Here is a 62,265-nt window from a genome sequence, read left to right as displayed (position 1 = left end):
ACCCTAGTTCTGATGTGCTAAGAAAAAACACCAAATGAACATTCCTATGTTGCAAAATTTCTTTTAGTAAATACTCATCTTTCCGGAAAATAAGAATATTTTCCTTGAAATATTTAAATACTTTAGATCAAACTGCGAACAGAAATGTCCGAAAAACTGAATGGAAAATATTCAAAAGCTTCCCTTAGAATAGGTATATAAAACAAGGCAATTTGACGACGTCTGGAAACTCATACGACATTTTTCTTCAGCAATATAGAGTCGCTTTGTCGCAACCCGTCGGTCGGGCTCTATTCCAAAAACTTGGGTCAAGTTGCCCCATGATTTTTCACTTTTTTCCCCAACTGAAAATTGACAAGTCGAAAAAAAATTTAAAAAATCGAAGGTAACTTTTCATACTCCATTTATAAGGTCCTAGCTCTGTTGAGTGATTGGGTGATATCACTTGGGATCAGATCGTCACTCAATTTTTTTAGTGAATTTCTTCGTTATTTGCAGCCAAAAATAACATGCACACTAAGGAAAATGTTATTTCATGAATTGCACTTTGTTCATTCAAGAAATTAAACTTAGAGCATCCCTAATTTTGTGCTGATTTTGATAATGTTAGCCCTGAATTACGCGCAGAAACACGTGGGAAAATGGGGGCACTAGGGGGCACCCGTGAGGCAACGGAGGCTTGGGTTACTTTTTGTTTCAATTCCAATATTAACCCAATTATTATCAGTATTATTTTTCCTCTGTGTATGACGGATCAAAGCGTCTTGCCTGGAAGTGTATTTTTTTTTTTTTTTTTTTTTTTTTTTTTTTTTTTTTTTTTTTTTTTTAAAAAAAAAACATTTTCTCATCTCTTTGTTTCTTGGTCGAAGGAACATAACTACATTCCAAGGTTGCAAAATTGACTGAAACAATTCAATTTTTTACGAGACTATACCTGAGGAATTCTTGTTTAAATATTTTTGATTATTGCATGAGATCCGCGGAAAAATTGGTGCAATGTTTGGTTAGAGATGCTCAAGATGCTCTTGGTAAAATTGAAATTTGCGAGGAGAAATTTGGCCATCTTAAACGCTTTCTCGTGAGGGGAAACCACGATTCCTAGTTTTATTTTGTCATCTTCTTTTATTTTGCGTCACCTCTGATATTAAAAATATTTGTGGGCACATTTAAACCGCATGCTCTTTGAATTGTCAACTATTTTCTCTACCAAGTGAATCTGAAAATTCTGAGGAAAAATGTGTCTATTTTTGTTCCACAAATGAATATTTTATCGATTAAGGTTTGGCAACATTCGAATGCCCATACGTTGTTCATGCTCAGAATGGCAGCACATCACCCCATACCGCGTCACTGCCTAAAGCGAAGATACGAGTACACCCATGTCAATGAATAACCACTATCGGTTCACTATCGTGTGCTTTGCGATAAATCGATCGATCTACCATTTAAACCTATGGAAAAGGGTCGATAATAGGGTGTTCACAACAAACACCTTAATAATCGATTCTTTACCGCAGCCTCAAATGGGGAAATGTTGATGATCGATCATTCACGCCTCGCTACTGGTCCAGATCGGGTATTACTACCTAAATTTCAGCTTGAGCCCTCAATGCCAAGGTTATGCACCTTGTTTGGAGCTCACGTAGAGGTGTAGATGATACTATTTGTTCGTCGTGTCTTCGTCCACTCGGGGGTCTATAAATAAAACATTGAAGACTCCTCCTTGATGTCGGAGCAATTAAGTGTCTCCCACTGAGCATTTGAAGTTTAACGGAGTAAATAACTGAATTCTTTCCTTTTAAGTCGTTTCCGAACGCTGATGTCGCCTCATTCGCGGGAAAATCTCGCGGCTTGATTCGAGGAAGGGTGGGAAAAATTATGTGTCTCGGAGTGTGATGCGATTTTGGTGGCTCTTTAATTGGACACCGGGTTTATTTTTACCGTGCAAAAAGCGGACAATGGCCGGAAACAGTTTCCTCAGCAGCCGAGTTTTGAAGGAGTACAGTGGTCGCATTTCTGCAACGGAAGGACGTTGAGATCGTTTTCGCCCCATCCATGAGTAGTGTCTTGATTTTGTTGTACTTTTTATTTTTGATACAAACCTCAATGTGTGAATTGTATTGCATTTGCAAAAAGGAACCAAGAGTGTTCCCTTATCGCTAAGATTTTGCAACTTTTTTTTTACCTTGTAAGTATAAACTGTTCATCTAAACAAGTTTTATCTTTACTCCCAATAAAGCATTAATTCAAGACGAAAATTACCTTTGTAAAAAGGGTCGGACTGGTTCGCATCTGAGGGCGTAGCGTAGACCCTTGGCTCGTTAAAGGGGTGTAATATGATATTTCCTGGTAGGGCATCTACTCTACGTGGAGAGGGGTTCAGAAAAGTTTGGCAAAGCAGCACAAGTTTACGCTATTTTCAGATTCCAAGTTTATTACAGAGTAAAAATTGCAAAATTGAACTTATTGAAGTAACCGACAGACTTCTGAAATTAAAGAAAACGTAAAAAATTAAAGCCACTAGACGCATCCAAGCACCATTATTTTCAAAAGAACCGAGCCAGTGCTGCGATTTACACGACCTAAGTCGTGGGTCCACAAGTCCATCCCAAAAAAGAATCAGACAAGAACCTTAAAAAGAAGAGAAAACGAGTAGGTATCAACACAGCCGAAGACAGGAAGGACGTATTCGAGCCTCTTTTTCAACTTTCCTCCCGAATCTGAGCGACACCTCACTGACTACATATAGCAGAGCATTGAGAGCTTACGCTTCGCGTCATCGCGCCTTCAATTTTTTAGATGCAGCACGGACGTCCATCAAGTACGAATAGTTGTAACTCTGCGCCGTCGTTAATGCGCATCTTTTCCCTCACTTTATTTCCATATTGTGTTTGTTTGCGTTTGTCTTATTCGTAATGGTGCTTCAAACTAGTAGCATAGAGCAGAGCATTGCGAGTTCAAGACTCATATATGTCATCGCCTTTGATAAAACGCAAATTCCTTAGTGATTTTATGAATATTTCCCTCCCAATTTTCTAGATGATATAGTTCGCAATTTCACCTAAAGATTCTGAAAATTTAAAGGAAAAATATTCATAACTTTCCTAAAAATAAACATTTTATCGAGGGAAATCTGGCAACTCTCGAATGTTCATACGGCGTTCTTCCTTAGCAAGGCAGAATTCTGGTTCCGATTCAGAAACGGAAGCTTATTTTATAAGAGGTGAAACAGATTGAAAAATAAAAGCTCAAGTAGCACCCACTGAAATATGTATATTTTACGAACGAAAAAAGAAAACTTAGACACATTCTTCGGTAGGAAATATCGTAAGCATTAGATTGAATATGGACACGTCTTCCAATTCGGCACCCATGTCAAAGATCATTCAGGATCTAAAATCAAATTCCGCACAAATCAAGACACCTCCTCCACCCGTATTCACAGCTGCCGCTCTTCCTAGCAAACGCGTTGTATATTTTGCATGTTTTATTGTGTGTCTCGCAAAGTTTGGCAGCGGCGATCCCGAGAAACTCGTCCTGTGGATTCTGTGACGCAGTCAGCGGCCGAAGAATGAAATGAAACTGGCGAGCTGAAATCAGATTGGCTGGAATTTTGCGACATTGACGGCCTTATAATCCCCACCAAGTGGTCCCATGAGTCAATGTACTCTGTAAAGATGCAAAGACCTGTTTAGTTGCCGTTTCCTCTGTAGAAGACAAATGTATTTTTGGGCGGGAAGGATCTATTTCAAGACATCGTTGAAATTCATGCTTAGGTTTTTATTTCAAGGAATAACTCAGGTGGACGCAATAACACGGAAACGGAAACTGAATTCAAATGAAGCCGTTAGAGTATTTTGTCTCAGTACAGGAAAGCTCTGACGTGACAGGAAAGAGAGGAGTACGTGCAAAAATGAAATTTTGAGAAAACGGGCTCAGAAACGTCTAACCAGAAATTTTTACTGAAAGGAGCCTCCGTTCTTTGTCAAATTGCCATTAGTCATCTGAAAGACTCTTAGAAATCGTTTGGATGATTGAAAATTGACAGATTTTATTTCAATTTCATAAAAAGGATATTATTTATTTTTATCCTAGGTTATTGTTAGACAAGACAGCCGTAAGTGATATCTTTTGCATGCTTCGTGGTTGCGTTTTGGACACACAACAAACACATTTTCGGGTTGGAAATTGGTAGGAGAGGATGACACTTTACTTGAAAGCACGGCTTTCATTCGCTCTCTGGAGGAATAATGTCACTTACTGCTGTATTGCCTGAAACTACGTCACTTTTTGCGCACTTACGACTTTTTCGTAAGTCTCCTTTTTATATCATTTAGATGAATTTTGCTGTTATAGCAATTTCAGTGATTTCACCTAACAGGCATTGGACGAATTTTGAAGAAAACTCATTTCGAAAATTTTCACACTTACTGCTCTCTTCGCTATCACGGCAGAGGAATTTATTGATTCTTCTGTAACTTTCATTTTCTACACTAATTTGTAGCTATCATAAAGATTTATTGAGATCATCGTATGATAAGTTGGCACCGAGGAAAGAAATTAAGTCCTCATGGAACTCAGAAATTTTCAGGCCAGACAATAAAGGGTCAATTTTTTAAGTTGATAAGGTACAAAATTTTGGTAGCAGCGCTTTGTGAGTATTTTCTTTTGCGGCAGCTTGTGGTATGAAAAGTAATTAAGTCAAAATTCACGTGAAAAACAGGTTTTATTGGGCAGAAAAAATATATATAACTATCATGTTGTAGAGGAACTACAGCGGTTACATTTTTGGTGTTCAAAGAAAAGAAAAGAATTAAAGAAACATTTTGTTGTGTTTTGGTGTAAGAGAAAGGGAGATCAGCGTTATAGTAGATATCATGTGGTACATCTTTTGACCTTAGAGAACTGAATTTCCCTCGGGAAAGTGTTGATGGGTAAAAATTCAAATTTTTCGGAAAATCCTGAAATTTCGAAAAAATACAAATCAAGGTCCATCTCTTACAATATACATGACCAAATATTGTGAGGGCTGCTGAAGCTACATACTGCAAAGTTTATAACTTGATTCGCCGTTATTTTATATTTGTGGACTACACTACCAACCTCATTTTAAACTGTATCAAAAACGCACGCACAGTCAATGACTTCAAAACGAAGCGCTGGCATCAAAAAATGAATTTCCACCGCCGGAACTATGAAGTGTAGGTATGTCAAAACCGTAATGGATACACACTTATTTTTGGGTGTAAAAGTTCACTTAATTTGACAATGTTGAAGATTTTATTAGAGTGTTATCGCTTTAATTTCATCATGGCTTACTCAGCCCGACGACTTGCAAGCGGTTCTCACGTGAATATATATTATCGTGCCCTACTTATTTTAAATAGATTCTCCTGCTCAGAGTTCTGAATTTGCGAAAGCTACAATTATTTTCCTCGTACAACTGAACTTCAATTACTTAGCCACGGCGGAAACTTTGTACCCACTGTTGGTTGATATAATTGGCTAAATGATTTGGCTTGGTTGATAAATTAAACGACAGAATATTTTTGTCTCGCAAATCTTTAAAATGACGAATTTAAGATAAGGATCTGTTTATGGAACGTAAAACTCTTTTAGATAGACGTATTTAAATGAGTCCAGTTGAGGTCGCTTTACCACATAATCTTACCTCCATCAGAGCTTTGGGTAACGCCCACGCAAAAATCAGCTCGTTTGTAATAATTACTTTGTCACGCTTAATTCGACTTTTTTAAAACACTCGACTTAGCGGATGTGAACTGTGCGCACGACCCGCAACTGTCAAAACAAGTGACAATAGGCACAATCTTTTCTCTCCGCCGCGTCGGGAAGGAAACTTTGGGTTCCAACTCTCATCACTCCGGTTTTCGCGAGTGTTGTCGGGGCATGTTCGGAGATTGCTCATCAGCGAAATTTACACTGCGAGTCTGGGAAATTGTGAATTGAGTGCTAAAATGCGCATCCTGTGCTCGGAATTTTAAGTCGTTGAGGTCGGGTGAGGTTGGTAACAATGCTCTGTACCTGTGCGACTACCGCGCCACGCAACATGGATAATAATTACAGATGAGGCAGGACATAAGTCACACCAATTCACTGAATGATGCGACACATTAGCGGCGAGCAATTATTACAGGCACAGTCCATGCCAAATGAACGCAACCGTCTGATTGCACGGTCTTATTTTGGAAAAAATGAGTTGGGAGTAGTTTTGTATTCAACTGGTTATAATGTTTGCTCCGATAAAAATTACAGGTCCAGAAAAAAAAATTCCGAAAGTGGAAAAAGTCGTTGAACCTTGTCCTCGACATTGAAGAAGACTCTCATGAAAGATTGAACTTCAAACCTCTATTTTTCAATCCATACTCGGTTAATTTTGTTGCGTTTTGGCCCATTTTTTGTATAAGTTGTATTTTTAGGACAGTATAATCGGAAAAACAGAACGTCTTTACATTTCATGTGAATGATCTATGTCTTAAATACGCAGTACACCTAAAATAAGTGGGAATGTTGCTTGGTATCCTTGTAAAAAAAAGATAAAAAAGAAAGAAGAATTAGAATTAGACGAAAGATGTATTTTGGCTTGTCAGTTCACCATTAAATTTAACTGCAGCCAACATGGGTTCTCGAATGGTCTAACAGTGGTATCACTATGAATGTCACCATTATTTGGAGCAGAATAATAACATTTTACTGAACGTGGAGAGGTGATTTTAACGCATTAGCTGCTCGCCTACAATTTCTGGTGTAGGCAACAACAGCTCTCGCTTGGTCGATAGTAATATCGTGAAATGGCATGCTTACTCAGAACAAAAAAAAAAAAAATATATTTTTTTACCGGACGATTGGAGGTTTTTACTTTAACTTCATGTCAGTTTTGCCTTCAATTATGAGTGCAGGAACACGAGCTTCCACCTGGTCGAATAGTAGTTCCAATGTAGATTTGACACTCATTTGAAATAAACACAATGCATATCATTTTTCAGAATAAGGAGACAAGAATAAGGAGTGATTATAATACATTGGAAGTACAATCTATGAACAGAGAATTTTTTTTTTATGAGAGAGCTTTTTCTCAATTTGGGTTAAAAATTTGGATTTGGACCGAGAATACCCTCTATAATATCCCCCAGAATAAACTGAAAGCGATTCAGTTTGTTTTGGTGTCAGGAAGGGGCGTGAAGTTAAATTTTGATCGTACAATTTTGAGTTCCAAACATAGCATATTGAAATTTTAAACAATTTTTCCAAAAAACTACGCCTTTCAACTGTTTTCAGTCCGCTATATTAAATTGTTGAATATTTTCATTGCAGCACGTCATCCTAAAGTTAGGTTTAAAATGTGCGTGTCAAATTTTCGGTATGAAAATATTGACCGTATGAAGAAGAAAAGGCCTAAAATGACCATCGATTTGGTTTCTCCCTGCTTCAGGGAGGAGATGAAGAGTGCGCGCAGGCATAGTAACAGTGGTGGAAGGGGTATTACAAGAAATGAGGGCTGAAGGAAAATTTGGGGAGTTGTGTCGAAGAGGAATGTGAAAGCTACTCATATGTATGAATGCATATCTTTGATTCATCACCCCGTGTTCATATTCATCATGATTTAAATATATATAGCTTCGGACGTTAGCAGATACAAGGAAGGCAGTTCGAACTGACAACGTCGCTTTTTCGCGTGGCCGGAATTCGCGACTAGTGCAAATATTATAGTGACAACCATGGTCATCCGTCACATTGTTTCAACTTAAAATCCGTTCAAACTCATAAAAGTCCTCACTTTAGTCCCTAATGACGTCTAATTTTGACAGTGTGCCTTCGTTACCATCCAAATGTTCATTCGTTTTCGGCATGGACTGGGACACATTCAAAAACTCTGCTTTACAAATGAAGGCAGAGTTGCATAGTATCAAAATTGTGCTCTTTCTTATTTTCCTTAAACGAGTATTTTCGGGTTTACCTGTGACGTTTGTGTCTTTTTTACATACATTTTGTTTAGGCTATTTGTGCGTTTTGTGCAAAGACATATACACGGATCACGTGTTTCTAAAAGCATGGGGGCATTGGCGGATCCAGCTATTTGGCAACATAAGATTTCCTCGATTAAAACCTATGGAAAAGTATCGATTCTAGGAGGGGTCAGGTGCTCCGACAAGAATCGATTATTTAAGATAGATTTAATCGGAGGAAATTCGGTGTTGTCAAATTGCTAGATCTGCAATTGCATGTGGAAGACGTAAAGCTGTCCTGGCGCTATGCGTATATATGAGAGCGGGAACGAAAACAACAATAACAATATCATCCAAAAAAATTACACGCTTATTATTAACGGTAACGAAAGCTATAAACAAAAAATTAAAACAAGGAGATGGGCGCATAACTGTTGCACTGGCTCGTAAGATCAGTCATTCCATTTTTATCATGCTCCGAATTTAATGCGACACGAAAATCCTGATATGGAAATTTGGTAGATTTGGAAACGCCTTCAATTTTAGCATGATACCTCACGCATTCCGGAGAGTTTGAATAGTTGTATCGTTGCGCCTTAGCAATGCGGTGGAAGATTAATATTAAATCAGTCTCCACGATATCTTTTTCCGTAGCTTTGTGGATAATTTTTATAAAAGAATTAAAAATAAATACGCGGTAAGAAATGGAACCAGATGAAAGGAACTCAATTCAACAATAAAATACAAGAAAGTACAGGCCAAAATGAGTATAGAAAACTCAAATATAAGGAAAAAACATCCGAGCAAATTTCACGCTTATTATCAATTGGGACACAAGCTAAAAACCAAAAATTAAAAGAATGAGATATGCGCATAATTGTTGCACTAGCTCGCAAGATCAGTCATTCCATTTACAACATGCTCCGAATTTTATGCGACGCGAGAATCCTGATATAGAAATTTGGTAGTTTTAAAAACGCCTTCAATTGTGGCGTGATACCTCACGCTTTCCGGAGAGTACGAATAGTTGTATCCTTGCGCCGTAGCAATGCGGTGGAAGATTACGATTGAAGTAGCCTCCACCCTGGCCTTGTCGGAACTCCTTTGCCGTTATTGCAGTTTTGACCGCACAGTTTAAGTGTGCTCAAGCTATAATTGTAATTAGGAAGTGGATAATTAAAAATCACCACTCCGTAAGAAACGTAACTAAATAATAGCAACTCAAATCGACGATCAACTGAAGGGTACCAAAAAAGTACTGAATTTTTTATGCTTATGAGGCACTGAATTTTTTGGAAAGGTACTACAAAAGTACTACAAAAGTACTTACTTTTAGCCAGCCAGTTTTAGTAGACGCCCTGCATACTATACCATACCATACCACAGACATGAGAATTATTCAAATATGTAAATCGATACAGATAAACATAGACATATCTGGACTTAAAAGTTTCCCTCATTTTTACCAATTTTCTTTTCGGCCTGAAATAATGTGAGGATATAATTCATAAAATTGGGCTATCGATCGACCATTGACATACTGATAATTAAATAAATCGAAAATGTGTTCCCCGATTGCAAGGTCAAAATACCTCCGATTATGCACTGATTTCTTTAAGGATAGGTAGTCAACATTTTTCTCCTCTAATCTGAGATATTTTTTAGAATGACTGAATATTATTCCTATAGACAATTTAAACACCAATCTACCTTGTGACATCCGGTCTCTCACTAAAAGTGATTCGAGTGAAGCCCTCGTTATTGAAGCGATATAAACCATTCTCTGCTCCCATTTTCTCTTACCGAAGACTTCGGGTACCAGAACCAAAAACATGTTAGCACCATAGTGCCGTGCTGAGAAAGAACACCGTATGCGCCTTTAGGCGTTGCCAAACCTCCCTCGACAAATCACGAATTTTCGAGGATAGTTGTGAAAATTTTCATCCAAATTTTAAGGAATTTCGCTAGTAATTTGATCTCAAAAGTCTAAAAATTCCAATGAAAAATATTCACAACTGTCCCCGAAAATAGATATTCTCTGAGAACTAATTTGGCATCATTCGAATGCTTACACGGAATTTTTCCTCATCCCAGTAGCATATCAAGCCAGGCCCTGTCGTGACCAAAGCTCTACTTTCCGTTTCCGTGCAATGCTAATCAGTGACGTGGCGAGCTTTGCGATACATCGATTGATCAACCGTTTGATGATATGTAAAAGCATCGATAAACGGTTCTCGCAACAAACACCTTAATAGTTGATTCTTTACCATAGCTTCAAATGGGAAAATATCTATATTCGATCATTCACACCTCACCACTGTACCTAGTGCTTTAGAGATAATTTTCTGATGTAATCGATTATACATCGATTGATCTACAATATGAACCTATGGAAAAGGATTGATAAACAGGGTGTTAGTGACGAACACCTGAATAATCGATTCTTTACCACAGCTTCAAATGGGGAAATATCGATGATCGGTCACTCGCGCCTCGCAACTGGTACTAATATCGTTCATGACGAATTAGATCAATGTAGCAGAAATCGTGATGTACGTATGACGCGGCGCTGCGACTGGTGAACGCAATTGGGTGTATAGTGCTTTGCCGTGCTAAGGAAAAACGCCGTATGAACATTCGAGAGTTGCCAAATTTCTTCGAATTGAACATGCATTTTTGAGGAAATTTTTGGAGAGTGTACTTTGACATTTTCAGATATTTAAGATTAAATCGCGAACAAAATTGTCTGGAAAAATCGAAAACAAATATTCACAATTTTCCCGGTAAGTTTGACTTTATTGAAGGAAATGTTGCAACATTTGAATGCTCTTACGGCGTTTTTCCTTAGCACGGCGGTGCTGCAACCAACCTTGCCCATCTTAACGACCTGTGAACCCAAACAGATGGCGCGACGTTGATAGCTCCTAATGACACGATTCACAATTTTCCTGTTTCCGAGTGAGAATTTCGTGAATACTAATTGCCAATTTTGAACTCATGCCGAGCGATTAACTTGATAAACGGTGAAGTTTTGATCCCCCCCCCCCTTTTTTATTTCGGCCAAACGATTGTATCCGGTTGTTTATATTAACAGTGACTGGCCGTGTGTTTAGTTCAGTCCGATTTAGCTGCGCTCAGTGTTTTGTGAAATTGGGACCAACTCTGTCAACATGTTTTTAGCTAAGACAACTATTTTTGCGTTAGTGGTGGCCACCGTTTTGGTCGAGGTAAGAGTGCATCGTCACTTTTCGGCTAAAGTATCACAAATGCCTTGCGACATTTAAAAATTTCCGCTGCTATTTTATTTTTTTACAGAGAAATTGTTCAACGAAGCTGTTCGAAAATTTCACTGAATTTTCTCTGTGCTCTCGATACAATTCAGTGAAATTTTAAAACAAATTCAACCAGCTATTTCTCTGTAAAAAATTAAAATGACGGCAGAAATTTTTAAATGTCGCATGGCCCTTGTGATATTTTGACCGGAAGGTGAAGACATGCGCAAATCAGGCGTTCGCCTTTTAAAAGCATTGCGTTAGTTTTATCAAATCGTTTACCCTTTAAGGCCGGAGAATTTGCAAGCAATTTTTTTTTTGCTTCTTCCATAAGTGCTGAAACAGCTGATTTCGCAGTTTTGTCATGATTTTTTTCTGTTGTGGGAAATAGTATAAACACATATTTAGAGAAAATACACCGCCTAGAGACATCATCTGGCGGCATTTTACATTTATACACATGTATTTCGGCAGATTAGATCATTTTGCCATCTGCTCTAGTAACAATTCAATTTATGAACAAAGGGTATCCTCGTGTTCAGTAGGATCAGTAGTTTCTACTTAAATACAAAATTCATCTAATTTCAGACATCTGCAAACTATCCATTTCAAGGTAGATTCAAAAAAAAATAGGTAGAAAAAAAGATAATTCAAATAGTTTTAAGATTATTTCCTACGTATGGTCACGTCGTATTTCGTGAATATTTTTTGCGAAACTTTAATGCCGCATACCTAAATCACTGAATAGGTCAATTGCGCAATCATAGAATTTTGTTTAGATGCTTCATTTTATGAATCAGCAGAAAATGATAAGATTTGTTCCAACACCAATTTTTTACGTCCAATATACAAGATTTAAGGGGTTTGGAGGACAAGGCACATAAGTGCGGTTTTTGAAAAAATTGATGCATTCATGATTTCAAGTAAAAGCAGTCTCAATGCATATTCGGCAATAAATTCGCTTCCAAGTTCCAATTTTAAAGCATCAAAAAGTCACTTTGAACTCTCTTTCCGCCGTGAGGATGCATTAATTTCGAAACTTCAAACACGTATTTCTCGAAATATCAAAATCTGCACTTATGCGCTTTGCCCTCCATTTAAGCTTTGAAAAACGCGTCATATGATGTCATCCGCATCACGTGGTGATGCTTACTGTGGTTTATCCCACTTTGATTGCGTCCATGTATAGCTCGTATTCGAAACATCACACGGGTGAGATTGTATCGATATCGATTGGTTCAAAACATAAACATAGCCTCAAAAGTCAATCGAGTAATCTGATGGAACGGGTTTTCTGTGATGGATTTTTGATTCGTACGAGTACTGAGTGGCCAAGAGTAGTGGAATTGCTACGAAATTTCTCATTTTCAGCTCCTGTTAATTTTGGTTTGAGGTTATGTTCTCAAGTTTTGAACCAAACGATACATCGAATCACTATTGAACACAATCCACTATAGGTCGAGCCATCAGTGCAAATGTGAGTATCTTCAATTGATGAATCCTTGGTGAGAAAACCATGGTATGTACTAACACGGTGGGTGACGCCATGCCTCATAAAACGTATTTTTTGAAGGGCGATACCATGTTTAATATTAGCCATAGGAAATAGGTGGTATGACAAATCATATTTTTTTTCACTAACTAGAGAACTCTGCTGAAAGAAAGTAACACGTGGTACTACGTAAGGTACTAAGAATTTGCAACTTTACCGCGTAATGTAAAGAAAACCTGGGTCATATTTTCAAAATCTGAATATAGCGGGCTCATTAAGAGACTCTTGCCTGTTGATAGCCGCGAAAATCATGAAAATCGGCCCGGTAGAAAGCTGGAAGTAAGCGCTACCAGATATGTAAATTTAGGAGGTCTTGGAGCTTATAATGCTATGATTGCTATGATTTCCCATAATCATAAAATATCATCTTAATTTGAATAAAGGCTGCCTTACATGAAAGTCGGATCGATTTTCTCGATCTCGCAATGACAGCGCATCGAAAACTCCTTTTCCGTTTTTTTGATTCCGGTTCAAAAGGAAATGTTTAGATTATTTCGAAGTGACTAGGGTTTTTTGATCTCCTTATTTTCACGTGTTGTAGCTTTTCCCAAGATTTAGTTTTTATTTTATCATGTGTTTGGGCTGATTGAGTAGTTCACCATTCCTAATAATAAATTACCATGAAGGAGATTTTTTAACATATTTTTCCATGGAAAACGTCAAAAATTTTACTTTTTACCATGCAAGACGAATTGAACAGTTAATCCACGTGAAGGCGAGACGACTGAAACCGTGATTTCTGTCTCAAAATGCTTCATTTCGTTTATCGTTTCAACTATTTTAATCCATAATCACCGTCGTAATTTGCTCTCTATTTTGTGACAAATTTCCAGGGATCTCCCGTCAACTCTGATTACGCTGAGACAACCACGCAATTTTTACCAGGTGGATTAAAGCCTGTGGATACGAATGACGCCAGGGTCCAAGAGCTCGCCAAATTCTCTCTCTCCGAGTTAAAAAGCTCTCTAGGAACTAGCGAAAATCCCCAAATGGTCAAAGTTACCAAAGCTTACAAACAGGTCAGTCTTATTCTCTTGGTGTATTACTCGTATTTACACACACACACACACACACACCCTCTCTCACACAAAATTATATAGTTGCTTCTATTTGCACATTCCTCCTTTTAGGGGTTTCAGCTATTTTTGTTTAATAAAAAGGAATGATCGATTCAACATTATTTTCAACTAATTCAAGTACTCATCCTCATAGCTGATTTTCGTGCCTCTATTTGTAAATATCTTGTATCAAAAACATAAGAATCCACTTTTGAGCATTATGCTATTGAATCGTTGAACATTTCCTCAACTGTATGCTGATTATTACTACATCAAAACAGGCTGCTAAGCTGTGATTCGGTGTCCAGTTTCAGCTCCCAAAAATAGGGTTGCAATGACCAATTTTACAGTTAAGGTGACAGCCCTCTTAACCCAACTAAACAGTTTTGTAGTGACAAGAACGAAAACGGGAAGAAACTTTGCGGCATCGAGTATACTACTTAGTCGACTTCCCTGCGATTTCCCGTATCAAGATAGTTTCAAGCTTCAAATAAACTATGTAATATTGTAACAGAAATATTTGTGGTTCCCACGATTAAACATATTGCATCTATAACTCAATATTCAGAAATTATAACAGAACGGAGGAACCGTTGGATATATTGGTAAAGCTGGGAAAATTGTTTGCCGAGAATTTTTTTTATTGTAAATCAATTTGGTAGTAGTATTATGCTAGAAGCTGCATTTGAATGTGTTGACAGTGCATTTGTGTGCCAATACCTTGTACGAGAGGGTGAGTATATAAGCGTGTACGACTAACAATTCCTACCAACAAACTTTCCGAAAACATTTTCGGTATTTAAAATTAGTTAACCGTACAGTGAATGTGTGCTCTTGATGTTGATAGATTGAATACATCCCGGTTTTGTCCTTTTTTCTGAAAATATTAAATATTCGGAAATCAATTGAGTGTACGCTTATTAATTATAAATCAGTCATTCTAAAAACACGCGTGCAACAGAAATGAGAATTTGTGAAAAGCTGTGCAGACTGTTTTAATCGACCTATTCTAAATTTCGGAGGTAAGCAAAATGAGGGTGTTGAAAGAATAGCACGTATCATGTGAACGTATTTATGCTAAAAGGAACTACGCGTGCATAGAGTTTGCGTGAGACATAGTTCCTTTTGGCGTAAATACGTTCATGTGATCAAAGTATTTATGCTAAAAGGAACTACGCGTGCATAGATTTTGCGTGAGACATAAGTCCTTTTGGCGTAAATACGTTCATGTGATCAAAAAGGAGCTGTAAAAGTGGCGTCATGTTACCCCACGTGACGCTACTTATAGAGATCTAGTTTGATCGCATGATTTGAGCTATTCCGATTTGAAATCGGATTGTGGTTGTTTTCGAAGTTGTCCCTCTATTTGAATGGGGAAAGAAGAAAAAAAGAAAAATTGGGCTTGCGTCTTTTTGAAAATGAACGGAATTATATCTGTGTATTTTTCCCATTCAAAGCCAAATTTTTAGTGTTTCAATCCTAAATTTGCAAGACAAATGTTATTTACGCGTAGTCTAAATAAATTACGTTGATATCTTACTGATTTCTTTGTAACTTTCTTACTGACGATTGTTTATAATTGCAAAAACTTACTAAAATCTCGAGAACAGAGACATATTTTGCTTTTTTTTCTGTTTTTTCCTGTTGTTTAATGGCTTTGTGTCAAGCACCTGCAGCATACCATATTAGGCTTAAAAGTACAAATACTCATGCATCCTCTCATTCTTCAAAATTTGAAATAACTGCGTGAGGGATTCGAGTCGTATCCAATCAAGACAGACGACCTAGTCAATTTAAGAAATACTGGACTTTTCAGGCGTTTTTCAGGTCTTAAAAATCAGTAACTTAGCTTGTATTTTTCAACAAGATGCATCTATGCCCAAGCGATACCGAACTACCGAAAACTCAATTCTCGATTTTGTTGGCGCTTAAGTCTCTGAGAAGGACCGATTCAAATAACCCTTCAGTCTAGAATATAGAGCTTTACCTAATTTGTCCTATTCAATCTCACATGCGTTCTGGAAAATTGATTTCAGGTCGTTGCTGGAACGATGTACCACATCACGTATGAAGTTTCTATTCCCAACGGAGCCAAAAAATCTTGCACAGTGAAAGTGTGGGAACAGCCCTGGATATCTCAAGTTCCTAAAGTAACCGAAGTCACATGCGATGATACACCATCAAGCTGAGGAAAGGTGAGGTTTTGTATGTTCCTAAAAATCTATAAAGTTGTGAATTTTTTCGATGAAATTCGTGTTTAAAAAATGAGACAAATTTGTCTCTTATATTACTGATAAAGTAGAACGGATGGATGATTCATCGAGTTGGAAAAAGGTGTGATAAAATACAAATTTGAGCGCCAGTTTTAAGGGAGGACCCCCTCCCCCCCCCCAAGACCTGCCCGAGACGCTCGCTTCGGATATATTCTGGATATATTTATCTACACAATTTCAAGTCAAATTGTTCCTAAGTTTCTGTTGAAAAAAATCAATACGAGAGAATATTATATATTATGTTATATATGATATATTATATCAAATTCGTTGTAGTTAGGCTGATATTAGTCAAATTGGTTTATTCGTGAGAGGAAGACACGCCGCCGGTTTTGAATTTGACGCGACGCATCTCATACCATAATCAATTTCAGACATTGCCGAGTTTTCAATCATTTTTTTCAACACAAACCAAACAGCATTTTGACTTGTTACTCAGTGAGTATATCGTTAGGGAAAAATCCCAGAAAATTTCAAAGCGTTCGAAAATAAATTCATAGGATGTTCCGATACTTCGTCCATTTACACCGGAAAAAAAAGAAACACATTGGATCTAGAGTCCAGACTCTTGAAAACATCGACAAGAAAAAATACTCTCGATTCAATCAGATTTAAGCTTAAATCAAGAACCCAGCCTCTTAATTTGAGCGGATTTCCTTTTTGATTTAAGCTTGAATCTGATTGAATTGTCCTTTCTCTTGTCAATGTTTTCAAGAGTCTGGACTCTAGATCCAATGTGTTTTTTTTCAGTGTAGTCTTCTTTTTCAAAAATTGAGCAACTTAGAATGCAATTACGTTGATTACGGTAGAAAGTGTCTAATTTATAACGAATACAATCAATTTTAGCGTTCCATCAACTTAGTCAACAAATCCTTTAATTTTCCAGCCCTCAGCTATCTTGGTGACAGATCTCTAACATTTTCAAGATCACCACACCTGGACGAGAAACGATCCTTACGAAAAATACTCAGTTCCTGTAGAAGTACTGTGATGCTTCTTCAACGATGAATGAATTGGATCCATCAACATTAGACCTCTGCGGAGAGTTTCAACTATTCCAGTGTAAAGTTAAGTTGAAATAAATGCCTGTGTTGAAATATTTCAATGTTATAGACTTTATAGAATCAAACTGAACGTAAAATGTTACTATTTATTTATTTATTTATTCAAATCTTGCCTTCAATTTTAATTTTTGAAATACAATAAAATATGCCTATTTTCGGAAAAGATGTACAAGATTCTTCTGTTACCCCCGTTGAATTATTCCCTCTAAATCTCCTCTCTTCGATCGAACCAAAAATGGACCGCGTTAGATCAGCTGTTGCGAAATTTAATTGGGCAGTTTAATATCTTACATGAAAACTGTTGTGTGGATTTTCGTGCGAACTTCAGTGAATTTTCTCCATGGTAAGAAGCAAATTTCTTAAAATTTTTAAAGGAATCCACAAAATGTTTTTTCGTAAAAACTTACATGTAAATTGCCCAGTTAAATTTGTCAATAGCTGATGTAGCTTGGAACCACTCTGCCAAACGCGGTCCAAAGCATGTTAGTGTATTTGCCGTTTAAAACCAAGTATTTGGACTATCTACGCATCAAATTTTATAAAATGTAATGGATGGAGTTACCCACCGTGGGAACCTTTTGATTGTTCCCGTTCAGTCACATTAATTGTTCTGGTGTTGCACAATTGAATATTTTTTTCTTCATCATCAACAAGACTGAAGTATGTTGGGAACAGTTGTGTTTCTGCGGCGTAATGAGGTAGCGATTCTCTATAGCAAAAGCATTATGTATGTAGGTAGTTACAGCCATAGGCGGTTCTACGGGGGTGCCAGTGGGTGCCGGGCACCCCCAAGCAAAAATTAAGTCCAGTTACCAGAACCGTGAAAGAGGCTTTTGGGCAAGTAAAAACGTCGAGAAAAAATCGTATTATGAAGCGCAAAAAATTGGCAATATTTTTATTTAAAGAATTTTGGAAATCTGCAGGTGTCCAGTATTAGAACCAGTATAGACTTGAATATATAAAAGACCAAATTACTGCTTTTAAAGATTCTGTATTCGCTCACACTGAGAAAAAATCCCAGCAATTAATTGAAAATGTTTTAAATAGAATTAAAATTGATAGCCGTGTTTTACAAAGATTCTACTGTTTTTTTATGGTAAGATTGTAGTTTTGATGGAAAGTTTTCCTAAACATTTTCTACAATGAATTTATAGGTATTTCAGTAGAAAGGAAGGAGAGAAAAAGAGAAAGGAGGGTAGGAAAGGGATAAAACTTGTAGGCCGAAACTTAGGCCTCTCCTGAGCGACCGTCCCCTTCGGGGCTGGTCTCTGACATTTTCCACCTCTGGGCACCCCCAAGCATAAAGGTCTAGAACCGCCTATGGCTTACAGCAAACTGAGAAATCTAATTTTAGGTATCATCGTATACGGAAATCACATTTTACGCATCAGGAATGTCATGAATTTATTCCTATAGACGAACGAAACAAGCGATCTATAACGAAAACAAGCAGACATCAAGATATCAGAAAAATGTTGCTAAAATACTGATTCCACGTTAAGTTCTTGGCAGAAGATAGTATCGTAACGCCTGGAAGCATGCTGTTGATGTTCCCTTAAAAATCTGTCTTGTAAAATCCAAGTTAAAGCTGCAAGTACCCGATCGCAAAAACAAATCAATCGATTTGACTGATGCTTGGATTTCATTTTGCAAAAACGAGCCACAATCATTCCAATGTCGCTAAGATTGCTCAACTTTTTTTTCCTTGTAAATATAAACTGATAATCTAAAAAAATTTAATCTCAACTCCCAAGAAAGTATATTGTCAAGACGATGATTACTTTTGTAGTTTTAATTTTTTGCGTGATTTCAGTAATTGTATCGCTAAGAATGTAAGTAGCACAATCTTAGCAACATCGGATTGCTCTTGGTTCATTATTGCAAAATGCAATCCATTTAGCTTTATTTTAAATTTTCAAAAATAAAATTTTTGGAGACGAACAGCCGGAAGGTGCCTCTAGGCGTGATAGATCCGATTTTAACCCCAGTTTTGAAGTGAAACCAGTATTGTAGCATTATTAATTTGTTCACTGTTTCAATGTATTGCTCAACTCTTGGTATAAATTCATCTCAATCCTTCCCTCGTGCAGGCCCGATCTAAATCGTCGGAATTTTCTTCATATTTGTTAAAAATTATTCTTCGAAACAATTGAGATCGCACACGATGAGGCAGGGCAATAACCGCTTCGAGATTTATCAGTATATTTATTAGACAATTATTAGTGTATTAGGTTCTCTTAACTTTCTCTTTTGTTCTCTCAGTGGACCTAATTAGCGGCTAATCGTCGGTGAAATTGTAAAAATACGCATAGCTCGATTTCGGTGTTTTAAAATCCTGCTCCTATTTTATTTTTTAAACTGAGACTGATCCAGTAATATTGCTTGAAAGACTCACAAAATAATCTTCACATAGAGAAACAAAATCACCGTGTTTTTATTTTTATACATGCATTCATAAAAATGACGTTTAGTAGTTTTCCATGCTGATCAGTGTTCGAAACTCACCTTTGAGTTTTAGGAGCCAAGTGGCGCATCAAGCCCGATTTGTAGTCGCCATTGAAGATTTTTTAGGGGCGAAATTGACTTTTTGCCTACATATGACGGCGCATTTAGTGAAAAGTTATATGCAAGATGTTTTCGTAACAGAACTAGTAAGTAGCTGTAACTTGGGGAAGACAAAAGCACAAAGGATGAAATCGCGAAGAATAGAAAAAGCTTTCACATGTAGTGCTCAAAATTTCGAATAATCACCTGATATGAAAATTCAGATTTTTAGGGGGCAATTTTTAGGGACCACGTTGGCAGAGAACCTTCATTTTTTAGGCGCCACGGCCGATTTTTTAGGCGCATTCGGCGCGTTGGCGCCTGTGAGTTTCGAACACTGATTGCTGAAAATAAAGTATGACGGGAAGTCTGTAACGCCGCAAACCGATATGCGCATTTTTGCAGTGTCATCACGCAATTTAGAGTGACAGTGAGCACTTTGAAAACACGTCGTTGTAGGACTATGCAAATAGTGCGCTGATGATCAGATTTTAGTTTCTTGATCTGCTTACGCCGCGTACCATTTCTACGCACTTTATTTTTATTTCCGAGCGGTGTCTGCACTATTTTGCAACACTGAAACAAAATTTTAGCCGCGCAACATCATCCAAGTTTGCCAACAGGTTTTAAAATAAATGTAATTTTTGGGAAGAAATGACGAGTCGCGGTAATGAGGGGGATCCGGGCAAGCAGCCTCAAGCTTCAAAAGTGGATTAGGCACATCCTATGGCTCTGAGGAGGAGAGAGAGAAAAATTGTTGGAGCCAGTTTTTATTCGGAGTACTTAATGCACCAATTTCTTTCCGATTTTATAGGAAGTGCGCGGATCTTCAAAACTACCAATTCCTTTGCACCAGTTTTGTCCTGGATGGAACTTGCATCGAGGATACAAATAGCGCTATCATAATTGACTTGCTTTTCATCAGATTGTCAGTTTTTCTCTGCTACTATAGTTTAAGATATATCGACGGTGAAACTACCAAACCACGTATCTCGGTTTGCGACGTCGCAGACTTCCTGTCATACTTTATTTTTTAAATGAAAAACTACTTAACGTCCAGTATTGAAAATTTCTGTGATTTTTCCTCTTCGTGCGAAGACAATTCTGTGAAAATTTCAAGGAATGATATTGATTTGGTCTACTTCAAAAAAATAAAATGCGAGCGTAGATTTTTAAACACCGCAAACGAGATACGTGGTTTGGTAGTTTCACCGTCGATATGTAGATTCAAAACATAGCGGAGGCGCACAAGACGAACCGTCACCCAGTACCCAGGGTTGCATGGCGGGTGGTATGAAAAATATGAAATATTGAAAATTTCCGTGAAATATTTAATGAAATTTCACAAAGTTGCGAAAAATATTTAACATCTTTTCTGGGGCTGGGTACGCAACACGCACTAAAATCACCAAAAAGCAAAACCGAGTCGCCTTTCATTTCATTTTGCTTTAATTTCGAAAAATAATTATCATTATTTTTCATTTTTTTTCTAAAATTTCAAGAAGTATTCCTCTTGAAATTTGAAGATCTAATTTTTCATGAAAAATTGCAACCCCGCCAGTGACCACTGCTCTCTGCGGTGTTGCCAAACGCACTGGTGCAAAAATGGCAGTGCGCGAAAATGTTACGCAGCCTCTGGCTACCGTGATTCAACGCTCCATATTTTCATGAAGCCTTTTCTTTTCACAGTGGATATCTGTTGTGTGCAAAAGGTCCCCACTTTCTCCCGTTTTCAACGAGTTAAGTAACCTAGAAAGATGGTGCGCAGATAATTAAGTCTACTCTTGACATAATTCTAAATTGCAATGTGCATGTTGTGCACAAGCTATTGCCTTACGACCTCACAACAGGCGATAAAGTGGATGAATGGACGTAGTTCTGCCAAACGGAAATATGTGCATTAAGACATAAGCCCTGAGATCCATGAGAATAAATGCATAAAAGGGCTCACGTTATAATGCATATAGTCGCGTTTGGCAGAAATACGTCCAAATGATGAAGTCCGGATCCAATTTTTTTCAACTCAGAGATTGTATCCACTTGTCTATTCCAGCAATTGCGGACTGTGCTTTTAGTTCCGTTCAGTTGTGGAAAGTGCATTTGAAAAGTTATGTGTGTCAACATGATTTCAGCAAAAGGACTAGTTTTTGCGTTGGCGCTAGTCTCATTCCAGGTCGAGGTAAGGGTAAACCAGTTAATTAGACACTCAAACTCAAAATACTTCATATTGATTTCATTGATTATTTACACTGCTAAGAATAATAATTTTTTATTTGCCCGTATGAAAGATAAGTTAGAATACATTTTTACTCAAATGCGATTCGATAACGACTTTCAGATATTTGAAATGGAATCCATTAATGAGACCAAATTTCCTTATCTTAGACTTCAATTGATCGTAAATGACACAAATTGATCGTGAACTACCGTACTTGATTCTGGAGTACTTTAATTTCGTTTAAGGTGATTCGACGGACGCCATTTTTTGTGTCAGAGCGACGTGCGTTAAATCGCATCGATTCGCTCTATGATTTAAGCTACTCGTCATTTTTTTCGAATTTTGAGATCGCACTTCTGTTGTCATGAGACTGAAGAAGTCGTGTACCTTTGACAAACAAATTCAACGTAATTAAGGCGTGGTTTTTTTTGTGGAAAAATATCGCACTCGAGTGCGGTTTCGATATCAGTGCATGTCGAATGCTATATTTTTCCTCTGAAAATACCACGACTTTATTAGGTACGTTGAATTTCTTTGTCAAATTTGGTACATGAATTCATCAGTCTCATGACAACAGAAGTGCGATCTCAAAATTCGAAAAAAATGACAAGGAGCTGAAATTTTGAAACGAATCGATGCTATATACTGCACGTCGCTCTAACACAAAAAATGGCGTCCGTCGAATCACCTTAAGTTGGGGCCGTAGTTGACCCGATCCACGAGTTTAATATTTCTCAAAATTTCCTCTACGGAGGAATAGAATATTATTGTTTTCAACAGATTACTTAGACCGCGTTTAATAGAAAGGAACCAAGCCACATCAGATCACATAAATCATTCGGATACATTTTTTAATCCAAAAATTACACGTAGAACTCGATTCAGGCAACGAAAATTGCTGAAATTAACTCTTCAGGTATTTAACGTTTTTTGATACGTGAATTCAAACCTACCGCCCGTGAAAAAACAGCGTGAGTGCAATCTAACCGATGTCGTAACGATCTGTGCGGCATGAAAATACGTCAACCTCAATCTTGTTGCTTTGGCTCAGCTGTTGCACATTTTTAATACTTTGAACAACACCGGGTGGAGAAAAACACTGATCGATTTATTAAGAAGCCTGTTAAGACCGTTGTCGTGCGCAATTTCACTCACGTAGAGTGTTGTTTTTATTTGACCGAACTATTCAAATTTCCCGTAGTAAATTTAAAAGAAAAAACGTTTTTATCTTAAATATTAGTTGATTTCAGTAATTTTTGATGCGCGAATTGAGATATAAGAGAAATTTCAGTGAAGAAACACGTATCAAAATGCTTTTTGTATCTTGTCTATATTAGTCCATTAAATGTCCTTGACATTTTAGATCCTAATATGATCAACGCTTAAATCTGACCATTTTTGATGACAATTCCACAGGGCCTACCTAAGAAAGCAGACGGATTCGAGAAAAAAACATCCCGGGTGGATTATCTCCGAGGGATGTAAAAGACGAGAAGATCCAATCGCTCGCCAATTTCTCTTTCTCCGCTGTGAAAACTTCTTTAGGAAGTAATGACGAACTCATACTGGTTAAAGTTACCGAGGCTTACTCTCAGGTGAGGTTTATTCTCAGGCAACAAATGTGTTGTGTGCGTGTGTGATAATTTATGTATGTCGGTGCGCAAATGAAAATCTAATCGACTTATCTGTGTATGATTATTAGCATTTTTTAAAGTCCTGTTCGAGTCTTTTTCCCAAGTTTGTGTGGTTTTACCGTTATCGGTTTGGGCCATTGTGGATTTATTTAATATTTTTACTTACGTATCTCTCTAATTTACACAATAGATGCTGGTTGTAGAGCACTTAGTTTCCATTACTATCTTGTTATTAAATGGCCACGAAACTTACATCGTCACCTTCCAGGCAAAGTATCACAAGCGCCATGCGACGTTTAAAAATTTCCGCCGCCATTTTATTTTTTTACAGAGAAATTGTTCAACGAAGCTGTCCGAAAATTTCACTGAATTTTCTTTGTGCTGCCGATAAAATTTAGTGAAATTTCCAAACAGATTCAACCAACAATTTCTCAGTAAAGAAATAAAATGGCGGCGGAAATTTTTAAACGTCGCATGGCTCTTGTGATACTTTGCCTGGAAGGTGACGATATATTCCTAGGAAGAGACGTACGCTTCCAATTTGTATTGATCGACTAGTGTATTAGGACGTAGCCATGGTAAAAGGAACTATGTTGCACGCTAACCCTATGCACAAAGTTCCTTTTAGCACAAACACGTCCAGCGAGTAATTAATTTTTCAGCATAATTTTCTGAAGCTCCTTCGTATTTTCAAAGTTTGGACCGAGACACACGCACAGTTTGCTGTTCGTGCTGTTAACGATGATATCCAAAAAAGTCTATAATATATTTTCCTGGTGATTAAATAATTTAGTTAGTTAGTTGTTTTTATTTATAGACATTTAGCATCCTTGGCTATATCTGTCTTTACAAAGAATTTGGGAGATGGATGTTTCAAAGATTGAATGTATACGTATAAACATGCCGCTCCATAGGACCCTCTCGCGCTCTATACGACTCCTTAACGCTATTTTCCCTTGTCGGACCACAATCCTTCGGGATTTAAGCACCTCGACACTCATTTCTGATTCGATCCTATCCCTCCATCCTTTCAGGTGAGGCATGAATGATCGATTATCGCTATCCGAAAAACTTCGGTTCTCACATCTGAAGTACTTCAGATATAAGAACTGGAGTTTCAGATGTGTGATCCGAACCTCAGCAGCTGAATCTAAAAAGTTCAGATGCTCAATTCGAAAACTTTAGAGATCCATATGACCTAAACTTCGGGTCCCACGCACGAAGTTTTTTTCTCCGTGCATAGGTTTAAATGGCAGATCAATCGATCCATCGCAAAGTACGCCATGCCACTGAATTGGATGTATTTAAATTGAAAGGAACCATATCCATTATGGCATGAGCCCCGAGATACATAAGAATACATGCATAACAGGGCTCGTGTCATAGTGAATATGGCTCCTTTGATTTTGATGCGTCCAAATGAATGTGCAAAAATTAAAGTTGGACCCTAGTTGTTATGGTTTAGATTTCTGAGGCAAGCTCTTAATTTGCCATTGGAAAAGATAGGGACAGTCATACTAATTTTTCTTGTTAACATGAGATTCGCTCTGAACAATTTCTTTCAGGTCGTTGCCGGCAGTCTGTATCACATCACGATGGAGGTATCAACTTCTAAGGGCGTTTCAAAATCTTGCACCGTGAAAGTTCTTGAACAGCTGTGGATCTCTCCCGATCCTAAAGTGACCGAAGTCATATGCGAAGATAAACCATCGAGCTAAGGGATACGTGTAAGTTAAACCAAAGAAAAGGAAAAGAAGAAAAAAATAATCAACAGTCTAAACTTTTGATAAAACCGCTTTGAAGTATTAAAACCCATGAGATTATTTTGGTTGTAATGTGAATTGGACTTAATTTTGCAAGAAGGATCAGCAATATGTGACTCACCCGTGAAATCACCTATCTGCATTAGAAAACTAGAGGCACTTATGTCCTTTTTCAAATGAGCCAGAAATAGTAGTTCATATCACGATGGAGGTCTCAACTTCTGAGGGTATTACGAAATTGTGCTCCGTGAAAGTTCTTGGACAGCTCTGGATTTCTCCCGATCCTAAAGTGACGGAAGTCATATGAGGATAAACCATCGGGCTCAAAGGGTAGGTGTAAGTTAAACTTGAAAAGAAAATAAACACAATTAACACTTCAAAATTTTGATAAAACCACTTTGAATGATTAAAACTCATGAGAGTATTTTGGTTGTATAGTGAATTGGACTTAATTTTGCAAGGAGGCACTGCGATATCGACGATGAAACTACCAAACCACGTATCTCGGTTTGCGACGTCGCAGACTTCCTGTCATACTTTATTTTTTAAATGAAAAGCTACTTAACGTCCAGTCTTGAAAATTTCCGTGATTTTTCCTCTTCGTGCGGAGAAAATTCTGTGAAAATTTCAAGGAATGATATTGATTTGGTCTACTTCAAAAAAATAAAATGTGAGCGGAGATTTTTAAACACCGCAAACGAGATACGTGGTTTGGTAGTTTCACCGTCGATATGTGGAACACCCGTGAAAGCACCTATCTGCATCAGAAAACTAATGACACTTACGTCGTTTCTCAAATGAGCTAGGAATAGTATTTCCTTATTGCAAAATGCAGACCACTTGTGCTAACAGAGAAAAACTCACCGTATTTCCACACCATTTTCATATTATAAAGTCACGTGTAGAGTATATTTTTCACCTCGTTATAGCGTCCCTTTAAGTATGAATAGTAGGTAGGTACAAATTTTTCCTATGCGGGCGCGCTTTTGACTTTATCTCAATGCAGCTCGTGCAGCCAGCCACATATAATACACTGCGTACTTTTCAGTGGTGTATATGCCAACAGTGTAAGTGCAGAAGAGAATTTTTTTGTTTTAATTTAAAAAGATGAAGGTAGTGGAATGAAATGAGTTAAAATCAATCATATTATATTGTAAAAGAATGTTCTAGAACGTTACATAATTTTATTCGAGTTGCCTTAGCGTAATTAATGACTGTGTCATCGGATGATCCCTTTGCTTTCAAGTTTTTTTTTACGTTGACTTACGTTACATTGTATCGACATTAATGGTACTTAATAATTTGAAATCAATCTCTTTTAAGGCTGAAATAAGTACCGTAAAACACTCACAGCGTTTTTCTCAAATTCGGCATTGCCTTTATAATTAGGAATTGCTATCAAAGGGTCAATATTTTCAAATTTTTGGATGTTTCAATGCAATAAACGATACAAAATTAACCGTTTTAAGCTATGGTGTTGTTATTTCATTCCTTGTCCCCACTTCATAAGACACATTTTGCCTACCTCCGAAACTGTAAGTTTTTCTTAAAAAAAAAGAAAAAAAAAATACCGGGAAGAAAATGTAAACTTTTTAAAATTTTGAAAATTTTCTGTCAAATAACCTTTTAACGGGTAAGAGATAGAAAAACTATATTCATCAGAAACCTATTATTTATTCCTATCAAAGCATTTTAAAACAAACAGTGAAAGCATATCGACAGTACTACCAGATCATGTATCTCGGTTTGCGACGTTGTGTACTTCCTGTCATACTTTATTTTCTACATGGGAAACCACTCAACTTTAATTTTGGAAAACCTCAATAATATATCTTCCCCTTGCGCAGAAAACTCCGTGAAAACTTCAAGGATTGAAATTGATTTGTTCTCCTTCAAAAATAATAAAATGGGAGCAGAGATTTTGAATCACCGCAAACGAGATCCGTAGTCTGATAGTTTCGCCGTCGATATGTAAATGATAAATCATTTTTTTAAAATAAAAACTCACCGCCGTCAATAGACATTTTTTAGCACTCATTGAATGGATTGCATTTTGCAAAAAAGAACCAAGAGCATTTCAATGTTGCTAGGATTTTGCAATTTACACTATTTGCAATTAAATTACTGAATCATGCAAAAAAATTAAATTTATTAAGGTTATTTTCGTCGTGACTTTGTAGTTTATTGGGAGTAAAGTTAGTACTTGTGTATATGATCATTTTATATTTGCAAGGTAAAAATGGTTGCACAATCTTAGCCACATTGGAATGCTCTTGGTTTCTTTTTGCAAAATGCAATCCAAATGACGTACATTAAGTGGTAACCTCTTTTGAAAAATTGATTAATCATAAACTGTATAAAGAACACGTCGAATTTTCGTACAGCGGTCGATCAGGATCTGGGACCAAAGATAAAAGGCGATTAATGATGAGAGAGTATTCAAGAGACTGCTCCTATCCGTAGAAAAAAAAGTTGATGAGTCCAAAGTCGTGCGTTGAAAAAAGCGGTGTTTCGTGACCAGTTTTATCGCTCAATTTTATTTTTAGGTGTAAACAGCATCGATTTTAATGCCCAAGACCGTAAAGTCAAGGCTACTTCGAATCACGAAGCATCATTTGACATTTTCTTAATTTCCCTTCAGCACCGCCAAAACTTGACCAATGCCAATTAGTTATGCGATCACTTTTTCCCGACTAATTTTCAGTCGTGTGAATCTTGCAGATGCTTCACTCCAGGAAAAGAAATGCAGCTAAGCCGATGCGTGGGACTTATCCACCTTGCGCATCGACCGACCTTGTCATTACATACGACGGTGAAAATGCAAAAGACTCGCCTTTGCGATGCAACAACTGTTCTTGGTTCGGTTTTAACTTCCCATATCATAATTTGTTTTATAAATGGAAAAATACTCAATGTCATTTTTAGCTTTTGACTAAAACTAAAAATAATGAATTTACACTAAAGTCATTATTGAAGACCAGGGGGCGCTTCGCCCCCTCTGGGGCTCGCTTCGTGGGCCCTCGTAAATTTATGTAAATAAAGGGGGCTCTCATAAAAATCCTATCTCCTCTCGATAGCTGCCAAAATCGTGTAAATCGGCTCGGTAGATATTTAGAGAGAACTGTGACAAAACATAAATATTCACATTGTTTAAATAAAATAATCCATAACTTCTTCAGGGAAAGTAAAAGTACCTGGGTCATATTTCTAAAATCCGAATGGAGCGGGCCTTGGCTCATCTAGGTACCATCAATTAGACGCTTTTGAATAAAAAGGAACTACATCAATTGTGACATGAACCCTGTCATGTACGTATTCTTATGGATATCAGGGCTCGTGTCAGAATGGATATAGTTCCTTTTGATTTAAATGTGTCCAGCCGTCGATCGCCGGAACATCAGGGAAGTCGGCCTTTTAGAACCGAATCCTTATTTTTTGTTCATAAAAGGTGAATAAAATGCTATTCATTAAAAGAAAAAAACGGTAGAACGATAATTGTGACAAGAAATGAAAATCCAGGGTGTCTGAGTGCTAATAGTAGGTAAAGGTTTTACAATTTGCCTCATTTTAAATGACTTGTGTCCTCCAAAAACATCTGTGTAGTCTAATTTCTTGGATTTATAGGGCAAACCTCCAAATAGGATTTTCATGATGGAGTATAAAAAAACTGAAAATGATTATGGCTCTCACACTCTATGACTATCAATGCTGAAGCAAAGAAGCGAAAAACTGAGTAATGAGCGTAAAGTCCAAAATGTTGGACATAAAGGCCATTCTACTAAGGGTGTGGATATAGCTCAATTACTTGGACGTTCCTTTACAGGATTCAAATGATTCATGGGTAAATGAAGAGCATGATTGTGAGCCGAGAAACATACAAATTTCAGGTCATAAAATGATGATAGATGTGTCAACGATTTTTCTCAGACTTTTTTTTTCATTAATGCAAATAAACGTGTATTCATTCTTAGCTGTCGTTTTCCTCCACCCTCATCAATAAATTTTTTTATATTTATTCTTTCGCTTCTTTCATAAAATCTCTCAAATAGTCTATCGTTTTCGCTAAAAAATGTCGAAGTTTTCTTTTTTCATTCCTACTTTACTAATAGTCCACCTGAGTTTGACCTTTTACCAAAGGTGGACAGTCTAATGACTCAATTTTAATTGTATCATCAAACTAATCAGGTTTTTTGCGCGGCATTATAAAATATTAAATAACCTCATAAATAGGCTTCATCTTATTAATCGACTGATTAATGAGTCAATGGTCAATGTTTGATCTTCTTGTGTCCAGGCTCACTTGCCACTTACCATATCCACAAACTATCCTCTTCATCGCATTATCGTGCGATTATTGGATGATTTTTGGGATTTTCCCGTAAGATATTCAGTGAAAGAAGCCGGGAGCTTCGCCCCCCGATCACTCGCTACGCCAGTAACTTTTGGCTATCATTAATAATTAGAGCACTTCCTTGATGACGATATTTTAAAATATATTTATTACCCGTTATGATTCGTAAATATACGCAGTTATCATTAAAGTGCTCCACAATTAGTTGTGTTCCCTTTAACTGTGAAACACACATGAATCATGTTCAACGTCGCATTTCTAAGGCGCAAAGATACAACTATTTGAGCTCTCCGGAATGCGTTAGGTATCACGTCGCATTTGAAGGCGTTTTCAAAACAGCCAAGTTCCGTTATCGGAATAATCGTTTTGCATGGTTCATATTATTTTGTTTCCATTTCTAACCACTTGTTTAATTATAATCCTCCTATAAAAACCACCCATTTCCTAAATACAGTTCTAGCTGAAGCGCACTTAAGCGCACGCATGACTGCAAAAATGTTAACGGAAAACGAAAAGGCCATCGTACACAGAGGCTATTTCCATTTAAATCTTCCGTCACATTCATACGGCGCAATGATACAACTATTTGAACTCTCCGGAATGCGTGAGGTATCACGCCGCATTTGAAGGCGTCTTCAAATCAGCCAAGTTCCGATACCCGGATTATCGTTTTGCATAGTTCATATGTTCTTTTGTTTTCATTTCTAACCACTTGTTTAGTTATAATCCTCCTATAAAAACCAACCATTTGTAAATAAAATTCTAGCTGAAGCGCACTTCAGCTATGCATTCAGCACTGCAAAAATGTCAAAGGAAATCGACAAGCCCAGCGTGCATGAAGGCAGGCCCGCCACAAGGGGGATACTGGGTCCCTGGCACCGGGAAAAACCGCCACGAATTCACATGCAACCCTCGTTTCGTAAGAAAAACTGAAAAATTTACCCTAAAAATTTCGCAAAAGGTGAATAAATTCTCAGAAACACGCTGGGGCACTTTAGAATTCTTCTTAAATTTTCAAAGTAGTGTACTTCTTGGAAAATTTCTATCTATTTTCAAGATTTTCAGTACAGAGGGATATTTTTAGTAACTGCGTTTCATTTTCTTCCGTTGTCAGATGCTAAGAGTCACCAGTATGGGCATTCTCGACTTCAATAGCTCATGGCTCAACTCCCCTGTCATAGACAAACGAAGGGGGAGTCCAGGGGGCCTGGCCCTCTTACAACTGAAAATAGTATCATATGCCCCCCCCCAAAAAAATAAAAATTTTCCAGATGTTTTGAATGCAAAAATTCGTAAGTATTTTGTGCTGAAAGTATAAAAAAAAAATAATTATTCCGCAGAAATTGATTAAAAAATTCTTTATGGAAGCTTCAAAATGCGTCCGATTAGTCGTATAAATTCTAAAATTTCTGGGGGGATGCCCCTCGGACCCCCCCCCCCTCCGTGCTTGGGGCCCGGACCTTAAAACAGGTACCAGGGCCCGAGATGGGATGTGGCGGGCCTGCATGTTGCAGCTCCGCCGGATTGAAGGCGTTTCAAACTGCGAAGATGTCTTGACTCTTCACCGCCCTGCCGACCCACGCGAGCGGGACGAACGCTAAAATCGCTGCTACACTTAGACAACGCGTCATTGTTTATGACTCCCTTCCAATTTTCACCATAAAAAACAAAAGTAACTAACCTAATCCCTACGATTTAGAATCAGGGACCGTGGTTTTTTTTTCGGTAAAGAGAAAATAAGGAAAATAGGACTAAATAAAATATCGCGACAAAATTTCCCGTGATTTGAACTATAATCGTTCGTAAAATTATTGTAAATATTTCAGAGAATCTTTGTGTATCTTTTAAAAAATATTGATCAAAATTGAAGCATTAAATGTGGTTTGCAACGTTGCAATCGAGGTAAATAAGCTCCATTTCGCGTGGAATGACCAATCGATATTTGAGTTCGTTTACTGCAGGCGTAACATACAACTATTTGACCACGGGTGTACGCATGTTGTAGAACCTCTACGACGTTCCCGCAAATCAAGAACCGAGAGGTGTTGGAACATTAGAGCCTAAAAGCTTTAGCTTGAAACAAATCCAGAGTAAATCGTCTTAGTGGTTTCTGAGATCGAAAAGAGGACAAGCTGTCTAGCGGCAAAGACGACAATACGTCGTTTTCAATTCGAGGTAAATTTTGCAGTACACAAAAAGCCTCAGACTTTTAATTATATCGATCTAAGATAGTGTAATAAACCCATTGAAATTGGCAGCAACTTATTACTTTAAACAAACAGGTTGCGAAAGTCAGAAAATATTTACGTGTCCCATGATTACGAAGTCACAGACCTCTTCTTGTAATTTTATTCTTAGAGAAGTAAAGAAGAAGAAGAAAGATAATCACCAGTTTTGCTTGAGATTTTCGGAGAATTGTTTTCATAAATTTAATTGTATATGAGCGTAAAAACGTATGATAACTTCGAAGAGTTTCCGTGTTTTTGCCTTTGTCCCCCAGTTGTTAAATCTATCTATCAAACGTATTTGGAGAATATTTCCTGGAGATATTTTAATCAGGTTTTGTCTAATGTCCCGAAACGTACGTCGAATGTTTTAAGCGCTTTTTGACTTTAGCTACCTTTGTGTCATGCGTTCCGGCCAGAGCGTATGGTAGTAAATTTAAGTTTTTAGTTATTTAGGCGAACGAATAGTTATAAAATTATAAAAAGACAGGTCTAAGGCTTATTGGAGAATTTGTTCATTTCTTCCGTATGTGCGCACCTACTCCTTCCCGATGACTTTGCGGACGAAAATTTGTGTTCCATTTTCACCATCTCAAATACCTTCGATCTGATGATTTAAGTGCAGTTCGTCATCTCCCGGCCAAAGTATCACAAGCGCCATGCGACGTTTCAAAATGTCCGCCGCAATTTTATTTTTTTACAGAGAAATTTTTAGATGAATCTGTTTGAAAAAGTGTCTGAAAAAAAAATCGGGAGCACGAAAAAAATTCTGTGAAATTTTTGGACAGCTTCGTCGAACAATTATTGTGTTGAAAAATATAACGGTGGCGGAAATTTTGAAACGTCACATGACGCTTGTGAAACTTTGGCCGGAAGGTGACTATTTAAGGAATCTGGAGGCTTCATAGGGAAGGCGATGAAATATTTCGTCATTAGAGAGAAGTTTTATTTTGTTGATCGGTGCCATTTTTTTTTAAACTCTCTCAACATCCCTCTTTTCATACGTCACGCGAGGCACTTTTGCATTGATTATATTCGTACCCACGGTTGTCACTTAAAACCGAAGCAATTCGTCGATGAAAGGTCAAAGTGATTCATGGTGATTGTAACAACGCTGTAAAGATGTTTGGAAGAGCAGTAACTAGGAGCACCGATCGGCTGTTGGATTGCATATCCGTCTAATTGAAGGAACTTTATGTGCAGAGAAAAAATCAATCAAAATGCGAACCAAGCACTACAAGTAACAGGATGCTTTTAATGCAAAATCCTTAGGCCAGCGCTGTTCTCCTCTTCCCTCGATCTTGCTTGAAGATTCCTTAAAGTTCATTTTTAAAAACTAATCATGATATTTGGAAATTACTCTTTGATTTTCCCTCATATTAGTTTTTTTCAGTAATATTTTACCATCGTCTTAATATTTCATGTATATATCGACGGTGAAACTACCAAACCACGTATATCGTTTTCGGAGTTTAAAAATCTTTGCTCCGATTTAACTTTTTTTTTAAAAAGAACAAATCAACTTCAGTCCTTGAACTTATTTCCACAGAATTTTCCTCGCGCAGAGGGGAAAAATCTGAGATTTTTTAAAGAAATGACGCTGAATAGTTTTTTAATTAAAAAAATGAAGTTTGACAGGAAATCTGCTACAGCACAAACTGACATAAGTGGTTTGGAAGTTTCACCGACGATACGCCTTTTCCTGTTCCATGCGCGGGTGGAAACACCACCAACTGGGGGGAGGTGGGGTAAAGGGAGGCGTCTCCCAAAAAACTCCAAAATTTAAAAGCAGTTTTAGTAAACTTCGTCTCGAAAAAACATTAAATACAAACATCCTTCCTACTTTCTTTTTTCTAAAGTTTCCCTCCTTCTTTCGGGCGTGCAGGGGGGGGGGGGGTGCCCCTTACGCCCCTGTCCCCTGGATCCGCCTTAGTTTTTTTTCGTTTATTCAACTCTGAAAAGCGGCTATATGACCCGAATTACGAATCCATTTTCAATACAATCCATACTAGTTGGGTGGGATGTCCCAACCCGGCCCTTAAAAAAACCATCGTTCTGCTCCAATTGATGATCTACGATATCGCATGGATTAGAAATCTGACCACGAGTGTTTCTCTCAACGAGGGAGAGATTACTGGCGATGGAAACTTTCATGACCCCTCCATCAGAGGTGATATATTAACTGATAAGTCTTGAATGCGATCATTATATTAAGATAGGATTTAAAAAATTGAGCTCAGTCAATTCTCACTAGTGACCATAACAGGCAACGCGGTGAACCGGTGAATCATTGTAAGACAAGTGCTTCAAGATGTCGATCAAAATTGTTTTGTTGTCTATTGCTTTCATCTTAGTGTCTGCTCAAGCACAGGTAAAGGAAATATTCATGCCTGATTATTCACGTGAAGCAATATCATTTCTAGTAAGTAAGAAATTAACTGTAAAATTGGGACGGTCTAGTTCTTCAGTCACTTACCGTCAGAATGGCACCCTCTCTAGGGATTTTTGGGGGACATTAATTGCTCGAAGCAAATACATTTCTGGTGAGTAAGTAATTGCACCATATACAGAGCAACCCATTTCAATGCTTTCCAGATGAAGGGAAGTAACTTCATGTTTCTAACGTTGTAAAAGTGACTAAAATAATTCGATTTTTTGACTTCGTAATTTCTCTTCAAAATGTTGCTGATGTTTGCCCACGAGCAACGGGAAAACAGACAATTCCCGGTAAAACCTTGCAAATAAATTGCAACCTTGCTGGTTGCGTTCCTTCGTCTAAAATAGGAATATTTGTCCGATAAAATACCATGCGAAGTGTTGGTGGAGTTTCGCATGCACTTCCCTGCTAAGAAAGACCCCACGACTATGTAGAAGGAAGGGAGGCTTTTACCGGATGTCTTTTTATTCGAAATGGACCACTAGACAAGGTGCGAATTTCAGCATTTTGATACATGTTTCTTAACTAAAATTTCACGTAGAATACGACGAGCACAACGAAAATTACCGAAATCAACTCCTTACGAAGATATTTAATGATTCTTGATGTGTGAATTCAAACCACCCGCTCATGAAAACTCAATGCTCTGCGTGATTCACATCGCGCGCTAAACGTTATCATGACAGTCTCTTGCGATGAAAAATCTGGCAACCTCAATCTTGACGCTTTGGCTCAGCTATAGCAAATTGCTTATAGTTTGAACGACACATGGTGGGAAATGAACATTGCTCGACTGAAAGGCTTGCTGAAACCATTGTAGTGCGCGATTTGACTCACGTAGAGCTTTGAGTTTCTTGTGAGCGGGCAGTTCAAATTCCTCGTAACCAATGTGAATTAAAAACGTTAATATCTTTGTTAGAAGTTGGTTTCAGTAATTTTCGTTGTGTGAATCATGTTCTACGTGAAATTCTGGTCAAGAAACAAATATCAGATCGCTTAAATTCGTACCTTGTCTAGTGGTCCATTCTTACTTTACGCGTTCAGAGGAACTGTATCGTACCAAAATCGTAACTCAAATTGAAATATAAATGTGTGAAAATGAGGTATTAACTTGGGGTCGTTCCATGAAACGTCGTGCACCCAGACCAAAGTTAAAATATATATTCTCTGGAAGGCAGTTCTTCATCGTCACCGTGCTCTGCCTTGTAAGCAGGGCAGTGCAGAACTTTCTCGGTTTCTGTTAACTGCAAAAATCACACTTTCACAAGGGATATTCTTGTAATATAAGATTTTGAGTATTTAAAATGTAAGTCTATCACAAATGTTCCATTTTTAAATGAAAGATCAATTCGAACGGCTCTTCAAGCGTGATTAATTACAATCCTGCCGTGTCAAGGAAAAATGCCACAAATCACCAATTTCCAGGAACATTTTTGAATATTTTCTCCAATTTCTCAGATAATTGTGTTTTAATTTCATCCAAAGTGTCTGAAAATTTCAAGGGAAAAAGTTCATAATTTTCCTCAAAAATAAACATTTAATCCAAGAAAATGCGACAACTCTCGAATGTTCACACGGCGTTCTTCCTTAATGGACCAGTTGTGGTGGTCGCAGAATCGTATGCTGCTGATTTGAAATTATGGATTCGCAAAAAATAATTATTCATAAAAAATAAATAGATGTGTGATTTGTGTAAACTTCTCCACCTTCAATGACTGAAAAATCCTACCAGTGAAAACAACGCGGAATTATATTGGTATTTTTATTTAATAGCCAACTATAACTATATCTACTCTCTCATTTACAGGGTTTATTAAATGAAGACAATCAAAAACCACCAGTCCTAGGTGCGCCAGAACCTATTAGTGTTGACGACGCAAAGATCCAAACACTTTCCAAAGTGGCCCTCGCTTCCTTGGAAACCTCTGCAGGAGGGAACGATAAACTTAGTCTAGTTAAAATCCACAAAGCCTCCAAGCAGGTGAGACAACCTTTGAAGCATTTGAACCCAACATGGAATGAATCATGTTAAAATTTCGTGCTTATTTTTGTTAAAAAAGTGTAATTTCCTTTGAAATCCGCTACCCATTAGCCCCCTCCTCCCGATAATGGATTCCAGGGTGATCATTTATAACCGTTTTTGGGAGTTTTTTATATATTTCGGCTGTTTTTATCTTCTCGCGGGGATTAATCTGTTTAATTTATGTTCACGGCCGTTCTCGACCAAGATTCGCTACTTCCCGATATCATTTAATATTTTAGCTAATTTTCGACTATTTTTGGATCTTTTTATCTATTTCCAACTAATTAAGATTATATTTGGCTTTTCTCCAATATCTGTAGCATTTTTAAGCTATGCTCAGTTATATTTGTCTATAGGCTGACCTCTTTATGACCCTCTCCCTCCTATCTCTTCATGACGTTTTCAATCTTGGAGTGGTCGATGACGTAGTTAACAACCTGTTACGAAGACGATCATCGATTTAATTTTTGCGCTCGATGACATCATCAACTTATCATTCGTTTAAAGTCATAATTAGAAATCTGAGTATATGTTACAAACGAATGATATCGATGACGTCACCAACAGATGATTCAGACAACGTTATTCCTCCGAACCTTTCATTTTTCCTCTTCGATATAATAGGAATTTTTTGACAAATTTAAGAACATTTTTGTTCAAGCTCTTCAGAATTTTTTTTTCGTAACTTAATCTAAGTACAGTGGAACTCTCATTATCCGACACTCGATTATCCGACCTCAGCATTATCCCACACAGTGGCAACGGTGCATTTCCACTCACTAAAAAATATGCAGTACGGGAAAATGACCTTTTTCCGTGTTATATTCGTCATACAGGGTCTTCAAAGAGTTCAGCTCCTCCTCCTCCACCCCCCTTAACTTTTGAACGGTTGCACTTAACCAAGTGAAAATTTTACTGTGTTCCAAGCTCAATAGGAACTACTTTTAGGCATTTTTAAAAATTCGAGGCGGCGTCTCCGGACTACTGGGCGGAATCCAACTCCCAATTTCCGAATATCGACCCCCATTTCTGATGGCATTTTCAGAAAGAAGATAAAGAAGAATATTTTTGAGCTAAAATGGAGGGCTCTACAATTTTTTTTTCCGCCAAGCTATTTGCAATCAAAGTTATAAGTTGGTCTGTTTTCAAAAAATCGTGTGCGCCGATCGAAAAATCCTAGAAAACCAAACTTGTGCTTCAAATGCTCAGAGTTACATGCAAATTCAAGAAAAATTGCAACTTTTGACTTTAAGGGTTGCAGACCGTCCCCCTAGTTACTTTCTGGATCGTGCTCCTCCCCCTCCCTCCATGTATCTTTGGAACACGAAACGTCCCGGGTTTTTTTTTATTATTTTATTTTATGTGCCCTTTTTATTATGTGCGGCCTTAGTCCCGATTTCAGTTGTTTCTTTGTTAACTTTGGAATGTTTGCACCTAGCCCAATGATACCTCGACAGTGTTGGTAAGTCTACGGTGTCTACTCTTGAGCACACTCAAACTTTCGGAGCAGCGCCCAGGTAGACCAAAAATAATTTTTATTTGTGGTTTACCTAGTGACATACACCTAGTATCATACACATGCCAAAATTTGAAAATCACAGGGCAAGATAGCACAATCTTACTTGTTAATATCATGTAGTAGGCGTGTTTTAGGTTTTGAAATCGAGTCTTAAAGCACATCGGATTATTCGACATTTCCGGTTTATGACAACCTGGCCTGGACTGTCGGATATTCGGGATTCCACCCGAAATGTGAAAATTTACATGATAACCTTTATCGAACCTTTCAATGATAACTTTTAACCTTTTAACCTCGCAATAAACGTTTTGATCGGAAAAAATCTGGCAATATTCGAATGTTCATACGATGTTTATCCTTACCGTGGCAGTATTATCCAAGAATATGCTAAATGCTATCAGGATTCATTTCATCAAAAAGGCCTCTGGGGTCCAACTACCATGTTCTGAATGCGGCTTTTTGTACAAAAATGATTAACTAATAAAGAGGCGTATAACCTCCAAACCTACGTCCGTCCATTCGTATACTTCTCTAATTTGTAATGTATGTGATTCCAGGTTGTTGCCGGTATGTTATATACTTTGACCATGGAAGTGTCTAACAGTAAAAATGAATCGAAAAAGTGTGAGGTGCAACTCGTTGAGCAACCATGGATCTCTCCAGACCCCAAAGTCATTTCTGCCAGTTGCGAAAACAAACCACTTGCCGTTTAATAAAGACGCCTATTCTTAAACTGATTTCAAACAATGTCACGATTAAACTTTTTCCAAACAAGAACACGTACGATAGCTGTATTGACAGGGTATTTCTTTTTAAACTCGGAGCCCTTTTTAGTTGATAAAAATATAACAATAGAAACATGTCACTGGAAAGTCGTAGGTGTCATTTGAAAAATAATATCCCCAACAATCATTTTTGCACAGCTTGGCAGTTGGCACACAACGAGCTCATTTAACTTTTGCAGTTAATCAAACAGTCTCAGTTGATTATTGATGATCTACAGTTCGTCTCGCCAAGCGGTAAGGGTTCACTGGTAATCTCAGATCAACAAACAGCCGAAATTCATCCAAAGTCGGAAGTTTATCAAAAGTTGGAGGTTCATCAAAGCTCGTCAAAGCCACGACCAATATTCTCCAGTTTCTGAAACTTTCGATGGACATATACTCGATCCTGATACATAATCAACTCTTGAATTTGCTTAACTCAAGTTTTTTGATAAATAATGCCTTTTTTGGGGTGTTTCCTCTCTATCAAAGCATTTTTGCCTCAAATTATTGGCGCGTATACGTAGTATACCGCCTTTGCGATCGTTTCGAACCCTGCTCGATACAATAACCGAGTCCCTTAGTTCCTTACCGAAAAGTGACTACCGCGAACTTCTGAGATTTTCCAAAGCGTGTAAAAAGTTTATTTATCCGTCAATAATTATGATTTAAAGTTGTTTCTCATTCTGGGGCTCGCTAGTTTATGTGCAGTGAATACCAAGAGTCTACGTTACTTGGTTTTTTTAAAAAAAGCCTAAGAGTACGACGCGCTGATTTAAAATATGCATATATAAGCGGAAGCAAGCGAACTGATTCGAGGATGGCTGACCAGTTCGGCACTCCTTGAATGAGAATTTCACTCACTCCGTTTTGTTCAAAACGTTGCTTTGACATATCTCCACACCACTGTTATCCTTTTCAAAAGTTGGTACTCCTTGCTCTGATAGCCGGGGCCAGCAGGATAGTGGTGAGTGCAATCTGTGATGAGCCTCGAGACTCATTACACCATTTGCTAAACGTGGCTCATACAGGAGTCCACTCAGCCCTCTCGTCCCCACGCTCCTGATCACTGCGTCGGCGTCACGAAGAACAATGGGCCTTGGGCCGCCTTGGGTCCCAACGCGGCCGATACCCGTTCCCCAATTACTCACGCTTCATTAACCATTTCACCGTCACGCTAGGATTCATCCAATTTTCAAAAAAAATTGTTTCGCATGTATTTAGCAATTTTTTCCTTACTCTCCGTTAAAACACAAATAAAGAGAGACCTCATTCATAAAAATCGGCCGAATAGAAGAGAAGTTACAGTAATCGAAATCCGAAGAAATCAACAAAACCTCGACTTCTCGATACGAAAAATAAAATGAAGGGGGAAAAAAGAAAGTATAAATTACAATTAAATATAATTGACCTCAGAATTTGACAAGCAATTCATTTATATACCTAACGCTGAAAAAACTGGGAGAAATTACAAAAAATTCGCCTCTTGCAAGGGGCTTCTTTGTAAGAATTTTGACCTGAAGACAACGGTCGAATAACAGCAGTACTCCATACAATACACGGTGTGCCTGAACGAGTTAAACATTTTTTATACGTCCAAATCGAAAAATCTTTATATTTTTAACTACAATGTCTCTTGAATCGTTTAAGCCAAAATAAAACAAAAAAAAAAAAAAAAAAAAAAATTCCGTCGAGATTCTGGAACGCAAAGGCGCTTTAAAAGTATTCTGGGGCTATAATAGCTAAATCACCGGTAGTAAATCCCGTTATATTATTAAAAAGAAATTGACTCCATAGTTTAATTCCTTAGTTTCTTGAATACGATTATTTTAAGCACTTAAACATTTATACCACCAATTTTAGCCATGGGGTGATTTCCTGAGAGCCGATAATATCACGAATTTCTCATAGAACCCTTCAACAGTGGCTTGCTTTTTTGGCAGCCGATTCGGCCATCGAACCGGAGTTTAAATGGAAGCTGATAATAACCCAAAGCTCTGAGAAAAATTTTGAGATGAGTATAAGAACGGTTTGTTGTAAGTAACGAGGAGAGGCGGGCAAAGCGGCTGAAATCCGATCTAATTTTTACAGTTTTTCTGTTGAATTAATGTTGCCGCGGGCTTCTGACTGTGTCCACACATAGTTTCTGTTCAGCATATCTATACATAAGTATTTACATACGTAGAATCTAATTTTCACGTCGGGGAGTCGACATATTTTGATTTTTTCGATTTTATACGGAAAATTGATGGTTTTTCGGGATTGAAATTATTATTGTTTCATGAAAAATAAATGCACCCAAAATGACTATAGCATATTGATTTTTACACATTTGCACTCACGAAATTGGTTGGTAAATTCAACGAGTGGGTGCATCGACCTGGTATATCAAGTTTCTGCAATTTTTTACGGCAAATCAGTAGATTTTCGGGATGTAGATTGCTTACTTTCAATTCATGAATGAATAAAGCAACGACATGGTTGAACTTCTTTGCATGGAAAGACGTTTAAAATAACAAAATCAAGACTAATTTAATTGCATTTATATCGAGTCAATTTCTTTTCAATAATATAACGGGATTTATAATATCGGTGATTTGGGTATTTTAGCCCCAAAATACCTTTAAATCGACTTCATCTTTTAAGAGTTCGACAGAATTTTTCCTTTCTTCGTTTAAATTTTTCCGTAGCACTTTTCTTCAAGAATCTGATAAGATTTTGCTTAAGGCAGATCAAAAAACTTAAATTTGATCGAATAGCTTTCTACTTTCACAATACACGGTCTCGTCAAGGTGTGTCTTTGACCTCGCAGTGTTGGATCGTGAATTCTCTTGTTGTGCTGTTTGCCTCTTTTGAAATCTCTGTAAATGAAAACTAAAGGGGTTGATATGTGCGAGTTAATGACGCGCCTTATCAACACATTGTGTTGGAGTTCACTGCTTGTTTTATTATGCACTAGTTTTATCGTTTGCCCTACCTCTGACTTTACGCGAAGTATCGCGGCTATTTGGGACCTGATACAGATGTAGTGCCCAATGTGGGGTGTCAAATCTATGAAATTTTCGAAATTCAAAAGATAGCTTGGTCTCAAAAGTCCCATAAAATTTCGTCATCTCCAAGACGAGCGTGCCTTTATCTCAACAAAGTCAAATTCCGTTTCTTAGTTTTATTTTTCTTCGGAAACTAAAGGGACATATTTTGGGAAAATTTCACAGGATTTTTCGTGGATTGCCGTAAAAACTCAGCGAAGTTTTGGACAGAAATTGTGCTGTCACTCATGTGCATGTGAAGAAAAAGTATTGTGTAACCTACCTATACATATAGAAGCAGTAATAATTATAATCTGGAGTTTCTAAATGTATTTTTCAAAATATAAGTAATATGATGACTTCAAACAATAAACCTTATAATACCAGTACTCACAGCATGAGTTATTCATAATCTTACAAATACTTCAAGCTCACAAGCCTTACTAATTAAATGAGAAATAATACCAACACCTGGCAAGATTAATACGTAAACTTCTGGATGTCCAGATTCATTTTTTCTCATTTTCTATCTTTTGTTTTTTTTGGGTGATTATTTATGAAATTATCAAAAAATGTAGAGGCCCCTTGCGAATAAAAATTTAAATAAAAATATGAAAAAATTGAAAAAAGTAAGAATAAAAAAATAAATAATAATAATAAATGTTGGTATAAAACAAGATCACCACCACTCAGTGGAACGTATCTCGTTTTTCCTGTTTTGATTATCGTCCGTTTATGATTTTTTATTAAATAGGCAACGGAGAGCGCGGGATTTTTTTAATAAAGCGCGGGATTAGCCCTTGTGGGCTACTTGAGGTGGTAAAAAAAAAAAAAAAAAAAAAAAAAAAAAAAAAAAAAAAAAAAAAAAAACTAGTCGCGCTTTACGGTAGGTATATTGCTTATGCGGCAAAATTGAAGGCGAACTTTAAATGAACATTGGTCTCCAATACGTTCACAGCATCGTTCATAGGTTCAAGTAAAGCCCATGAAGCTGTACAAACATTTGCATTTTAAGTAATTACACAAGCCTCCTGATATGTAATCGTTTATTCGGTGGAAACGAAAGTACATCTTAAGTCGTGGTGGGTATCTCCCGACATAATTTCACGCCTTATTTGTTGATTTTGCCGAAATTTATGAAGCGAAATAGATGTGTGCTTTGCGTATTGATAACTATTCGCACTCGATGGTGTGTTGCCTACAATTCAAATTTGAAGGCTAACTTCAAATGGAAAGCCTCCATTATTACTGCACTCGCGGATTGCCTCTTGAGTTAATAGGGAACGTTTGCACAGGTGAGAAAACGTGCAGCCCTGAAAATTGGAGGGTTTTATTTTTGAGTGAGTACTGAAACCGTAAAAAATAAAACTACTTTATTTATTCTCCTCCAGGATACCTATTTTTCTACAAAGAGAACCCGGTGAACGTGTTTGCACGCCGGGATAGTTTCGTATCCTTCACTTTTTTACATATTTATCTCCTTTAAATTTCGGCTTCAATTCCGTCGCATAGGCCGTGGCAAATCTACCGGGCGGCAAAAATTATAATTACAGTAAAATGTAGGAAAATGTTCATCAGAACACGCGTCTTTGAATGATTAATTGTCTATTGTCATGATACTTTCTTGAATGCATTTCGGCATCATTACCCGGATTTTTAGTTTTTGATTCTTTCAATATGCATTGTGATACTTTCTTCTTTAAAGTTCTCAGTGTTGTGTTTCGTAAATATTGTTCTTGTTGAAGATGGCATCTAATGATACCAAAATGCATCGAAGAAAGTAACGTGAAAATAAAAAATTAATTATTCAAAAATGCGTGTTCTAGTAAACATTTTCCTACCTTTTATTTCAATTTTAATAACAACACGCGAAATGAGATTCTCTCGTTAAAAATTTTAAGCTGTCCAAAAAGCGTACATATTTCTCAGCATTCTCAAAATTCCGGATGAGGGTCATGCGCTATCAGCTTTTCATGCGAAACTGTTGCATGGAAATTAGCATTGAATGGTTGCACCGGAAAAGATGCATAAGGCAAAACTGCGGTTGACCCAACTTATTTTTAACACTGACTCATGGCTTAAGGAGGATTGCATAACTCATTCATCGCTCTGTTGGTAATTGATAAAATTTCAAGGTCATCACTGAAAGAAAAGGAAATGTTTTTCGAAATTCTAAACCGACATTGGAAAAAATGGAAGGAAAAAGTCTAAAAACCTTCAACGATAGAATGCTTTTAGAGCCCACTTGGTTTTGTGAGCAAACGAAAGTTTGTCAGCCTACCGACCTGTCGTCGACTTGGTAAGGAATTAATATTTTTCTTTTATTTTTTCAAATGCACCAGAATTGATAATGCTTGGTCACAAAATTTGGTCTCCCTTTTTCAACTTTTAAGGTGTCTCAAGACAAATTTTCCGATAGTTAGAGGACTGTTTTGATTCTGAGAGTGCCAATTCAGGGGTTTAGAGGAAAAGGCGAATAAGTGCAGTTCTTACTATTTCGAGAAATACGTGTTTGAAGTTTCGCATTACATGGATCCTTATGGCGGAGAGAAAGTTTAAACTGATTTTTTGATGCTTGAAAATTCGGGAGCGAATTTTTCACAGAATATGCATTAAGTAAGACAAGCATTACTTGAAAGCATTAATTTCTCAAATTTTTCACAGTGGCGTGGCGTGCTTTGCGGTGAATCGATTTATCTGCCATTTAAACCTATGGAAAAGGATCGATAAACAGAGTGTTTGCGCCGGAAACCTTAAAAATCGATTCTTTACCGTAGCTTCAAATGGGGAGATACTCGTATTTATAACCGATCATTCACGCCTCGCCACTGTTTCCGAATTTCTCGTCATGTGATTCATTTTCCGTGCAAGATTTTGAAGTGGAAATAAGTGACTTTGTTTGCAGATAAAACCTTGTTTAGTGGCTCATTGAGTTTGTGTTGACTCTCAGAAAATTTGGTAAAGAGTATTATAATAATCATCTAATTTTGCAACAAAAAAAATTAAGAAAACATCGCATTACGCATGACTTTAAAATTTCAAAGCACTCTCACACTCAGATTATTTCCGAACCGACCGACAGCACTTGTACGTGGGCCTAATTACGCGAGAATAAGACGGTTTATTCAAAAATATTAGTACTATTACTGAGAAAAATTTGCTTTGTGTGCCAGCATTGGTAATAGCTCCTTTCTAAACTAACATCCCGCGAATGGAAACTATCTTCCCTCCGGAGTTGATTGTGGCTAGTAAGCGTTCAACAATATCTTCTCACCTCAACTAAATTTCAAAAAGCTTTATGCAAAGCGGCCAAATCTCCTATAGCTCTGGTTGCTTTCATTTTTAGTATAATATTCTAATTTAAAAAAAAAATGTCTGCTCAATGGCAGCGTTGCAAAAGTTGCTTTTATGAATCCGATTCCTCATGCATTAATTAAGTTATTGACCAGCGGTTTGTGCTAAAATTCTGTAACCTCTAGAAACCGAAACCGGGTCAAATTGACCCGAGGCTCACTAAAAGCACGTTTTGCGCGTGTTGTTTGAGGCAAGTGCATGGAAGCTTTATATATAGCTCTACAAATATATCCTAAAAAAAAAATCAAACTTCAAATGGAAGAGGAAAATCAAGTGTCGACACAGCCGACGATAGGAAAGACGAAATCGGGCCTCGTTTTTCTATCTCGAATTCGAGCGACACCTCATTGGGATAGGATTAATACTTTTTGCTGTCACCTATTTTACTACTAATAAAAAAAAAAAAAAAACCCTCATTGGAAGCACAGAGTGGAGCATTGAAAACTCACGCCTCGTCCTATGGGGCCCATGGCGCCTTCAGTTTTGCAGATGCAACACGGACATCCATCAAGCACGAATAGTTGTATCTTCCCGCCGTCATCAACACGCGTCCTTTCCCTTGCTCTATTCCCATGTTGTGTTCCGTTTGTTCATAACGTTCCGTAATGATAAAACTAAACATCGAGTCAACCGAGTTCGTTTCGGGGAAATCATAATGACCCGATTTCGTGAGAAAAAATTGCATGACAGAGATAAACTGAGATCTTTCTGGGGCTTTCTGGGAAATAAATTTAACCCTGTAAGTTGTTGCGAGGCATAAATGTGACGTCCTGAAGTTCGTAAGTCTTAGGTTAAATTTTTAAAATTGTAGGTTGAATTTACGTTAAGATTCCTAACATGCACATAGGAAAGGAGCAGTTAGAGCTCTCTGTAGTGATAAAATGAATCTGGAACGCGAAAAGCTTCAAAAATTCCGAGAGAGCGTTTCCCATGGAAAACTCAAAATCGCCGATATCGACATTTATCCCTAAATTTGGATCTCTGGGTAAATTTTCCCGAAGAAAACACGTTCTGTTTTCGCAGATTTGGTCACAATTTTATGTATATTTGGACGTATTCCTGCCAAACGAAACTAAAGACGACGTGTGTGCTCTAGCAAGCTGGATGACAAACAGTCTAAAAGCGGGCGTAATTCCTTTGGACAAATGGAAAAGCGGGATTTTACATTATGTCACACGGAGGTATGTGCCAACTAATTTCGGCACTCATGAGCCATGGGCATGTGAAAAGAGCCTCACTGGAAAAAAATACATTGGATCTAGAGTGCAGACTCTTAAAAACATCGACAAGAAAAAATACTTTTGATTCAATCAGATTTAAGCTTAGATCAAGAACCAAGCCTCTTAATTTGAGCAGATTTCCTTTTGATTTAAGCTTAAATCTGCTTGAATCAAGAGGCTTGATCTGCTTTTTCTTGTCAATTTTTTCAAGAGTCTGGACTTTAGATCCAATGTGTTTTTTTTCCAGTGCTTGTGAACAGGGCTCATGAGTTGAAGACTCCCGAGGACGATCGCGGCGGCGGCTTCGTCGCCTCTGACGTCATCGGCGCTTCATAATTCCTATTCATTCTTACGGCCATCGACTAACGAGCACACCCCTTCTTTCTCACGTATGTCTCTTGTTCAATATTGACAAAATACTTCCATTCATATTCTGCCTCAAATTAAAAAAAAAAAAATATATTTTTTACGTGTTCACAGCATTACTACGTTGCTTCACTGATCAGGATACGATGAAAAATTGTCGTGAAACGGCATCAGCCGCCCTCCTTATCGTGGTAGTATGTTCTACCATGCAGCAGAGCTTCGGATGGCCATTCCCCGGCTTGTTCGACTATGCACCCACACCTGCTTCGTCATACACATATTCCGTTTCAATGATGCCCAACAACACATCATCCAACGATACCTGTTCGACGGTAACAACATCCACAACCACATCAACCGTAACAGTCACCGCAACAGATTCGACACCGACAGTAACCTCAACCGTTACGTCGAGCAATTCAACGGCAACCGTCACCTCGACCCCTCCTCAGAATACAACAACTATAACAGTAACGGTAACAAATACAACGACGGTAACGGCGCCGGCGAATACAACGACCGTAACCGCGACTCTACCCGGAAATACAACAACTGTAACATCGACTCTGCCTCAGAATACAACAACTGAAACGTCAGTTGTAACTAGCACCATAACGTCGACCCCACCCCCAGCTATGATTACAGTGACTGCCACTACAACAGCCACGCTTACGGATACTTCAACCACAACCGTAACATCAACCGCAACTGCAGACACAGTGACCGTCAATTCAACGGTAACAAAAACAGAAACACAAACAGTGACTCAATCTCCGGTCACCGTAAATATGACCTCAACCTCAACAACAACAGAAACGGTGACAACGACTCCACCTCCGAGTACCGTAAATATGACCTTAACCGCAACAACAACACAAACGGTGACACAAACAGTGACTCCACCTCCGGTCACCGTAAATATGACCTCAACCTTAACAACAACAGAAACGGTGACAACGACTCCACCTCCGAGCACCGTAAGTGTGACCACAACAGTGACAACACCTTCAACTGTGACGACCACTGAAACTCAAACTTGCACGTGTCCACCACCGGGCACGGTAACTTCAAGTGAGACCATAACGGTGACTCCACCGCCAGAGACGGTAACTCAGACGACGACTTTGTCTGCGACTCCGTCAACTGTAAATGTCACAAGGACGATAACAACGACTGCACCTCCAGTCACTATAACCTCAACTAGGAGTACAGTTTCAACTACAACGGTAACCACAACCACAACCACAACCACAACCAGGAGAAGCTAACCCGGCTGTAGCCAAACCGTTGCCCACGAGAATGGAGAGGCCGTAACTACGATTCTGTGACTTCACGCTAATAGATGAAACTCGGCCGCGATTTAACATGTGTTCTTTTGGGAGAACGCATGACACATGTCATTTTGTGGCATCATCTTTTCAGGGATTGATCTGATGCAAACATTCATAAAAACTTTTTTAAAAGAGGATACAATTTCACATATGAAAACTGCCTAGTTCATAAATTATATTGTCTGATAATTGAGGAAATAAAAGCTAAATACGACTAAATACCGAAAATCGTTACCCCACTAAGATTCAAACCGCCGCTCATGCAACTTCGGCCGATCGACGGCGACTCTGATTGGTTATCAACACGGCGATTACTCTACTAGTTTGACGTCACGAAACCGAGTAGTTACGGCCTCCCCATTCTCGTAGGCAACGACCAAACTTAACTGAAACTGTCACCAGAGCTAATCTGTCGTGTTAAGGAAGAACGTCGTATGGACATTCGAGGGTTGCCAAAGTCCCTTCAATAGAATGGTTATTTTTGAAGAAAGTTATGAATGTTTTTCCTTGAAATTTTCAGGAACTTGAGGTGAAATTGCGAACAATATTCGGAAAAATTGGAAGAAAAATATTCGTAAGTTTACCAGGAAATTCGTGTTTTAGAAATGGAAAATTGGCAACGCTTGAAGGTTCATACGGCGTTTTCCCTTAGCACGGCAGTATTGGAGACAACTTATCCTGCCTCTCAGTCTGCCTAGAAAGTATCGTCCAAATGTCTACACCTGTCCTCAGGTATCACAGAGTAATGAAAATATTGGAATAGTTATACAATGGGTCAGTTCAGCGCTGGTTTCAGAATCTTATTTTGATGCTTGATTATTAAAAAGTCACTAAAAATAATATAATCTATCTGAACAGCAACTTCCTACGCTCAATATTAAGCGAGATATCGTTAATTAAAAAATTCGTTTGATGTTATCCACCGCGGTGGTGACATCCTTGCTTTCTTCCAACTTGCTTTACTCCAAGTTTAACGTAGGGTCAGCGCAGAGAAACCAGTACAAATTTGTAAGTCATTGACTGATGAAAGCAAGGTGGAAGAAACCAAGCGTGTCACTACCACTGTAGATCACGCCATAAACCGAATTTTTTAAAGCGGAATATCTCGGTTAATATAGAACGAAAAGAAATGCTGTTTGGACGGATCTTATAATTTTTATCTGATCTATAGGAATGAAGCGTCAAAAATTGACTTTGGAAACCAGGGCAACTGACCCGTTGAATTCAATGAAATGGAAATTTTTTTACCATGATACTGCAATATTTGTCTTTCCGTCAACTGAATGCCGATTTCCAGCGATCAATAAAATAAGTTTCAAGTGTGAGATGCAGGCCGTATGCGATGCAAAAAACGTTGCAACTTATTTCAATATTACTGCAATCAATTTCCATATGAGAAGCCCCTTCAATTAGCGAATAGACAACATACACGACACTCCGATTTCATTAAGCAGCGGTTCTTAAAATTTTCAGCATGTGGACCCCTTCGATCCTAGCCTGCGGGCTAATTGTTGAAATTGGTAGACAGAGTAATAGACAAAGATGACAAAAATTATATGGAGGGATCCTATTGGTGGAAGCGGGTGGTTATGCGATGGACAAAGGAGGTAGGTAATAGACTAAGTAACGGCAACCCACGAGAGACCCTACAGTTCGTACAACATTTTCTCCCTCAGTCTATGAGAACCACCCGTTTCAACCAATAGGATCGCTCCATACTCTGTATGTCTTCTTTGTCTATCGCTTTGTCTATCAATTTCAACAATCAGCCCCTTGACGGCTGGCGGTCCCGTTTTGCAAACGTCTCTAAAAATAATATGAAATTCAAAAAATTTGTAACAGACCTATAGAAAACTATATTTTTGAATCCGGGTGAATCAGGGTTTACATTACCAGGGCAGCATTTTCCCCTTCCTAGCATTTCCCTAGTCAGGATTCGTTAATTCGTCTTTTTCCGGCCGAAGTATCACATTTGCCCTGCGACGTTTCAAAATGTCTGCCGCCATTTTATTTTTTTTACAAAGAAATTGTACAACGAAGCTGTCCGAAAATTTCACGGCATTTTCTTTGTGCTGCCGATAAAATTGAGTGAAATTCTCAAACAGAATCAACCGAAAATTTCTCTATAAAAAAATAAAATACTATCCGAACACAAGTTAGATTAATTGGACGTATTTCTATCAAACGGACCTAAGCGCCATAGGGTGAGGAAGGTAGAGGGGGGCTTGGATTGGCGGCGGAATCGGGCGTCCGGCTTATTCCGTCCTATACTCGCAATGCTTTTCCATGGCGCTTAGGTCCGTTTGACAGAACGTGCTATCCGGGATTCTAAATTCCTTAAAAGGAACTCGAATTGGCGCTTAGTTCCGTTTCATAGAAATACGTCCAATTTGACTTCAATCAGCTACATTCATTCATTAGTGTATGTCGATGGCTAACGGTCAATACCGCCTATCTGCAAACTGATCCTCCTGCATCGGCACAAACATCCAAGCAAGATGAGAACTGCTTAGCTCCACCAGTTTGAATAATAGCGCCAAGCACAGTGTGGTCGGCGTGCGCGCATATTGGCGCCTACAAGACTCTGTGAATACTTCTCGTATTGCGCTAAACACAGCAGTCGGCGTGATGCGCACATCGATGGATAACGAACAATTCCGCTTAACTGCAAACGGACGATTTTGTTGAACGAAGAGAACGCCATTTTATTATTAATAAATTTAATATTGTAAAATGCGGCAGTCTCTATTTCATTTTTGCCATAACTGTCTATTAGGCGATATTGTTCCTTGGCTGTCGAGGTGCGTGTACTTAGGATTATAATTATATGCCACGTTTATATATCTTTTAAGAGTTTGTTTTTTGTTTAAGTATGGTTTAGTTTTTAATAAGTGCACTTCGGATTGGATTTATATGTCTTATTTATTTATTTATTTATTTATGTATGTATTCATTTATTTGTTTATTTGTATTACCGTATTTATTGAGAATCGTTTTTTTAAAGTGATTATAGTGTTTTAGTTTTATTTTTATTCATGATTCAGTTCTTAATGTGGGTACTTTAAGTCGGATTTATACGCATTTTTTATTTATATTTATTGATCCCTTCGTGAAACTGCGCTCTTGTGGACAAGAACTAATAATTGGAATTTTATATAAAGAATCAAAAGTTCAACAGAATGAAAAGATGGCTCGGAAGTTCATCCAAAGCTCGCCAAAGTTGTATAAGTTGTCAATTTGATCACCTTCGATAGTTGTAAGAGAACTGAATGAAGCCATGAATTGTTTCAAAATATATTTTACTTATTTTTACCTCTTTTTATGAGTTTATTTTGGATGCTTTCTTTTTCATCACTTACGTATTGCAACTTTTTGCACCATAATTATATTCCCATCATCATCTCGGTTGGAGGAACAGCGAGCTAATTATTGAAAGTTATAGACAAGGATAGAAGATGAAAACTCATCTTTTCCATCCCTGCACACTGGAAAAAAAAACACATTGGATCTAGAGTCCAGACTCTTGAAAACATTGACAAGAAAAAGGACTCTCGATTCAATCAGATTTAAGCTTACATCAAAAGGAAATTCGCTCAAATTAAGAGGCTTGGTTCTTGATTTAAGCTTCAATCTGATTGAATCAAGAGTATTTTTTCTTGTCGATGTTTTTAAGAGTCTGGACTCTAGATCCAATGTGTTTTTTTTCCTGTGCAGTAGATGATCGTATGGAAAAATGAGAAGGCGTTGAATTGAAGGGTTTAGTTGATAAATAGTTTAGAGACTAAACTCTACATGCATTATGCAAAGTCAGCAAACCATCATGCCCCCCCCGCTCCCCTCTTGAACCCATATTAAGATAACTACTACAAAATTCAATTTATATCGCTGTCTCTTTTTTTTCATACGGCCATCTGCGAGAGTGATCCAGGAGGTGAGTTTCCTCATAATCTTGCATTTTTAGTTAACGTTTCGAGTGCATTTGGACAAACTCATAAAGTATCATATTATAACGGACACTGATAAAGCTATTGAAAAAACCAGCATTTTCAGTTGCAGCCAATTACCGTACATACATCCGGCAAAAATCATTAAAATGGCGACAAGGCAATCTCAAAGTTTTACAAGGACAAATTATTATAACATTTTGTTAAATTACTCATAAAATAAAGGAGTTCTGCGAGATATCCCGCCCAAACGCCATCATTTTGTGGTCAAATCCATAATTTTGAAGTTGGAAACTTGGCAACGTTGAAACGGGAGCAAAACAAAGTTCCCGGCCATGAAAATGTCAGGGATTTCAGACCTCATACTGAAGAATAACATACTAAAAATTTAGATCAATCCAAGAAGAAATACATTTTAATGCAAAATTTGGCTGGCTTAAGCTGTGTAGAACATGGTAATTGATTTTAAATAAAATGTAGCTACAAGCCACAAATAATCGAGTAATATTTCAAACTACATAATGTAGTTTCAAGATCTGTAAACTGGAGGCCGGCATTTCAGTAATTAGCAGCCGTGTTTCGATGCTAACCATCGAATCATTTTTACTGTAAAAAAGTCGGCGTGAAAACTTGTTTTCTTAGGAGATTTGTAGCACACCAATCACTTTCACAATGATATCGAATCGCTCAAACCGTGCTACTTCGTTTATTTCTTCGACAGACTGCGCCACTTGCGCACATAAAACGCCTTCAGGGAGTCAAAGAATGTAATTTGCTGAGATCAGCACGCACAGCTTTGCAACAACCATTGCTGCGGACGTAGCTGAAGGCGAATTGTTCGGTTAAAAAAAAAGAGTATGTATGTAGAGAGGGTATGTATTCAATCGACATGAATCGAACGAAAAATAAAAACTTGAACCGATCAACCAATGTACAAATAAATAAAAAAGCTGATCAAAATCAGTAGAAAACTTGCATAATGCATATACTAAGAAAATTTCAAACCTCGATAATTCGAAAATAGTATCAGCCCAGATTTAGATTTTTTGCGATTTTAAGTATACACGTACCATAGACGCACCCTCTGCAAAATCGTAATTGGGTAAATTTTCGTCGAGTTTTCGTCGAGCTTCAGGACCACTGTGACATTTACACGAATAATAGTACATATTTTGAGCTGCCTAGTGCCTGGTGATTATGGTAGACCAAGTTAGCAATGGGCCTCTTAACTTTTTTATTGTATTCACGAGAACCCTCTATACAAAGGCGAGGCGTGAGTGATCGATTGTCGATATTTCCTCTTTTGGAACTATGGTACAGACTCAAATATTAAGGTGTTTGTTGCGAACACCTTACTTATCGATTTTTTTCCATAGGTTCAAATGGCAAGCAATCGATATATCGCAAAGTACACCTTGCCATTGCTCAACACTGCTTGAAGTCGATCAACTCCGAAAAAGCAAAAAAGATTGCCGACGCACGAAAAACGCTTTCAGTTAGAAACGATACTTCGTAGTGTGACACCTGAGGACGAATATTTGCATCAAATCATAACCCTATTTAGTAGGGTAGCAGCAGATTTTGATTTTTCACGATTTGAAGTGTGCATGCACCATGGATTCACCCCGTGCAAACCGTTTTTGGGTAAATGTTTGTCGCATTTTTTCGCCTCAAGACCACCGTGATTATTATCATTCTCTGGCCCCTTAAATTTCCAATTTCCTCCACAATTCGTTCAACCATTCTATTGGAGCGATTTCTTTGATATTTACGACTATCGACACGTGATACTCTCTCAATGAGTCCGCTTGATTCAGATTAACTCACGGATGCTCGGGGAGCGGGGTTGACGGTGCTGCCCTCTGAGGAGTGGAGTGCATAGTGGTCAGAGGGCGTACCCCCTGGTTTATTTGGACGTATATCTGCCAAACAGAACTATGTGCTTCGATTGTGAGACATAAACCCTGAGACCCACAAGAATATATGCAAAACAGGGTTCACGTCATAATGCACATAGTTCTGTTTGACAGAAATACGTCCATTTATAATTCGTGTTGAAGCTTCGTCTCCATCCCTGCAGCGATTTGCCCGGAAAACTTGATATTCAGGAACCATCAACAATATTATTTGAGGCTCAACCAAGGTTTTTTTTTGCTAGAAATTTCTCAAGAAGGAAGATGGCAATAGAAGTCAAGGTTGCAAAAAAAATTTTAGGCGCCACTTTTAGATGGGTACGTCCTCAAACAAACGCTAGATGTTCACGTTACGCCCACATGTTATTACATAAACTTCTGCGAGTAAAATACAATAGACTCATGTAATTGAGGCTGATAATATGCTAGTGAGTAACCTCGTTAGCGAGAACGAGTCTTGTTGAGTATCACACATATCCATCAAAGGGACGTGGAAAAACGGTTTTACTGTTTCCCTTTGTTCAATTTCTAGCATTATAAGTCAGTTTCTCCTTTTGAAGGATTGAGTTTGAATCGAGGACCAAGGATCCTTTTAACGCGTCTACAGGAAAAAGAACCTCATTCTACAAAAACACAAATTTGAGTTATCGATACTGAAATGTAAATGAGTGCAGTACGATTTTTCAAGATAAAAAAACGCCTGTTGACCTGCGGCGAGGTGGCATTTTCATTTGAGCGATTTTTGTCCGCTAGGTTGACCTATGGTGGGCGCGTCTGACTTTAGGTCAATAAGTATCGTTTTCGAATCCCGGTAGTGGCGTCAAATTTTCACGAAATTGACGAGTAGATCTCAGAATAGATTCTACTGGCCTTTATTCCCTAAAAATTTGAAAAGCCGAGAGGATGAATGTGTAGTTCCGGCAGCTCAACTGGGCTCCGCCTGGTTTGTCGATATGTAAAGGGTAAAAAACAAATATAAAAAAAGAAGGGGAGAAAATTGGTTGGGTAGGTTAAAATTTTCACCAGAACCTCCATCAAGTATCCTAAAGAAGAATATCCGAGCCCTCTAGCTCATTTTCAAAACCTCCGCAAAATGTTCTAAAGAGGAGCATCTGAGTTGTTTAGTCCATTTGTATTTTTGTTACCAGCAAAAGTCGTGAAGTTATGTTATAATCTTACAATGGTAATATTCAGCTTTGCACATGCCATACATGGCAGCAGCTGTTTCTGGGAACTGCGTTTTTGGAAGGTTACGGTGATTCGATGGACGCCATATTCTGTGTCAGAACGGCATGAGATATATCGCATCAATTGGTTATTTTTCCAGCTACTCGTCATTTTTCTCCAATTTTGAGATTGCAATTCTGTTGTCAGGAGACTAAAGCACTCACTTACCAATTTTAACAAAGAAATTCAACGTAATAAAGGCGTGGTTTTTTTAGAGAGAAAACATCGCATTCGATACTGATATCGAAACTGCACTAGAATGCGATATTTTCTCTCTAAAAAAACCACGCCTTTATTACGTTGAATTTCTTTGTTAAAATTGGTAAATGAGTGCTTCAGTCTCCTGACAACAGAATTGCGATCCCAAAATTGGAGAAAAATGACGAGTAGCTGGGAAGATGGAACCGATTGATGCGATATATAGCATACCGCTCTGCCACAAAATATGGTGTCCATCGAATCACATTAAACTGAAAATCGATTTAGATTAAACATTTTCCGGCATTTCTTGTCCTCAAAAATTCGTACCGCACCTATGTATATTCCAATATCAATAACTCAAATTTGAGTTTTTTAGGAATAGGTGCATTCACTAATAAAAGTGTATACATTTATAAACGTTGTTTTACAGGAGTCGCTGGCGCTCTGCGACTCCTAACCACCATCGTCCCCTATCGAATTGCATCCCTTCGGGAATCGAGCACCTTGACATTTCTGCTTCAATCCATCCCTTAAGCTCTTCACCTCCTTATTGGGCGCCCGAGGAGGAAATGAAGCCAATCTTGGGAAACCTATCTCCACTTATTCTCTGATCATGACCATGTCATTTTAGTGTCTTATAAAATGTCATGCACAATGGTTTGTTCGGCGTCCACGATCTCCTGTTCCATGCCGTATGAAATAAACATGTTCGAGTGTTATTTTTTTACAGTCAGAGATACGGCTCACTCTGGAAATACTATGCATGATGTCGTCAATCGGCGTTATTACACATAAACCTGCTCTGTTCTGCCTCTTTTTAAGCCCTACCCTCATTGATTATGACGTCATGCGAGGTGGAAGAGGATGGGAAAGTAATCTGCCGTCCACAGCAAAAACGCCGTAACTCCACTCAAAATTGTTTCCTTTTTTCCAGCATGTACTGCTCTATTACAAGAAAATTCAATGGACCACTAGACAAGGTACGTGAATTTCAGCATTCTGATACATGTTTCTTTACCAAAATCCCACGTGAAACGCGATGCGCACAACGAAAATTACCGAAATCAACTCCTTTCTAAGATATTTCATGATTCTTGGTGCGTGAATTCAAACCACCCGCTCATGAAAACTCAATGCTCTACGTGATTCACATCGTGCGCTAAACGTTATCATGAAAGCCTCTGCGATAAAAAAAATCTGGCAGCCTCAATCTTGACGCTTTGGCTCAGCTATAGCAAATTACTTATAGTTTGAAAAACACATGTGGGAAATGAACATTGCTCGATTGAGAAGCTTGCTGAAACCCTTGTAGTGCGCGATTTGACTCACGTAGAGCTTTGAGTTTCTTGTGAGCGGGCAGTTCAAATTCCTCGTAACCAATGTGAAATAAAAGTGTTAATAACTTCGTTAGGAGTTGGTTTCAGTAATTTTCGTTGCGCGAATCGTGTTCTACGTGAAATTCTGGTTAAGAAACATGTATCAGAATGCTTAAATTCGCACCTTGTCTAGTGGTCCATTGCCACAAGGCTTTGTTTCTTCATTTTTAGTTCCTAGTGGTGTGGCGGAGTTGTATTGTAAAAATAAAGGATGAATTTTGTTGGGGTTTTTTTTCTTAAAAACAGCATTTTGTTGGAAAAACATTGGGAAGGTCTTGAATAGAGACACGGCGTTTTTACGAACGACAGTAATACGATCACGTTCTAAAATGAGCGTATGCAATGGAATTTATTCAGAGATTTCATTTACATAAGAAGTTTTCGAGAAGAGGTAGAACGTGCTTGAAAGGAGCAAAACCTTCATTTTTTTGACAAATTAGAAGAATTTTGGCAACGCTCGAAAGTCTGTACTGCCGTTTTTTCTCAGTGACGGCTCGGCGATGATTCCTCTGGAAGGACTGTGGTGTTGCATACGTGATAAATTGAAGGCGTTTTGATATTCCTTAGAATCAAAGCTCACAGTAATACTCACGTAACCTTGTCCCCCTTTATAAGTCTCTGGTGGGATTTAGACCAGTGAACAACCGCGGCACCCAAGGCCAAAATCCCGAGGGTAACCGACTTTTGCTATCGAAATATTCTTGACGGCAAATTCCAGTCCCCCTTTGCACCTGTGATTGATCACAGCTTCGTGAGAAGATTGTTTGGACTGAGTTAAGCAGAAAGGAACCAACCAACATATTGGAAAAAAATTGAGTTATGAGTGGTTTTGAACTCGACCACTGCTCTACTATCTATCGTCAAAAATTCAAAGTTTTTGCTGGAGCAAATTTTGCAGAAATTGAACTTGAAGTTTATCTTTTACATTGAGTCTCATGCAGGAGCCAAACTTTAAACCTCTTTTTCTCGGTTCGATCCCGATGTGGCTTGGTTCCTTTCTGTTTAACTCCGTCCATTTAAAAATTTGAAAAATAGGATCAATCATTCATTCAGCAATGCAGCACATTCTACGTTCCTTTCAAAATCTATCATCGGGGTTTTCAATGCAATTTCCCGGGGATCTCATTTGTTTCTCTCACCGCATGTGCAAAAAATATTCCGTTTCATATTCTTATGAGCCGGTCCAACAAGCACTGGTCATTCATATAAATTGATATTTCAGTGTTTCACCCATTAAACTCCTGTAAAATAATCGATTTCAAATCGAGGCGTGCTGCCTTGACTCGAACCGATTCATGAATAGATTTAAACGGAGGAAGAACAATATTGCCAACTTACGATTCATTAGAGTTCTAAAATTTATTTTTGACTCTAATTTTAATTTTGGTATTTCTTGGCTTTGTTTCCCGCGAAATGGTGTGGACCCAGCACCATTTCTCCACCTTGTTACTTACGATTATCTCAAGTAGAATCAAGGTTGCAATTTTTTATGAAATTTTACGTGAAATTTTTATGAAATGTCACGTAAAAGACATTGAAATATACGTCACGAATATACATTTTGGACTCCAACGGTGCAGAAAAATTAAAAAACAGTTAACATCACTCAGACATTCATCAGGCTTCTGCGTGCATGTTTACTATACATGTTCCACAAATGCAACAATCGTCCCTTTTGCATCATTTGTGTTTCTATGCGTGAGGGTCGCAAACTGAACCCCCTAAAAATATGAAGTATGATGCAGTCTCATGAATTTTCATGAGGTATCATACGGAAATTTCCAATCTTTCATAAATTGTTCTGCACTTGTGCAACCTCGATTTTCGAGGACTTGTGGCGAAAAGTCTGGCCAGTATTTTTTTTCGATTTTAAGTCAATTTTCCCGTAAGGAAACACGTTTCTACAGCGTATACCTATTATATGGATTTTCAATATGCATTGCGTGCACACAAAATTGTGATAAGGCTCCGACTGCATTGTCCGCGTGGTTCCACGGTTGTGCTAGAAAAGCAACACTCTTCTTCCTATGATCCAATATAAAAAAGATAAATTTACAATGCAATTTGGCAAACGTCTTCTTCGAGGAACCGGGAAAATTTTGCGGAAATAGGCGGAAACTTGAGCGTAGGGAAAATTTAAGACCTTCAAAATTTACTTATAAAACCACTGCACATCTCTGAGATGTCACTAAATCGTTGAACTAGCTGACTTCGACTAGGTAAGTTTACATTTTTTCCAAAGAGTTTTCGATATATTCTACAAGACCAATATCCTTAAGAGGCGGGAATTGTGCATGAAGATGGTAGATATGAGAGTTCGTGAGAAAAAATGAGACATTTATACGAAAAAATATGACTTCGGAACGTAATATGTACCTTAAGAATAGTTTCTGCTAAAATGTAACTAAGAATTGTATTCGCTCATGTATTTATTTTTTTCATGATGAGAATGTTTGAACAAACGGGATTTCCGCACAATCTCTCAAGAAATCCTGCTCTTCAATGTTTGGTTGAGGATTATCCTTATACTTTTTCTTTAAGAAAATATTAAAAAATATTTGTCACCAATTATTTAGACATGAATAGAAGAATAGATCAAGCCTGAAAAGTCACGGGTGGATTTTATGAGTAAATATGCATTTACCGAAAGGCATGATTTTTAGACGACGCAAATCCTCGAATAGTATGCAGTAGGTATATTGCGTATCGTGCTAGAGTATAAAAGAGCAGCTTGCACTAGTAACGGATTGATAAACTGCGATTTCAAAATCAAGAAAGCCTGAAATGCATCCTAACTCCTAAATGCACTCGAGTGATTTGCGTATTTTTTTTAAATTCTTGACTTGAAAAGTATAGCAGGGTTAGGGATATTTAATACGGACAAAAACGAGTCACTCTTATTTCACAACACTAGACAAAAGTGACAATTTTCGCCTTAATAAATTACGGTCATGCAGCAGCAACATAATAAACGCCACTTATACGACACCCTCTCTACTTTTCAAATTAATTTAGAAGAAGGAACATTTTTCTTGTTTTTAATAATTATTATATGAACTATTTTACGTAACAGCGGTCATTTTATCTTCGAGTGGAATTGTGCGACCGCGCTGAGTCGTCTGTTAAAATTTATGTCTTTGCTCTACCATACTTTTTGAGGCGATATTCTCAAAAAAGTGCAAAGTTCTTACACAAACTGTAAAATTAAGGTTGAATATTAGATTTTTCTGATGCGTTTACTGCGCTTGCGTGGCCATTTTTTTTTTTTTTGAGACTCAACTCCTCTCTTTGGTCCAGGAAAAGTCAACAACAGATTTACCGCACCATTCCTACACTGCACTCTTTTACGCATTATTCCTTCGTGGAGCATATTTTGTGGACTACCTCAAACTTTGAAGGCGGAGTATAATACTAAGCAATGAGCGTAACTTCCATACTCTTTCGAATCAATTTTCCCACCTCTAAAGAGCATCGCCGTCTTTAAAGTTTGTTGATCTTTTTAATTACTTCTTTTTAATTATTTTTATGATTTTTGTTGTGGGTAGTCTCTTTAGCAAGTCGCCAGAAAGAGGCTTTCTGAAAATCAAAATGTGCTTTTTTGTAAAGCAAGAAGAAACATATCGTGTCTCTTCTAGCTGTAACGTACGAAGAAGATTTACTATCATGATTCGAGATTGAGCATCTAAAATCGGTTACGCCTATTTCTTTTCCAGGCTTCATATCGGGTTAGTTTGAAAGGTTGTTGAAATTAACCACGATCATGGTTACAAGAAAGAAAAGTTCGGTTTAAAGAAGTTGAATGTAGCATTTTCAATGAATTTATCCCCGTATTAAGCAATGAAACACCGTTAGGGAGCTACACAAGTTCTCATTTTTTAAAAGCACAAAACTTTTGGTACACTTTAACGAACTCACTTGCGTAAATATTTGTAAAAATAAAGAAACGCTTTTCACGTACTTAGGCCCCATCATCAGCCGCCACATTATGGATCGAGTCAATAGGAGAAGTCGGACAAAATTAGGAAACTTTAAACGCTTATAACTGCGTTTATCCGAAGCTTTGAAGTTCTAAAGGTGTTTTCATTGGTTCCCTCGTGAAGTTATCTTTAAGAAGCACTCCTTAAAGTTTAAAATGTGGCGATATAAAAATTAACATTTGCAGTTTTAGTCAAAAATTTCATGTCCGACCTCTCTAATTGACTCAATCCACTGTGCGTCACTGGACCGTATTGAGATTTGTACGCCAGCTATTTTCTTCATTACTGGTCAACCAAACTAAAACGTTGACGGCTTTTCATACCGTAAATCATCTTTGGACCGGGAAAATATTAGGAGAGAGATTTTTTTCGAGTTAAGTAAAAATTTTGTCGAGAAACAATCTGCAGTCGTCTTAGTTCCGGTTGGGTTATGTCATAACTGTGTCAACAGAGGAGAGCATTTTGCATTCTAATCCGAGGTTTCTGAGCTCAAAAATAGCATTGTAAAACTTTACATAATGGACCACTAGACAAGGTACGAATTTCAGCATTCTAATACATTTTTCGTAACCAAAATTTCACGTAGAACACGGAGCGCACAACTAAAATTACCGAAATCAACTCCGTACGAAGATATTTAATGATTCTTGATGCGTGAATTCAAACCACCCGCTCATGGAAACTCAATGCTCTACGTGATTCACATCGCGCGCTAAACGTTATCATGAACGTCTCTGCGATATAAAAATCTGGCAACCTCAATCTTGACGCTTTGGCTCAGCTATAGCAAATTGCATGTAGTTTAGGACAACACATGGTAGGAAATGAACATTGCTCGATTGAGAAGATTGCTGAAACCGTTGTAGTGCGCGATTTGACTCACGTAGAGCTTTGAGTTTCTTGTGAGCGGGCAGTTCAAATTCCTTGTAACCAATGTGAAGTAAAAACATTAATTTCTTCGTTAGGAGTTGGTTTCAGTCATTTTCTTTGCGCGAATCGTGTTCTGCGTGGAATTTTGGTTAAGAAACATGTATCAGAATGCTTCAATTCGTACCTTGTCTAGTGGTCCATTGTTTTTTTTCCAAAACCAGGTTATTGAACTGCATTCAAAGTAGTATCTGAACTTGAAGTTGTTAGAGCCGTTTGAGTTCTTACTGAGTGCTCCTTGGGACAAAGTTAATTTCCTTTGGCAAAGTCGTCGCAATTCCTCTGGGTATAAGAGTCAACCATCAAAGCACGATTCAGGGGCTTTCATAACCCGCCAAATGGCACTCTGCATTCCAAATGAGGCAAACTGCCTCTTTAGAGATGTCCATAAAAAGACGTATTGCAACATTTCCGATTTTTCCCCACCCTCCCTTTATAACGCGAACGTTACGATTGGCTGGGCATCTCCAAAACTCTTCTTTTTCTTCATCTTCCACTAACGACTACGGCATAGCCCTGTTTGTCAGGCCATCCAGTATCGAGCACAATAAACTGTATAAATTTTAAAAATTCCTAAAAATGAAGGACTCGTCAAATCTTCATAAATTCTTCAATAATCCTCAGGAGAAGAGGAGAGCCAGCTTTGTGCCCATCTCTTCGGTGGACGTCGAAGTGATCTAAAGGTTATCCCAAAACAAATACGTAAAATTTGCAACGGCAGATTCCTTCCTTTCCACAA

General features: G+C 37.9%; 4 protein-coding genes across 4 annotated transcripts; all 4 read left to right on the top strand.

Moving 5' to 3' along the window:
* The first annotated feature begins 10,881 nt into the window (after positions 1 to 10,881).
* Positions 10,882 to 17,346, top strand: LOC109038328 (uncharacterized). Its single transcript, XM_019053356.2, has 4 exons — positions 10,882 to 11,191; positions 13,622 to 13,807; positions 15,883 to 16,041; positions 17,006 to 17,346. Exons 1-3 carry the CDS (start codon positions 11,135 to 11,137, stop codon positions 16,033 to 16,035), a joined length of 396 nt encoding a protein of 131 aa, XP_018908901.2. The 5' UTR covers positions 10,882 to 11,134; the 3' UTR covers positions 16,036 to 16,041; positions 17,006 to 17,346.
* A 4,410-nt stretch (positions 17,347 to 21,756) lies between these two features.
* On the top strand, positions 21,757 to 25,701 carry LOC109038320 (cystatin). The gene is given in 4 exon segments (XM_019053348.2): positions 21,757 to 21,906; positions 23,362 to 23,389; positions 23,392 to 23,540; positions 25,145 to 25,701. Coding segments are annotated over 4 exon segments (399 nt in total). The 5' UTR covers positions 21,757 to 21,837; the 3' UTR covers positions 25,298 to 25,701.
* An 8,421-nt stretch (positions 25,702 to 34,122) lies between these two features.
* LOC109038325 (cystatin Pr15a) lies at positions 34,123 to 38,691 on the top strand. The gene is made up of 3 exons (XM_019053353.2): positions 34,123 to 34,289; positions 36,163 to 36,336; positions 38,455 to 38,691. The coding sequence occupies exons 1-3, from the start codon at positions 34,230 to 34,232 to the stop codon at positions 38,608 to 38,610; spliced, it is 390 nt and encodes a 129-aa protein (XP_018908898.2). The 5' UTR covers positions 34,123 to 34,229; the 3' UTR covers positions 38,611 to 38,691.
* A 3,851-nt stretch (positions 38,692 to 42,542) lies between these two features.
* LOC109038296 (uncharacterized) lies at positions 42,543 to 51,248 on the top strand. Its single transcript, XM_072304925.1, has one exon. It carries the CDS (start codon positions 46,777 to 46,779, stop codon positions 47,896 to 47,898), a length of 1,122 nt encoding a protein of 373 aa, XP_072161026.1. The 5' UTR covers positions 42,543 to 46,776; the 3' UTR covers positions 47,899 to 51,248.
* The last annotated feature ends 11,017 nt before the right edge of the window (positions 51,249 to 62,265 follow it).

This window comes from Bemisia tabaci, chromosome 10, assembly GCF_918797505.1.
Source record: "Bemisia tabaci chromosome 10, PGI_BMITA_v3".
Classification (NCBI taxonomy): Eukaryota; Metazoa; Arthropoda; class Insecta; order Hemiptera; family Aleyrodidae; genus Bemisia; species Bemisia tabaci.
Note: the sequence above shows the minus strand (reverse complement) of the source record. Positions and strands in the feature narration are given on the sequence as shown.

Bases quoted from the DNA above. Each gene is read 5' to 3' on its own strand.
- LOC109038325 (XM_019053353.2), top strand. From the start codon at position 34,230: ATGTCGATCAAAATTGTTTTGTTGTCTATTGCTTTCATCTTAGTGTCT. The intron at 34,290-36,162 runs GTAAAGGAAATA...TCTCATTTACAG, and splicing joins TAGTGTCTGCTCAAGCACAG to GGTTTATTAAATGAAGACAA. The intron at 36,337-38,454 runs GTGAGACAACCT...ATGTGATTCCAG, and splicing joins TCCACAAAGCCTCCAAGCAG to GTTGTTGCCGGTATGTTATA.
- LOC109038328 (XM_019053356.2), top strand. From the start codon at position 11,135: ATGTTTTTAGCTAAGACAACTATTTTTGCGTTAGTGGTGGCCACCGTT. The intron at 11,192-13,621 runs GTAAGAGTGCAT...ACAAATTTCCAG, and splicing joins TGGCCACCGTTTTGGTCGAG to GGATCTCCCGTCAACTCTGA. The intron at 13,808-15,882 runs GTCAGTCTTATT...AATTGATTTCAG, and splicing joins TTACCAAAGCTTACAAACAG to GTCGTTGCTGGAACGATGTA.
- LOC109038296 (XM_072304925.1), top strand. From the start codon at position 46,777: ATGAAAAATTGTCGTGAAACGGCATCAGCCGCCCTCCTTATCGTGGTA.